This window comes from Lytechinus pictus, unplaced genomic scaffold (genome assembly GCF_037042905.1).
Source record: "Lytechinus pictus isolate F3 Inbred unplaced genomic scaffold, Lp3.0 scaffold_20, whole genome shotgun sequence".
Lineage (NCBI taxonomy): Eukaryota > Metazoa > Echinodermata > Echinoidea > Temnopleuroida > Toxopneustidae > Lytechinus > Lytechinus pictus.
In genome coordinates this window covers 13,542,152-13,614,240 of record NW_026974141.1, presented here as the reverse complement: position 1 = coordinate 13,614,240, position 72,089 = coordinate 13,542,152, and the positions used below count along the sequence as shown (strand labels likewise).

The 72,089-nt window shown below is 36.1% G+C and overlaps 2 protein-coding genes and 1 pseudogene across 2 annotated transcripts; 2 read left to right on the top strand and 1 right to left on the bottom strand.

Annotated features, from left to right (window-relative positions):
• The first annotated feature begins 23,064 nt into the window (after positions 1 to 23,064).
• LOC129283230 (protein CIP2A homolog L-like) lies at positions 23,065 to 59,801 on the top strand. Its single transcript, XM_064114951.1, has 21 exons — positions 23,065 to 23,136; positions 26,144 to 26,264; positions 27,570 to 27,729; positions 29,001 to 29,113; positions 30,988 to 31,082; positions 32,442 to 32,538; positions 33,251 to 33,373; positions 33,868 to 34,013; positions 35,295 to 35,370; positions 35,871 to 36,068; positions 37,696 to 37,852; positions 39,292 to 39,436; positions 40,060 to 40,159; positions 41,885 to 42,003; positions 43,917 to 44,139; positions 51,434 to 51,496; positions 52,800 to 52,910; positions 53,378 to 53,574; positions 54,103 to 54,216; positions 55,706 to 55,928; positions 57,005 to 59,801. The coding sequence occupies exons 2-21, from the start codon at positions 26,163 to 26,165 to the stop codon at positions 57,152 to 57,154; spliced, it is 2,712 nt and encodes a 903-aa protein (XP_063971021.1). The 5' UTR covers positions 23,065 to 23,136; positions 26,144 to 26,162; the 3' UTR covers positions 57,155 to 59,801.
• A 3,693-nt stretch (positions 59,802 to 63,494) lies between these two features.
• LOC129282997 (uncharacterized) lies at positions 63,495 to 66,889 on the bottom strand. The gene is made up of 2 exons (XM_054918842.2): positions 65,217 to 66,889; positions 63,495 to 64,708 (listed from the first exon to the last, which is right to left on the bottom strand). The coding sequence occupies exons 1-2, from the start codon at positions 66,777 to 66,779 to the stop codon at positions 64,061 to 64,063; spliced, it is 2,211 nt and encodes a 736-aa protein (XP_054774817.2). The 5' UTR covers positions 66,780 to 66,889; the 3' UTR covers positions 63,495 to 64,060.
• A 763-nt stretch (positions 66,890 to 67,652) lies between these two features.
• Positions 67,653 to 70,543, top strand: LOC135157810 (uncharacterized; annotated as a pseudogene).
• Positions 70,544 to 72,089: the final 1,546 nt, after the last annotated feature.

The window sequence follows — 72,089 nt, the reverse complement described above, 5'->3', positions numbered from 1 at the left end:
CAATATCAACCATATTTTTATGGCTCGTCTACCGTGAGTGGGCAAAAAAAAATCATTATTTTTATCTACATCCACTTTGTTTACTTTCCGTTTGTTGTCATCCCACATTCGGGCATTTTTAGCAACCACTTAGCAGACTATTTTAAAACGCAGAGAATCTTTGTCAAAAACCCGTCATGACAAAGTAGCCTTTGTCGAAAATCGGGGAATTAAAACAGCAGTGTCGTCCTGGACTGTGGAAAAACGACATATTTGACATTTTTATCCTGTCCGTTCGAATCTTAATAAGATAATGTCCCCGTCCACTACCTTTCGGCAATGACCTCTAATCTGTCCATAGTGCTTCGACGGCCATTTTCGATAGATTCTGAACGTTCCCAAAAGCGTCTGCGAAATGGATGCTAAAATTCGCTGTACACTCTAATCGTTGTTTGTCTATTAGTAATCCGTCCTCTCATCTAGCCACCACCACTTATATGCCTATCTATATATCAGAGACTGGCGTACAGATGGGGGAGGGGGGTTGTGGCGTCGTGTCCATCAACAACAACAACAACAAAACTTTCATGACCAATAAAGGAAGAAAAGAGAATTTATTTTACATATTATAGGAAGTTGGAGCATGTTTCCTTGATATTTCTAAATGTTTTGATTGTATTGACAATAATTGATTGCTTTTTAAATTTAATGAATAAGTATGATAGTTCTGATACTGAACTCTTTTGGTTTAAGAGCTTTCTTTCAGACAGAAAACGAACAGTTCTTTTTTTTCTCAAGGTAAACAATCTAAAAGTAAAGAAATATCTATAGGAATTCCTTAAGGTAGTATTTTTAAGCCCCCCTCCTAATATTTATAAATGATATAAATATTGTTTAAAGAATTGTACTTGCAATATGTACGCTAATGATGTTGTAATTTAATGTGGCTGATTAGATATCAATATCATAACATCCAAGCTTCAACCAGATTCGAAACTCTATTCCTTTTTTTTATTTATTCATTTATTTAATGGTAGTTTTATTTATACAGGGTGGCACTGTCAGTTTCAAAACTGCTTTTAATGAAAGGTATTTAAAAATAACAGATTACATATTAATGCTAAAAAAATATGTCATAATTTTGACTAGTAACGTACGGAAAACAATGATCTTAATTTTAGGGCACATATCAATATTGAAACAATTTAATAAGTTGAAAGTATTAGATATCTAGTCATCGAAATAGGAAAAAATGGGATGCTCATATCAAAAAAATATTTAACTAAATCTTTAAGTTCTAAGATTTTTACATTAATGGAAATTGGTAAATATTTGAGCGACGAAGTTTTTGATGAAATATATAAATGCCCCATATAACCAACTTTTGATTATTCTTGTTCCGTATGGAGAAACTGCTTTAGGAATACACTTTTAAATTTAACAGAAAAGGGCTGCACGTATAGAAACAGGCAACATTGATTGATATGTCAATAGCCTTAAGGGTTTGTTCAATGTTCATTTTCCAATTTAAATAGCAATATGAATCATGATTGATAACGCTATTTCAAAACGCGGACAAACATGAAAAAGACGGGAAATTCAAAGACGATCGACAAACATCAGCTTTATTTTTGTCGACATTGAAGTTTGCCACACTTATCGTGTTTGTGTTCTGAGATTGTAATTTTGTTTTCAATCAATATTCATGTTGATGTTTAAATTTCAAAATTGACATAATGAGTTGTCTGAAGTGGCAAACCCTTGATATCAGACGTGAGTATTGTATAGCTTGTATTCTGTATATTGTATTCATGGAAAGGCCTCAGTTCCAGTGTGCAATGAAGTGAAAATGGTGTTTGATAGACAATCTTATGATACTAGACATGCCAATGAATGTTCAATGTTGTTTTACCAAATGTTTTAAGAGCTGCTTTAAGTATGCTGGCGGCTTGGGCGGGAATAACTTACCATTAACATTCAGAATGCAAAATCCCTTGTTTTCAAACGATTGTATAAGTGCAAACATTTTTAATTCTGTCGATTTCTATTGTCATCACACATTTTGTACCAATCAAGTATTGACCGCCCCCCCCCCCCCTTCCCTCCTCCTTTCTATTCTATAGATCTTTCTCTCTTTCGTCTTTCTTCTCTCTCTTAGCTTTCTCTTGTTTCTCACCATAACGTTAGGTTAGAATGACGATGAATTTGTTTATTATTTTCATGATACATTTGTAATTTTTTTAAAGACATGTTATTGTTTTTTATTTGATAATATTCTGCGTATACATATTTTTATGTCAGGACCATGATGTAAAACAAAATTATAGAGGACTGAATTGATGACGTCACAAAAAACTTTTTTTAGTATTTCGGCGTTTTTTATACCATATTTTGGTAGAGCGGGAAGCGGTCCTTATACAGTGCGTCCCAGAAAAAACGAAACCGAGATTTAGCGATGATTTATCATAACTTAATCATATATAAAATAGACAAATTACCTACCAATGTAAAGCTTAGAATCTCCTCTTTCATCTGGTATTACTTAGATTATTCCTCATTCACGCATGATTGAGCAAAAACAATTCGAAGAGAGGATGCCAAAAACTCATTTGGCGGGGGGTATCTGAATTTCAAAAAGAAAATTACATGACTAAAAAGTTCAATATCTTCTCTTTTCTTTGATACCTAAATCACAGAAAATGGTCAAGTAGTTAAAAAGTTATGATCCCTCGAAACAATGCTTGTATTTCCATAATTTCATTAAATAAACGTGTTTTCACCGGTTTCCCACAGAAGCTATCGCACGGTAACAAAGGACTTAATGCATGGCTGATCGTCAACAAGACGGAGTGTCGAGTGAGTTTGAACGCTAGTCTGTAAAACCTTTTCATTTTATGAAATTATTGAAATTCAAGCCTTATTTCAAATAACCAGAACTTTGTTATTTCTTGACCATTTTCTGTAATTGATGTATCAAATTAAAGAGCAGATATTGAACTTTTTAAAAATGTGGTTTTCTTTTTAAAACCCAGATACGGCCCGCCAAGTGACTTTTTGGTATTCCCTTTTCAAATTGTTTTTGCTCACTCATGCGTGAATGAGAAATAATCGAAGTAATTTCAGCCGAACGAGGAGATTCTAAGCTTTAAAATGGTAGGTCATTTGTCTATTGTATTTGCGATTAAGTTATGATAAATCATCGATAAATCTCGGTTTCGTTTTTTGTGGGACGCACTGTATATGACCTCTTGAATACATTGACTTAAATAGGGCTAATTTCATGAGATCATATATTGGGGCCCCATGGACCGATTCCCACCAAATTTAAGTTGTGGGAGTTTTTCATTACGTTCTACCAAAATATGGTATCAAAAATGCTGATATGCAAAAAGTGAAAATTTATGACGTCACACTTCGGTACTTTATTGGCTGAGTCATGTTCGTTTTTATCCTGAATAAATATGTTTTAATGAAATAAATACTTACAGACTCTATAAGCCATTGCACTGTGTACCACACTGCATAATAGAATGAAAATGGCAGATGAAGTTCTAGCCGACACCATCGTGAATTCGATCTGGAACAAACTCGGGAGATGGGATCTGCTAAAACAAAAAATAGAGAGGGTGTATGTTAGATATAGGGTGTGTGTGTATATATATATAATGTAGATATATATGGAGGTGTGTGAGGGTGTGTATGTGTGAGAGAGAGAGAGAGGGGGGGTAAAAGAGGGGTATAGAAAGAGAAATAGACAGAAAAGGAGAGCGAAAGAGAGGAGGAGATGAAAGCAAAGAGAAGGGTGAGGGTGGGAAAGACAGACAGACAGAAAGAGAGAAAGAAATAAAAGCAGGAAGAAGGGATAAAAGAGGGGACTGGTAAGATACATAGACAGACAGAAAAGAAGAGAGAGAGAGAGGGAGGGGAAAGGAGATAACTTTTTAAGTTATTTCATGGCAATCACACTAAATCCATGTATTTTGCCATTCTTCTGTGGTATATTAGCGAGTAAATCTAATTATGATTATGATCTAACCAATATTATATGAAAAAAAACACTGCTTGCCACCAAAAGCCTGTATAAGACTTAAGGGCACTAACCCCCCCCCCCCCCCCCCAAAAAAAAAAAAAATAAATAAAATAAAATAAAATAAAAAAAATCCAAGTCTGACAAAACAGTGAGCAAGGAAGAAAATTCTGAGCGGATTTTCTGGATACTTTACTATGAAATTATTTAGCAATCTTCGCCCATGTGTCACCTACTGGTGTGTCGTGAACATTACCACTTATTATCCTTTCAGAATGATTTCTGATTTTTTTTCCTGTAAAGGTCAAGTCCCCCTAGAAAAATGTTTATTTGAATACATAGAGAAAGATCAAACCAGCATAATGCTGAAAATTTCATTAAAATCGGATGTAAAATAAGCAAGTTATGGCACTTTAAAGTTTCGCTTATTTTTCACAAAACAGTGATACGCACAATTCAGTGACATGCAAATAAGGCAGTCGATGATGTCCTTTACTTACTATTTCTTTTGTGTTTTTTATTGTATGAATTATACAATATTTCATTTTTTTTACATTTTTAACAATAGGTACCAACTTTACTGAAACATATAGTATTAATCAATACTTATTCCACACGTTCACGGAGGAATTAATCGTTGTCTCACTTGTCAATGAGGAGAAAATTGGAATATTTCATATTTTATATAACAAAATACAAAAGAAATAGTGAGTGGATGACGTCATCACTCTCCTCATTTGCATACCGAACAGGATGTGCATATAACTGTTTTGTGAAATTAAGCAAAACTTTAAAATATCATGACTTTCTTGTTTTACATCCGATTTTGATGAAATTTTCAGTTTATGCTTGTTGAATTTTTTCTCTTTTTATTCAAATCAGCTTTCTGTTCGGGTGGACTTGTCCTTTAAAAATCCAAGCGAGCAAACGTTTGACCCCTTAATACAAAATCAAAATTTGTAATACATTTCTATATGAATATTCATACAATGTAGTATATCATATTTACCATTTTTCTTTTTTGTTCTTTGTTTTTTCTATTATTTTTTTTTGGGGGGGTCGTAAAACTTTGGGTGCATGGCCGTCAAAGCCTCCCCCATCTGTACACCAGTGCCGGTGATGGGTTGTGGTTTGTGGTGTCAGGTTGTGAATATCAGATGATCAATAAATGACTTTTTGGTATCCCCTCTTCAAATTGTTTTTGCTCACTCATGCGTGAATGAGAAATAATCTAAGTAATTTCAGATGAAAGAGGAGATTTTAAGCTTTACAATGGTAGGTCATTTGTCTATTGTATTTGTGATAAAGTTATGATAAATCATCGATTAATCTCGGTTTCGTTTTTTTGTGGGACGCACTGTATAGGCCTATATATTCTACAGAAATTCTGCTGCTCGTATAGTGACCCTTCGTAACAAATTTACCCATATCATGCCTGTTCTGAAATCTTTACATTGGTTGCCCATGACAGAACGTGTCATATTTGAAATCCTTTTACTGGTATATCACTCAGTTCCACCAAGAAGATTTGAAACCTCTTTGGTTCCACATTACAACTCTGCTCTCATTCACACCATGAACACACCATCTAGGTTTTAGTCCAGGATAGAAGAGGCATAACCTTGTTTTTCATATATACAATAATTTTTGACGGTATCTTGTCAATTCGAGGGTGCTGATTACGAATCTGAATGATGCCACTCGTATAACCTTGAGCATTTTCCGCAAATTGGCAAAATCCAATATGGCCGCCAAAATATGCATATTACCCATGAAAATCATAAAATTGCCAGAAAATTGGTTATAAAATGTATGTAATTGTGTTGCAGGAGTGAAATACTCTCTGAAAAAACATTTTTAACAAAATATTTATTTCTTGATATTCAAAATGGCCGCCACAGACCTCTGTGTACCCTATTATGTGTAATATGAGTAGGGAAAATAATTTTTTTAAGAAAATTACCACTAAACTGCAAGTAATTGTGATCTATGGACGAAGTAATATATGAAAATCATCAATGCTAATATGATATATCATTTATCATGTCATGTATGTGAAAATCGTTGTATTTAATATTAAAAATAGCTGCCACTGGCCCAAATAGTAATATTTTCTATAGCAAGGGGGCCAACAAATATCGCAAGAGTGAGCACTGAAATGCATATTATTAAGAGAAACGAGTGGAATAGTGACTAAAACACAGTTGCTAACAACATGTATTATTTGATATGCCATGTATATGATATATGCTGTATTTTGATATTCAAAAGGGCCGCCAAAGGCCCCTACAGTATTTGTACAATTTAGATTTAGATTTTAGATTTAGATTTATTCATTTTCCGTTCACAAAGCACAACAAAATCAAACAATACATAGTCAAATTTGAAGTACAACATCAATCGGAGTAAGGTATAAACAATGAGAACCAATGCGAACTAAAGTAACTTTGACTATAATGACTATATAAAACAGAACGGAGGGGCTTGCCAAGAAAAGCAAAGCTTGTATGAGAGGCAAGCCCCCGTAACTTAGTTTCAGTACGTATATTACAAAATTATAATATAAAGGAGAGACGGGAGACAGTTTAAAAGGAGGGAAAAGGAGGCTATACAAAATATTCAAAGGTAACAACGAAAGAGTAACACAAATTAGAATAAGTGATAATAGTAATAATAATAAAAAAAATAATAATAACAGTATGGTTACAATAATTGTGATAATGAGGGAGGAACTGAGAAGCAAATGTAGGGAGAGAGGGGGGTGCAGGTACAATTGGAGGTGCAAAGAGGAGCATGGCAGGTGCGGGAAAAGGTCGGCAGGCAAGTTGTATCCTGGGAGGTTTAAAAAAAAGTGTTTTTTTTTTTTTATAGTTTTGGTTATATGGTAGATTGACTTGTTTGTGTAAAGTATTGGCTAATAAGCATCTTTTTAAGGTTATGTTTAAAAACTGTGATGCTTGGGGATTCCTTAAAGGCGTTGGGCAAGGAATTCCAATATACGGGACCAGAAAAGACAAAATATTTTTTTGCAAGTAAAGTTCGGGTTGGAGGTAGGTGATAGGAGTTTCGTTGTCTTGTAGGATAATCGTGTACAGAGGAGTTTTTGCAGAACATAATTGAAAAAATTGCGGGGAGATCATCTTTATTTAGTTTGTACATAAATTGGCCGAGTTGGAACAAATATATATCATTAACTTTAAGGATTTTATTTTCAAAAAATAATTTATCTGTGTGACATCTGAAATGTGTATGAAATATTATCCTAAGTGCTTTTTTCTGTAACAAAAGTATCCTATGTAATTGTGTTTGGATTGCACAACCCCATGCCAAAATACCGTAATTAATGTATGGTAATATTAAGGTGTGATATAGTGTAAGTAGTGTACGAGATGGAAGAAAAAATTTGAGCTTGTTGATAATTCCAATATTTCTTGAAATTGTTTTGCATATATTGTCGATATGTGGTTTCAATGATAATTTGTTATCAATAAGTACACCCAAGAATTTTGTTTCAGAAACATTTTCAAGGACAGTGTTATCAAAAATGAGATTGTCGGGCAAACTATTTATTCTATTACTAAAAAGCATGTAATTGGTCTTTTGTAAGTTAAGTGAGAGTTTATTTGCCTTGATCCATTCAGTCACATGCATGAGTTCAGAGTTAACAATCCTAATAAGTTGGTTTATGTTATCATGAGAAAAGAAAATATTGGAATCATCAGCAAAGAGTATGAATGAAAGTAAATTTGAAGTTTTGTGGATGTCATTAATGTAAGTGATAAAAAGAAGAGGGCCGAGTAAGCTACCCTGTGGTACCCCGCATGTAATTGGAAGGTTGGATGAATTGTGATTGTTTATTGATACAAACTGAGTCCTATCTGTAAGGTAGCTCTTGAACCACTCCAAGGCCTTCCCCCTAATACCGTAATGAGATAGTTTATACAAAAGAATTTCGTGGTTAATGGTGTCGAAGGCCTTGGAGAAGTCCAGGAAAATACCGACAGTGTGACAACCTTTGTCAGTGGAAGTAGTGATTTTGTTAATGAAAGATAAAATTGCATGCGAGGTGCTGTGATTTTCGCGAAACCCAAATTGAAAGTCCGAAAAGATATTGCTATTTCTAAAGAACGTACTAGTTCGTGTATGGACAAGTTTTTCAAGAATTTTTGATAACGAGGTGAGCAATGATATGGGACGGTAGTTGGAGACGAGCTGATTATCTCCTTTTTTAAAAAGAGGGACTACTTTTGCGATTTTCATAAGACTGGGTACACTTCCTGTGTTCAAAGAAATATTAAATATATGCACCAAAGGATCGACGATAGCCAAAATAATTTTCTTAAGTAGGAGGTTGGAAATACCGTCAAACCCCGGGCACTTTTTGGACTGCAGACTGTTAACAATATTTATGATTTCTCTTGAACTTGTGGGATTAAAAAAAATGGAGTTTGTGTTTGGGTTGTCGAGAAAATTGTTATAAGATTTATTCGTTTGAGGGATTTTGCTTGCTAAATTGTTGCCAACTTGTGAAAAATATGAATTAAACTCTTTTGCTATTATGTTATTGTCATCAGTGATGGTATTGTTTGATTTTATTTTTGTAATTGTAGAACTCTTCTTCTTATTGTTTAATGCACCATTGATGATTTTCCATGTGTTCTTCATATCATTTTTGTATAAATCGAGTTGAAAAGTGTAATATTCTTTTTTCGCAATACGAAGTAAAGATGTAAGAGTGTTTTTATATGATAAAGAGGACCAAAGAAATCACAAGGGTGAGCACTGAAATGCATTTATTTGTGAAGAATAAATGGGATACTGTCAAAAAAACATTATTTTTAACGAAATATATCATTCAGGTTTAAAGTCTGTGTTTAATAATGTAATTTGACTTTCAAAATGGCCGCCATAGACATCGATTGTATTATGTACAATGCGAACTAGGAAATAAATTTTCACACGCCGAGTGAGCACCATAAATGCACGTAATTGTGATCTATGAGTAAAATATTGTCTGAAAGCATAATTTCTAACAAGATATATCAGTTCTTCTGCCAGATAGGTGATAAATACTGTATTTTGAAAGTCAAAATGGCCGCTACAGGCCCCAACAGTATTATGTACAATGCGAATGGGGACAAATAATTTTAAGAGATTTTGACTAAATGGTGTTCTATGAGTGAAATATTGTCTGAAAACAAGATTACTAACGAAATATATCATATCATCTAAAATTTAGGTGATAAATGCTATATTTCAAAATTCAAAATGGCCGCCATATGCCCTTTTGTGAAAAGTATCTGTCCTCATTCAAATTGTACATAATACAATAAGGGCCCATGGTGGCCATTTTCCATTTCAGAATACAGCATTTATCACTTAAATGCACCAGATATGATATACCTCGTTAAAAACCATGGTTTTAGACAATATTTCACTCTTATATCACAATTATATGCAATACTTATAGTCAAGCAAAGCCAAAGTCTATCCAAATTATATGTCCCAAATTACAATGTACATAATACTTTTAGGACCTATGGCAGCCATTTTGAATATCAAAGTACAGCATTTATTACCTCCATGACCAATATGTCATGTATTTATTTAGAAATCATGTTTAAGACAATATTTTTACTCATACATCACAGTTACATGCATTTTATGATTCTCACTCTTGTAAGAAGTAGATTCCCTATACGCATGTAACATAATTTAGTTAGGGCTTGTATAAACTATTTCGAATGTCAAAATACAATATTTATCACTTACATGGCAGAAAGAATGCTATATTTCATAAAAATCATGTTTACAAATAATGTTTTATCATACAACAGGATTTTATGGATTTCATAGTCAAAATCCAAATTCTTACAAAATTACATGTCCCCATTTAGATTGTAGATAATACTATTAGGGCCTATAGGGGCCATTTTGAATTTCACAATACAGCATTTATCTCATGCATGACAAAAGAAATGATATGTTTTGCTAAAAAACATGTTTTCAGACAATATTTTACTCGGTGATCACAATTACATGCATTTTATAGTTCTTACTCTTGTGAAAAATTGATTTCTCCAATCGCATTGTACATAATGTATAATGGGCCTATGGCGGCCATTTTGAATGTCAAAATACAGCATTTATCACATAAATTGCATTTATATTTCGTTAAAAATTATGTTTTTAGCCAGTATTCCACTCGCTTATCTTAATACTAGTAATATGCATTTAAGTACTCACTCTTGTGATTTTCTTTTGTCCCCATTAGCATTGTTCATAATACTGTAAGGGCATTTGGTGGCTTTTTGAATATTAAAATGGTTCATTTATTACATACATGACATAATAAATGATACATTTTGTTAGCAATTATGTTTTCATCCATTATTTCACTAAAAAACACAATTACGTGCATTTAGTGCTCACTTTTGTGAAATTTAGTTTTCCCCATTCATATTGTACTTAATATAGAATACATGGGTCTATGGTGGCCATTTTGAATAAATAAAATCGTTTTTTTTCAGAGAGTGTTTTACTCCTGCAACGCAAATACATACATTTTATAACCAATGTTCGGGCAATTTTATGATTTTCATGGGTAGTTTGCATATTTTGGCGGCCATATTGGATTTTGCCAATTTGAGGAAAATGCTCAAGGTACACGAGTGGCATCATTCAGATTCGTAATCAGCACCCTTGAATGGACAAGAAACCATCAAAAAATATTGTATATATATGAAAAAACAAGGTTTGGTCAATTTTCTATGGGGCTTATCCCGGACTACTTGTACGCTCCCGGTCAGTGACTCTGGTCTTCTTCCAGTTCCAAAATGTAAAACAAATGGTTGAAAAGGCATTCATTCATGCAGGCCATCACTATGGAATTCCCTCCAACAAGAGATCCGGGATAGTAAGTGTGTCGAAACATTTATAAGATTAAGCTAAAAACTTACCTCCCTAACTCATACTATCAATGATTTTCTGTTACTTGTAATTTTGTTTGCCCCCCCCCCCCACTTCACTTGTGCGCCTTGAGAATATCTTACGAGATGGATGTGGTGCCTAACAAATTGCATATATCATTCTTATTTATAATTCAAGATTATACATTAAGGTCATTTCATGGAACACTTACAAGCACTTGAAATCACTCAGACACAATGGCGTAGTTGCAGTGATTCAATAGAACAATCATTTCGAAATAGAAACTGTCAAAGTTATTAAGTGAATAGTTCAAATAATTACAGGGGATCACTCGACACATATCGTTCATGTATGTTCAAGTTATGTTTGTGCTCGTTTTGTTTGCGTCTGTTTGATGTTTTCTTACTTTTCTTTGTCAAAGTCACTTCTATTCAAACTTCTATTTTTTTTATTCAAAAATTATAACGACTGACGTGCTTTGAGATAATTATTTTGTAATGTTGACAATATGTTACTTTGTATGTGAAGGTAAAATAATACAAATACAAATAAACATAAAACATTATGATCGTTCTATACAACTGAAATTTGTCTTTAGAATTTACATCTTAAAACATGAAATAAGTTTAGTTTAATCTGTCAAAAATCACTAATGTCCTTATACTTCGATGAAAATAAGAATAAATTAGTATAACAGAAATTAGCCTTTAATTTGCAATCCTCAACATAATGTTTGAGGAATCATCCGTAAAACTGAAAATTATGAAGGCGTGAGCAATCGTTTTATATGTAAAAAAAAAACTATTTTCAAACATGTTTATAATTTCCACTTAAAGCCTAAACATAATTGACGTGTAACATGTTAAGAGCGGACATTTTGGCTACGTATGAAATCAATAAATGAATTGTTTCCGAGTGGATAATAATTTTACTTAAAGATGTATGGATGGCTTCAGTTAGGTATAGAAGTGATGACGTAAACTGGAGACTTGCTTAAGATTTTACTGACATAGGAATAATACCTTCCCTGATCTATTGAGTCAACTTGCAGGAAATGTGGCCCCTTTAAATGTTCCGTATTCCTCAACTTCCTCTTTCGTTTTATTGCGGTGGTCTTAGGGAAATAATCATTGCACCATATATATTAACAAAGCTAACATAATTAAACATTATTTTGAAAAAGTTACCAGTGTGTTGTTACATACTTCATCTTCAAATTCTAATTCTTCTTCTTCTTCTCCTTTTTCTTCTCCTTCTTCTTCTTCTTCTCCTTCTTCTTCGTCTTCTTCTTCTTCTTCTTCTCCTTCTTCTCATTCTCCTTCTTCTTCGTCTACTACTCTTTCTACTTATCTTTCTTCTTCCTCCTCCCTTCTTCTCTTTCTCCTTCCCTTGAACTTTGAACTGTTGAGAATTACTTTTGTAGTATCTTTTTACTTACACAGTGCATATGTCAATCAATAATGGTTTATTGCATCGCGGACTATGTGGTTTTGGAGACTGAAGTGCAGGGCAATTAAGGGTTGTAATGTGTGTAAAGTTGATAGGGTGAGGCAGGAGCGGTAGAACCAGGGTGACGGAGAGGGGGGCTTCAGCTCCCCATGCACCAAATTCCAGAACCGTGTACAAAAACGATAAGAGTGACCGTCTGATTGTGATTTTTGCATAGTCAGCCCCCCCCCCCCCCCCCCCCCCCCCCCATTTGGAAAACCATCTCACGGCCCCTGTAAGAGTAAGGTCTGGGAAGAGGACAAAGAATGAGAAGGCCTTTATTCTAGAGTGCTTGAAACTTCATCTCCTTGGAGAATGGAGAGCAAGGTTGACTTTCCTTTAAAAAGGCATAACTATATTTAAGTTCAACCATGGCAGTGAGATATGTTTAAGTTTGTGATCGGCATAGGTGTGATTAATTGAGGAAGGATTTACTGAATGAATAAAATGCATGAAGCTAAACAGTTGATCGAAAGCAAAATTAATAATAATTTCATTTGGCGTATGCTCTCTATTTAGACTGCTATTTTTATCAATGTTAATCCTTGCTTTTTCCTTTTTTATTCCTTTCCCCCTTTTTCTTCCTTTTTTTTTTGTTTAGCGGCGCCTTCTGCATCATGAAAAATGGGGGAGGGGCCTTACGCCCCAAACCTCCCGTTTGGCTATGCATATATGCATCAGATATGTACTAAGTTTTCATAGAACAATTGAACATTAATGAAAGGACACGATTATATATAATAATCATAAATACTGAATATCTCTGATTCCAACTGATCTGATTTTTTTTATTTAGGTTTTAATTTCAGGAAAAAATCAAGCAAATCGATAAAACGTTAAAAAGACACCTTCAAAGGTAGAAATATTGAAAGTCGATAACGTAACCATCAACACTAACACTGACAAGTAGGACCTATAAAACTGTTATTTTAAAACAATTCAACTAACAAGAGGCTAAGAATTATGAAGCAATTGGTGCACATTCCAGATTAAGATGTGGCTTTATAACTTAATACAGTACCATTTAGGCCCTAAATGGTAAAATTACTAGGCGTTCTTGTGTTATTAGTGCGTCCCAGAAAAAAACGAAACCGAGATTAAGCGATGATTTATCATAACTTAATCACAAAGACAATAGACAAATGACCTACCATTGTAAAGCTTAGAGTCTCCTCTTTCATCTGATATTACTTAGATTATTCCTCATTCACGTATGAGTGAGCAAAAACAATTTGAAGAAAAGATACCAAAAACTCATTTGGCGGGGGGTATCTGAATTTCAATAAGAAAATCACATGCCTAAAAAGTTCAATATCTGCTCTTTTATTTGATACCTTAATCACAAAAAATGGTCAAGAAGTAAAAAGTAATGCTCCCTCGAAACAATGCTTGTATTTCCATAATTTCATTAAATAAACGTGTTTTCACCGGTTTCCCACAGAAGCTATTGCATGGTTAACAAAAGACTTTATGCATGGCTGATCGTCAACAAAACGGAGTGTCGAGTGACTCGGAACGCTAGCCTGTAAAACCTCTTCATTTTATGAAATTATTGAAATTCAAGCCTTATTTCAAATAAACAGAACTTTGTTATTTCTTGACCATTTTCTGTAATTGAGGTATCAAATTAAAGAGCATATATTGAACTTTTTAAAAATGTGGTTTTCTTTTTGAAACCCAGATACAGCCCGCCAAATTACTTTTTGGTATCCCCTCTTCAAATTGTTTTTGCTCACTCATGCGTGAATGAGAAAATCTAAGTAATTTCAGATGAAAGAGGAGATTCTAAGCTTTACAATGGTAGGTCACTTGTCTATTGTATTTGTGATTAAGTTATGATAAATCATCGAGAAATCTCGGTTTCGTTTTTTGTGGGACGCACAGTATAGGGTGAAAGCAATTAAACGTTAAAGAAGGAAATTAAGTAACAAAATTACTAAATTGTAAACAATATGACATAATCAAATACAGTCTTTTCCCTACAAATTGGCAATCATGATAGTGTTAAGCATATACAATTTCAGGTGCATTTTAAGGGCGGTTTGTGAGAATTTATAAAGTAGTAGGTATACATAATTATACTAAATAATAGGCACTTGGCAAATCAAATAATGCGACCGCGCAGCCTGAGCTGAAAATATTGATATTTAGAACATAAAATGGACACTTCACAGAGCACTTGAAAAAAATTAATTTGTAAATTGAAAATAATAATGAAAGCTCGATATCCGAGCTGAAACATATTTTGTATGTTGACTTCAAAACTTGATATTTTAAGCTCCATACCAGCCTATATTAAGCAAGATATGAATCTTATCGAACAGTATATGTATCCGCCGACCGACAAAGCTGGTCAAGATCAACCAATTTAATGGTTTAAATCTACGCGGGATCTCGTTTGCTATTGACCATTTATATTGGTCGGACATAATTCAACAACAGAAAGGTTACATTGACCAATCCGTAGTAACGAGTATAACAAACTTAACAACGTTTTTTTATTATCCTAGTGCAAAAGCCACAATATGGAAATCGACTCCCGATTGATCAAAGATATTCTGTTATTTCGAATGAAAAACCATCAGCCGGTTTGAGATTCTGTTGATCCGTTGGTGCGGCTCTATAAGTAAATAATATATTTAGGCTTACAGTCAGTGACGTAATAAGTCAAAATTTTGAGGTAGCTAGACAAAAATTTAATTAATCGTGAGCGAGCCAGGAAAAATGTCATTTTTCCAAAATTATTTTTTTTTTTAGATTTTGAAATATCGTATTTCTCCCTTCTCTCTTTGGTTTTCTTTCCTTTCCTTTTTTTTTTCTTGGTCGTAAAATCTTCTCTTTTTGGGGAGGGCAAGACTGTTATAACAGGAAAGATTTTTTATTTCTCAACAATTGTTTTACAGAACAGGTATGTTTTTAAAAAGGGGGAAACAATCTTATTACAATTCTGCATTTTAATTATTGTTAAATCATTGTTACTTCATTGATGACATGTATAATGTTTTGGAGAATTGAAATAAACTTGAACTTGAACTTGAACAATAAATTTGTAAGGTTACATACACCAAATGCCAAATTTCTGTAATTTTACACAGATGTATGTAAGATTACAAAGTGCAATATGATGTTCTCGAGACTCTGGTGCAGGAATTTTTGTTTTTAAATAGAAATGTTTTTACAGTGTATCTAGCATTGTGTGTGTTTGGTGCAACCCGGACATCCATAAAATGACTCTGCGTTTCCACCTACGACGTACAGGAACCGGATATTCCTGAGGAAATGGTCCCAAAAAAATGAATAAATGAGAAAAGGGGAAAAGACGTCGGAATTTTGATATGACATCATGTAAATACTAAATAATAACAATAATAATATTTGAAATTTATATAGCGCATAATAGTCAAAAGACTCTCTATGCGCTTTATTATGCGCTTTACAAAATATATTTAATAACTATCTTATCTGAATTATACAATAAACCTAAACCTTAATCCTAAAATACTTAATACAAATTAGAACAAATAAAATCAATACATAAAGTTACATCACTAATGAAATGAAAACTTAATAATATATTTAACATTATAAAATGACTATTTTGAAAATAAGTGAGTTTTGAGCATTGATTTAAAGATGGGGAAGGATGGTGCAGTTCTCATATTTAATGGTAGAGAATTCCAGAGTACAGGGGCAGATAAAGACAGGGCTCTTTGACCATATATGTATTTGTATTTGTGGAGGGAACAGTGAGAATATGATGTGAGGATGATCGAAGGTTACGTCTTGGTTTATATGGTTCTATGAGTTCTGATATGTACTGTGGGGAGAGGCAATTCTGGGCTTTATAACAGAGGATGAGTATCTTAAAGATTATACGTTTTTCATTTCAACGGGCAACCAATGGAGCTTATAACTAGTACAGGAGAATTCAGTCACGTGCGCGAGCGCCTGTTATGAGCCTTGCCGCTGTATTCTGGATTCTTTGTAGACGGTTCAACTGGGTTTGTTGTAGGCCATATAAAAGAGAATTACAATTATCAACATGAGATAAAGCATTCGATACGGTTAATCATGAAATACTCTTAAAGAAATTAGAAGTAATGGGTTTGAATTCAGCATGCTTGAATTGGTTTAGGTCTTACTTGACCAATCGTCGTCAAGTGGTATCCATGCAAAATGTACTTTCATATTCTATGCCTATAAAGTGTGGAGTTCCACAGGGGAGCATATTAGGTCCCATTCTTTTTATGTGCTATATCAATGATATGTGTATTTGTGTTAATGAAAGTAAATTACTTTTATATGCAGACGACAGTGTTTTACTCTATTCTGATACAAGTCCTAAGCTGATCGGTGAAAAACTTAGCTTAGAATTATCAAATTGTGTTAAATGGATGACAGATAACAAGCGTAGCTTACATGTTGGTATGACTGAAAGTATTTTGTTTTGTTCGCGGGGTAAGTCTAAGCATACAGATGATTTCAATATATACTATAACAATCACTTAATTAAGAGACAGAATTCAGTGAAGTATTTAGGCCTGATATTAAATAGTGATCTCTCATGTACATCCATGGTTGACTCTATTGTAAAAAAAGCTAATGCTCGCTTGAAATTTCTATACCGGTACCAAAATTGCATGAATACGAAATCCAGACGCATTTTAAGCTTTTCATTAATACAGTGTTTATTTGATTATGCTAATGCAGCATGGTACTGCAGTCTTGGAAAGGTTGATCAAAAAAAGTTTATAATTATTCAAAATAAGATTGTTAGATTTATTACTTGCTTACACCCAAGAACACATGTTGGGAAGAATGAAATCGAAAAAGCTGGCCTTCTTCGCGTAGACTTGAGGTCGCAACAACTTATACTTCACCATGTTCATAAAATTTTCTATTCAAACGAATATCATTACATATCAAACAATTTTACACGGTCATCTAATATTCACGGGCATGAAACAAGAAATAGTCTGTTTAACTTTGTTGTACCTATGAGAAAAGGTCAAATTGGTAACACATTTTATTATAAAGGTATACATTTTTGGAATTCCCTCCCTAATCATGTTAAATCGGTTAAGACTTTTTCACAATTTAAAAGAGTATTGAAACAACACTTTAAAAATGTCCCCACTCTGTAATGTTAAATATTGTAGTCTTATATATAACTATTTAGTTATGATTTTTTTAATCAACTTGTTTTACATTGTTTCATCATCTTTTGTTGTTTGCGTGAAATTTTGATGTCAAACTTATTTGTGCTTTTTCATATCTTAGGTTTTACGATTCATGAATCTTGTATTAGTTACGATGCATTTACCGCTACCTAAAAATTGATTATTAGTATAATTCATATATGTAACTTAGAAGTATAATGATCGTTTACTCAACCTGTTTTACAATTATTTTAATCATATTTTGTTGACTGCGTGTTTTTCATGGCAAACTTATTTGCTTTTGTCTTTTTATATATTAAGTTTTACAATTCATCGTGTTAATTTAGTGGTCTAGACTTAATTGATGTAGTTTGTAGATTTCTATAGGTGTTTTTTCATAGATGTACATTGTCTTCAATTACTGATGTAAGGACCCCATTGGAAATAAGCCATCTCGGCTTTCATGGGTTATCCTGTCAAGGTATACACTTCTGTTCATATTTTCTTGTACTTGTTCATAGTTACCTGACAAATAAAATCAATAAAATCAATCGAGATATAATTAGTGAGTGAACAAGTAGTGCATATGATTTCTGATTAAGAAAATTCCTTATCTGACCAATTTTTCGAATAGCAATGATAGCTGACTGACAAGTCTTGGTAATGTGATCTACCATTGATAGATGCTTGTCCATGATAACACCAAGGTTACGTGCTTTTTGGACTGCAGGTAGATAGAATGAAATAGAATGAACTTATTGCAATAAGCGCCAAAATTTCTGATTTACGTATAACGTGCAAGTGCAAACACTATAAAAGGTACCTTGAAAGGCGAAGCCCACCCACCCCCCCCCCAAATAGCTTGATCTGAAATTAATTAAAAATGGTCAAAGTAGCTTAAGTATGATACAGCTGAAAACTTAAACCGGATGGATGTAAAATATTTATCAATTTAAAAAATATCATAACTTTCTAATTTTACAAATTTGATGAGATTTTCAGTTTTTGCTTGTATTTCACCTAAAAGCCCTATAATGGGTCCTACAAAGCCATATGGTACAACTGCAGTAACACCTAAAAACCAGAGTAAGATGATGATTACGGTTACAACAAACTCATAATCAAAGTATTCAAATTTAATATTAGGACCTAATAATTATAGGTCAGAAAACTTACAAACAGATAGTTTTCTTACCTTTTTTGTGTAGGATTTGTGAAGAATTACCAGAAAAGGTTATTAGGTCGATCTGATCTTGTCGAAAAGAAGTAGCGCGCACACGAGTCATATACTATCTGCTGATGTATAGAAACCGAGTATGATATGATCCCGTATTTTATTGTCAATGATATTATTCCATTGAAATCGGCACAAAGAGAGTGCACAGAAAATATCACAGTTTGCAGATTATGTAGACTTTGCGCTCTATTTCGAACCACTGACATGCGTCATAAAATTCAATGGAAACTTTTCGTATATTTTTATTTCCGCCTTTGCAGTCATTGGCACACACCGTGCATTATTTTGCAATGTTTGTAATAACCCGATTTTCAGGATGTAGAAGGCGCTGATTTAGTCCCTAAGATTTTAATATTGGATCATCGAAATGTAGAACAGGGCCTAACCGGCTCCGCATGCATTCGTATTTCCGAAGGTTCGTAATTCCGAAGGTTCGTTAGTCCGAAAACGAAATGAGGTTCGTAATTCCGAAGGTTCGTTAATCCGAAAACGAAATGAGGTTCGTAATTCCGAAGGTTTATTAGTCCGAAAACTAATGATTAACGAACCTTATTTCGTTTTCGGACTAACGAACCTTCGGAACAACGAACCTTATTTCGTTTTCGGACTTACGAACCTTCGGAACATCGAACCTTATTTCGTTTTCGGATTATCGAACCTTCGGAATAACGCCACAAATGTTCGGATTAACGAACCCTTTTACGTTTTCGGATTAACGAACATCGAGGTATAGGCGATATACGTGTTTCGGAATTACGAACCGTCGGAAACTCGGAATAAAGAACCTTCGGAATTACGAAGTGTAACCATAGGGCTCAAGGGTAGAAGGGTGCATGAGGGAGTGATACCTTCGTACACTATGATAAAAACGTTCTTTAAAATTTTAAGCACGTTGTTTACAGCCCGCCACTCTTACAACTACTGTTTAAACTTTTTAAACAACCGTTTAAACTTTTAAAAGAACTCCTTAAAATTTTTAAGAGCTGTTAAACTTTTTTAACAAGTTGTTTAAAAGGTTATTACAAAAAATTTTAAAACAACTTTTTCTTAGAGTGACAGGCTAAAACAACGTGCTTTTTATTTACATTGCGTCCCACAAAAAACGAAACCGAGATTTATCAATGATTTATCATAACTTAATCACAAATATAATAGACAAATGACCTACCATTGTAAGCTTAGAATCTCCTCTTTCATCTAGAATTACTTGGATTATTTCTCATTCACGCATAAGTGAGCAAAAACAATTTGAAGAGGGGATGCCGAAAAGTCATTTGGCGGGCTGTATCTGGGTTTCAAAACGAAAACCACATTTTTAAAAAGTTCAATATATGCTCTTTAAGTTGATACCTCAATTACAGAAAATGGTCAAGAAATAACAAAGTTCTGGTTATTTGAAATAAGGCTTGAATTTCAATAATTTCATAAAATGAAGAGGTTTTACAGGCTAGCGTTCAAATTCACTCGACACTCCGTTTTGTTGACGATCAGCCATGCATTAAGTCTTTTGTTAACCGTGAGATTAGCTTCTGTGAGAAACCGGTGAAAACACGTTTATTTGATGAAATTATGGAAATACAAGCATTGTTTCGAGGGAGCATAACTTTTTTACTTCTGGACCATTTTTTGTGATAAAGGTATCAAATAAAAGAGCAGATATTGAACTTTTTAGGCATGTGATTTTCTTTTTGAAATTCAGATACCCCCCGCCAAATGAGTTTTTGGTATCCTTTCTTCAAATTATTTTTGCTCACTCATGCGTGAATGAGGAATAATCTAAGTAATATCAGATGAAAGAGGAGATTTTAAGCTTTACAATGGTAGGTCATTTGTCTATTGTATTTATGATTAAGTTATGATGAATCATCGCTAAATCTCGGTTTCGTTTTTTGTGGGACGCACTGTATATATACGGTGTATAATACAGGCGGGGTATTCTGCTCCCCATCAATTGCTGGATCTCCGAACTCAAGATTATGTTGTTTCATGTTCAATTTCAGAGAACGCAAAAGAGAGGCCGGTCCATAGCAATATTCAATAGAAAGCGAGCCTTATATGTCAATCAAACAGGATGATAATGTTGTTTTGTTGCTAATGGCACCGCTGCTACGCCTATATGTATGATGATGATGATTATGATTAAAAAAAATTGATATTGATGATCGATGGTGATATGATGGTTGTGGTGGTGGTGGGTGGTGGTGGTGACAGTGGCGGTGCTGGTGGTGGTGGTGATGATGGTGGTGGTGCTGTGGTGCAATGGTGGTGGTGATGATGATGGTGATGATGATGATGATGATGATGATTATGATAATGATAATGATAATGATGATCGATGGTGATGATGATGATGGTGGTGGTGATGATGATGATGATGATGATGATGATGATGATGATTATGATAATGATTATCGATGGTGATATGATGATGGTGGTGGTGGTGGTCAGAGGCGTCCATCCTGGGGGGGGACAGGGGGCGATCGCCCCACCATGGGGGGCAAACATATCGTTTTGCCCCCCCCCCCCAATAATTCCGCATGTGCAAAAAATAAAATAAGATTGTAATGTTACACAGAAATCACCAAGCGAGATTGAGATACAAAACTCGTTCTTCATTTAAAATCGTGCTCAAATTGTCCGCTTTTCAGATTGGAATATAAACATTTTCAGCTCGCGCTTCGCGCTCGCATCATTTTTGTAGCAAAAACCCATACTTTTCATAATTAAATAGGTGATTAGTATATCCCGTTTTCAGTTCTAAACCTCAAAAGAACTCCCGCTTCGATTTGCAATAATCTTTTGTTGGATATATATCTTGTTCTTTATTAAAAATGTCCATTAAACTCAATTGTTCAGATCGAAATATCAAAATTTTCAGCTCGCGTTTCGCGCTCGCGTCTATTGTTTTTTAGATACCCATCTTAATCATTGGTACCAAAAAATGCTTAGAATATCAAGCTTTCAGATCAGAATATAAAGAAATTTCAGCTCGCTCTCGGCACTCGCATTATCTGTGTAGTGAGATATGTATCCTCCTCATAAGAGTGACAACAAACAGTCCTAAATAGGCACCTTTTTTCCTGTTATCAGGTCAGAATACTAAAAAATTTCAGCTCGCGCTTCGCGCTCGCATTAATTTGTTGGTGAGATTTGTGTCTCTATCTCATGAGTTAAATATATATAAATATATATATATATATTAGGCCTACATATATGTTAATATATAGGCATATGTGTGTGTGTGTGTGTGTGTGTGTGTGTTTGTTTGTTTTTTATGTGATCGAGCGCCTTTGGAAAAATGATTCATGATTTTGCCCCCCCCCCCTCCCCAATCTGAAAAATGGATCGACGCCCCTGGCCCTGGTGGTAATGGTGGTGATATGATGATGGTGGTGGTGATGACGATGATGATGATGATCGATGACCTCACGGATGGCAGCTTGTGATGACGACGATCTCATTTAAGGCCAGGGGCGCAATTACGACGACCTATTTTTCTCATTTACAGGGGAAGTAAGAAACATGACATAACCGACTTTTATCGCTATATTTTGTTCTTCTCTCTCACTATAGTTTCTCCTTTTTTTTTTCTTTTTTTCTTCTTTTTTTTATAAAGATTTTATAACTCCCTGAAGAAATCGTGAGGGCAGTCGCCACCTACTTCTATTTAGTGTAGGCCCTATGTAAAAGGATGCACAATTATAATCTGTAAAAATAAATTGATGAATTATAACTTAGTTATGTAGGATCGTGATTGTATGTCATGTGTATTATAAGATTCAGACACATAATAACGAGATAAGTTTTAATCTAAATTTCAGTACCCAAACTTCCCCTAAATATTAATAGGCCTATACGTCTTAGTAATTCATAAGTCTGGCTTGCATGCTGATCCCATGACTTTTATCATAAAAAAATGATGAATATTCAGTTGACAATCAATTGTGAATTCTGTTGCGGTTTTTTTTTAATTGAATGGTTATAAGTGAACATTTGTCAAGCAAAATTATTGGATTTAGAAGTTTAACTCGTGATGGATTTTTGGACATTGATTGCAAAGACTTACAAGATCAAAAAGAAAAATCTCTACCAGGTGACATATGATTTAATTTTTTAACAAACTCTTCATGTTGCTCTTTTTTTTTTCTTTTTAATAATGATCTCGGAGCTATTCGGTAACTTTGTATTAAAAAAAAAGTACCGGTACCTTATTTCTTCAAATACACACGCCATCTATTGACAATAAATTTTTAGCGGCTGTTTTAAATTTTGAGGGAGAGATCGCGAAGAGAACTGTCAATTGTTTGTAACGTAAGGTGAGTACATGAAAGTCGATATCACATTCTTGACGCATTCTTGTAGTAGATTTAGTTGTTTTTATTAATTAAAATTGTCCTTTTCAACTTCTTCTCATTTGCTTTTTCGCAGAAGTCTTTATTACAACTGCGACAAAAAAAAAACACCCTGTCACTCGTGAGCTCGTTCAATTTACACCGTCTGCAGTGCAGTCCCATACGCGCTATTTTGTGTAACGTTAGATTGGGTCTAATTCTCAGACTACTGTAGCTGCTGCTAAGTAATTGCATTGTACTATTTGCAGCTGTGCCGGTGCATTGCGGGCCATGGTGGGTAGAGCAGCTCCATCCACTTGCAGTGCAAGTTTCATGCAACATGATGCAAGCCATTTTACACCTTATTAATGTACCTACCTGCATGAACTTCTGTGAGTGAATCATAATTAATGACTGTGAATGAACATGAATTTGAATGATGAAATCGTGCAGAATTAAATGAATCTTTTTTCTGCAATATTTTTAATTTTATAGAGTCTACACTTTCACAAAAATAATATTTTTTTAAGCTTAAACTTTTAAACTTAAAGCACTAGTACAAAATGATCATGTGGGTGACCAAGATAGCTTATTTTCATTTTGAAGGAGAAGAGGTGAACCAATTATGACAATAATTAATTTCTGCTCCAACAAAACCCTTATACTAGGGTGTATATATATAGTAACGGCGTCGGTGCGCAGCCGGGGGTTGGTGTGCGGCATGCTAAGCAGACTCGGCAATAATACCACTGAAATCACCAACACACGCTAGACATGTACACCACTTCACTAACTCCCACACCATAAAATCCAGTGAAATGGACAAAATTTCGAACAAAAAATGAAATTTTCTTAACTAAATCACCTTACCTTGCGTAAAAAATATCACACTCGATACATCTTAACATCCGATCGTACATGTATGTAGTTAACAAACAAGGGGTCCAAAAAAGTGGATTTTTTATGGTATTCCCGATGTTCGTGGATTTTTAAAACATCCTCACCAAAAAAATTGCACTTTTTGCAAGCCGATGTCCGGCATCATTTTTTCCGGAAGTCAATGCTACGATCGAAAAAAATAATAAAAACATGAAAAATACGACAACACCTCAAAGTGTAGCGCCCTAATTTAAGTGCGTGTTCGCGTGCCGTTGAGAGGCAAATTACAGCTGCCTTTTTAATATGGAGCTCGCGGGAGCGCCGCCATAGGAATTGTATCATAACGCGCACCAGAGACAGGGCGGCTGCCAACTCGGGAATGCTATCGCGTTCCGAAGTGGTGGTCAATCTTGACCACTGTGATTGCTATTGGCCAATTTTTGTGAGACAAATGTAAGTACCATCAGTTCTTTTTACATGATATGTATGGATTAAAATAGTTACAGGATGGGAAAAGCGGCCGCACACCGGCGCAGATACTTTCAATCTAATTTTCTTTAAAAATAACAACGTAGTTTGTGCAGAGATCACAAGATAAAAGATAACTAACGTCATGAATGTTTGATTTAAGCTTAGACATTTGTTGTGAGTAGTATGGTTGGAACTACCCCTTATCGACCACCTAATCTTCTAAGCATCATATCTGCGAAAATATTCATCAATTTTTCGTCTCATTTGTGCAGAAAATTGAGCAGATCAGATTCCCATGTTTCGCTCGGCGACTCCGATTCAATTTGCGTATATATCGACGATCAACGAATGCGACGATTTTCCATTTGCTCATTTGCACCCGTCTTTTGAAACCGACCACCCGCGGTACACTAAGTTTACGGCCGATTCTTGTCGCGGTGGCGAAATATTTTTACTCTTTCAAATCAGTTCTATGACGTCAACATGCTAAATGATCGCCTCACTACTTCCACTGCGAGCTCCGACGCATGATTCGACGATTGACGACGGATATTTGTTCTAAAGCCGTTTCCTATCGGATTTCTTGGTTTTTCAGCGGGTTTTGGGTTTGGTCAATACAATTTTGGTTAATTCTACTAAATTTTTACTTTTTGTTGCTTCTTTTTTTCTCGTAAAATCGATTCTTACCGTTTCTATGGACACTGCGCCTACTCTCCCGCGCGTATCGTTTGTAATACGCAATAATTTTAACGCGCGCAAGGTGGTCGGTTTCAAAAGAGGTGGTCGATATGTGGTGGTCTTACCATACTTGTACCAGTAGATCCTACAATGGTTCTTTGATTAAAGGTCAAGTCCACCCCAGAAAATTGTTGATTTGAATCGATAGAGAAAAATCAAACAAACATAACGCTGCAAATTTCATCGAAATCGGATGTAAAATAAGAAAGAACGACATTTTAAGTTTTGCTTATTTTTCACAAAACAGTTAAATGCACAACTCAGCGATATGCAAATGAGAGAGTCGATGATGTCCATCACTCACTATTTCTTTTGTTTTTTATTGTTTGAATAATACAATATTTCAATTTTTACAGATTTGACAATAAGGACCAGCTTAACTTAACAATATACTGTAAAAATAATGGTAATTCCACATGTTCATGTAAAACTTGTTTTCACTTGACTAGGAGGAGAAAATTAGAATATTTCTTATTTCACATAATGAAATACAAAAGAAATAGTGTGTGGGTGACGTCATCAGTCTGCCAATTTGCATACCGACCAGGATGTGCATAGAACTGTTTTGTGAAATTAAGCAAAACTTTAAAATGTCCTAACTTTCTTATTTTACATCCGATTTTGATGAAATTTTCAGTGTTTTGCTTGTTAGATTTTTCCCCTTTTTTTTCAAATCAACTTTTTGTTGGGGTGGACTTGTCCTTTAAATTATGAAATAAATAATATTTTTATGCCAGCTCGTTTTGTGGGAAGTTTTTTAATCTTGGGGTATTTTTTGATAGGCTAACATATCAAATCTTGGGCAGTCAATGTCACTGCTGGTCTTGAAGTCAGATTCTGGCTTTGTATTCTTGCAATTGTTATGTCCTTAGTATTTTCTTATGATGTCTTACTATCTCCGCAGATCCAAAGTGTTTTTCATAATGGAGGCGACCTCTGTCGTTCGGTCAGTGGTTTTAGCAGCCAATCAATACAGCAGGAATCAGAGTGATGCGAATCTAGCTCATCTCCAAAGCAGATTGGATGTAAGTAACCTTACTCATTACTGATGGCAGTGGGTTAGTTCCCCGGGGGGGGGGGGATACTTAGATTTGGTTTGGACCGGGGTGTGTGGCTGAAGGTTCAAAACCCATACCCATATTTACGGGTCATTTTGGCTAAAAAGGTACCCATTATTAGGGATTTATTACAGGGGTGGTCCAGGATTTTTCAAAAGCGGGGGGGGGACACATTTTCCCCTGGAAAATTTGAAGAAAAAAAAAAAGAATATCATGAAATGTAAGGTCTTTTCGTATTTGCACCTAAGACATTGGAGGAGAATATGGACCCATCTTTAAGGCCAGTATCTAAAAATTGGGGCCATGTTTAGGGATTTTCCAGCATAAAACCATACCCCATACTTTAGGGATTTCTTCCAAAAAAGCGAACCATTCCAGCGGCACATTCCTGTATGCCTTATTTAGTGAGTACCCCCCCTGGGGTTTAGTTAATTTGGGGCTAATTTGTGAGGCATTGCAAGAAATTTTTGGTCCCCTAATCAACAAGTATGCACTGCAGATGAGCACCCAAGTTTATTCCTTAGCACTACATTCTGAATTATGGATCCTGCTGAGTATTGCCGTAGAAGTATGTCTTGCAATTAATTGTAAATTTCAAATGATGTTTAAGCTACTTCTTGAAACAAGGAGTTTAATCTGATTTGGTACTGCTAAAATTGATCAATCAATTGTAAAATTGCAATTAGAATATTTCCAGTTGATTGCAAACATTTCTCTTGCAACATCCCCTTAGCCCACACTTTCAAAGGGTACCCTAATGCCATTTGCCATCTTGCTCATCAAGAACAGATAATTGTAATCATGCAGTGAGAGCTGTTCAAAATTTTATTTTATTATGAATTAAGAAGAATAGCAACTGCAAAAGGGATTGATTCTGTAACATAGTAAATCTATTGAAAAGGCCTGTTAAATTACAATGATCAGCTGAGAGCTCTTTGTCAAAAATTGGCGAACCGGGACAGCCGATCGTCGTAAGATTCATACATGTAGTTGACTAAAAATTGCAAATACAATGTATGTCATTCGTTTAGAGTCACAGACGAAAGTGCTGTCTTGATTTACAGATTTTTGACAAAGTCTGCTTTGTCATGAAGAGCCTTTGACAATGGATTTTCTGTGTTATAGAATCCCTCCCTGCCGCCAATTACGAAAATTCCCTATTTAGTATTAATGAATCTATAAGGGTACAGTGAATTCCAATACCAACAACAACACCTAACTTGAAATCACCAATTTTTTCATATCACAATTCATTTTAAATTTTTTTTACAGGTGTTGATTGGAATCACATCCAGAGACAAGTCTTTGAGTTACTTTTGTCCTCGCCAGCTCCTGCCCAGCGAATGCTTGACCTGTCTCGTTGACCTGGTCAATGACCCTGTGACCCCGCTTGACCTCGCTCTCAAGACCATGGTCTTGCTCTTCAATCTAGGTGAGTTATGCGAAAAATAATTATTAATTTTCCAGAAACTTGTAAAAATTATAAAATACAAGGCAATCAATTTGCTATAGTTTGTAAGTGAATGTTTAATTTTTTAAATTCAAATTCAATTTGGTTTTATTAAAATGTACTCATCAAAAAGTCTGAAGACTAACAATGCGGGCTCACAATCAAAAGCATAAAATATGACAGATAACAAAATAAGTATATAACATGCAGTGATCATAATAAAACCAATTACAAAGAAAATTTTTTCTAAAACTCATTAATATTAAAACAACAAAGTGAAATTAAAAGTACAGGTGTGTATATAATGAAACAAATCGAGTTAAGGACAGAAGAAAAAAAAATGTTTTGCATGTAATGTGGTCCTTTTTAGTACCCATGATTATATTCATGGGATGGATTCCATGACATTTGCTAATATTCACACACTATGCTCCGCTATTCATTGCACCGAAATAAATTCATCACGCCTCAATTCTTCTACCCTGGATGCAACACTCTACCGTCTACCCTGCCCTAAACCTGACATAAGCCCGATTGCAACCCTAACCCTACCCCTACAACTTAGAGATGAAATAAAGTCTGGAGCAATGATGGTGGGAGTAAATGTTGTGTCACCATGGCATGACAATAGAGAATTTTTGCAATCACTACACGGCCACTCTCTACAACGCACCAATTCCTTTTATAATGCAACTATGCAAGTTAAATCCCACATTTAGTGAGCTGAGAGGATTATTGTCAAAAGTTAATGGACTGGGACAGCAGATCATTCTAAGATTTGCACCGGACGAACAATTGCAAATATGTTGTTGTCCAGAGCCACGACACGACGCTGGTGTCCCGGTCCACCAACTTTCGACAAAAGCTTCGATTTTGATTTTACTTGTATTTTCAAAGGAATTGGTGCGTTGTAGAGAGCGGCCGCGTAGTGAATGCAGAAACTCTTTATTGTTAATATTGGATCAGTACTAAAAATGCTGCTAAGCTTTGATCACTGACACCATTACTGAATAAATGAAACTGGAGACAAGAGGTATAGTATATTTATTCTTGTCCAAATTTTGGTATAATGGATTAAGAGAATGGAAACTGATGGTTAGGAAAAACAACCTTTTCAGTAAACCTTTGCAGTTTTGTATTCACTAAAAGAACCTACAATAACAGGTAGCGTCTGAAGTGCGATACTCCAGTAATTAATCCTCACGAATAGCTCAACATCACAAATATTCTTCTTTTCCCACATCTTTTCGAAGCTGCGGATTGTGATGTCAGGGAAACACTTCAAGTGACCTTTAACCTCCCAGCATCCCTTGCACTGTTCCTGAAAGTTCAGCGGGGTTCACCGAATGAGACAGTCATTGGACAAGTAAGTATTTATTTTGATGAATGCATGCAATAGTGTGTTCAATTATATTCAGAGGATGAATATCATCAAAGAGTTCGAAGGACTAAGCAAGAAAGAGTGAGCTGTAAAATTCAGAGAAATTCTCAACAGGGAGCATTGTCTCTCATTAATTGCGTATTATGAATGTATAATAATAATAATAATAGTCAGTTCTTGTATAGCACATAACACATTATGAATAACGTCTCTATGCGCTTTCAAAGGACTTGGATATTATTATGTCTAAAACCTTTTGAGATGACAATTAATAAAACAGAGAATAAAGTACAAGTAATTTTATTTGTGTAGAAAAACTTAATTTCTTTGACAGGAAAACTTTGTTTTGCTCTGTGGTAACATAATTATTGCAGTTGGAATTTATTAGATAGTGAATAATTGTGTTATCTTTCAAGTGTTGTGTCAATATTACGCAACTTGCACTTCTCAGAATGTTGCATTGTGGGTCAGGAACATGGCCAAATTTGAATAGCTTAGGACCTAAAGGCGACCGATTGGTCTGCGACCCGATTTCAGAATAAAATGTAGTAGAATTTGATGCTAATATTGAGACTTGGAATATCTTACTGCGTAATGTTCTAAATCATTTTACGAATACCTATGTTCAAATCTGTGACTATGCTATCATCCTTCTTAGAATAAAAGTGAATTTAATATCTAGTCGTAATGATGTCATTGCAGTCGTACGATTGGCTACGATTTGAAACTAATTTGGCCTTTACTCCAAAATAAAGGCTTGCAATCTTTCAAATTGGTTATATGAGTATTCTTTCAATTAATTTTAACCTCAAATAAAATGATATATTCCATTCACATTTTCAGAAAATGAGGAAAATGCGATTTGTTCCAAAATCGTATCGCGAACAGTCGTAAGGTGTGCGATGGACTTTAGGTGCTATACAATGCTGCTATATGCTTTAAAAATTAGGGAATTTTGATTTAAGATTAATGTAGAACAGTAGAAGTATATCTGAAACTTGTGATTAATGTGTTATCTTTCTGTTTTATGAAAGGTAATTCATTAGACCCGAGACCTGAGCCAAAATAATACTGTTATAATTTCTTTCCTCTCTGAAGCTAGACTTAATTGTATCTGATACATGTAGGCATTTCATAAAGCTGTCCATAAGCGACTTTGCAAACGACTGGTGATCTGTTCTTAGGCGCTAAATCGACATTAATGAAAATTTGGTGTATATCATTTAACACAGGGCTGTTCCATATATTATCAGGATCTCCACGGTCCTGGAAAAATTTGTGGTCGTGGAAAGTCAGGGAATTTGTGAAAAATCATGGAATTGCATTTACCTCTTGGTTATGGCAGCTTTCCAGTTTGCCGTGTCTCGCAACTCTCATACTCTGTGATCATCCTTTGCTATTATAGTTGGTTTTCATGATTTCCATTTTTTTCAGTTTTGTGACATCCCAAATTCTACATAACTCCCGGGACGTCACAGGAAGTCATGAAAAGCAGTAATTTAGTCATGGAACTCTGTTTTCAAATTTCTGTGGGAACCCTGAATATGTACGTCTGACCCCCTATATGGGGGGCCTTCATTAAATTTTCTGTCTCTGATTTCTTTTGACAGTCTTTGTAATTTTCTCAAAGGACCACGACTTGGTCAGTTTATGAAGTGAAGTAAGACTTGAGAAACATGGGGGTCGAACGTACAAAAAGTTGATCGTTGAATGGAATTGCCCCAACAGCAAAGGATCACAAATCACTTGTAAAGTCACTTGTTACTTATGAACAGCTTTTTGAAACACCCACCAGGTTTTTATAACGGTCATGATTTATTGATGATTAATGAAGTATGTTGTCTTCTATTCTATTGCAGTGTGTCCAGCTTCTACAGAGAGTGACATACAACTACAGGATCATCTACCCTAACAACTATGTGGAGGATTTGATCCAGTTTTTACTAACACAGATGTAAGTAGGTGGTTCAACATGTTACATTGGGAACTTGAACCACAGTAAAATTAAAAAACTGTTGAAAGTTTGAATTTGATGATGTTGATTATCATTAACACTTTTGAAGGTAACATTAAACATTTAGTTACTGGGACTTGTTTCATAAAGACTTGTTATGATTGAAATGCATAGTTTCTATAACAAGTCTATGATCAGCCAATCATTTTGAATGATTTCAGTAGATTTAAACTGTTATAGCAAATTTTTTATAACAAATTTTATGAATCAGGCCCCTGGTTGTGACTCCTCTCACCACATGGTCTACTTTCATTTAGTCTAATGCCATTCCGTCCATCAACATTTCGTCTAACAACCATTTGGTCCAATCATCACTTCGTCTAATCACCATTTCATCTATGACCATTTCGTCTCATAACCAGTTGGTCTAATATCCATTTCATTTTCATTCATTTTGCACAATTAACACTTAGTCCAATTAGACTGAATGGTATATGGAATAAATGGCTATTGGACCAACTGGTTATTAGACGAAATGGTGAGTGGACGAAATGGCAGTTAGACCATGTGGATAGTGGTCCTAGTGGACGAACTGATGGTAGACCAAATGATAGTAGACGAGTTGGCGTTAGACGAATTGGAAATAAACCATGACTTCAATAGTGATGTAAGTCACACGTTGCTTCACGAACAGCTTAATGAAACAACAAGATAGACTGCTTTTTGCACATAGAAGTTTTATGACAGGGTTAGATTTTTTAAGGGATTTCAAACAATTTAGAATATTTTTATTTTAAAACAAGAAAAATATAACACCTTTTATTAAATACATAGAAATTAAATATTGATCATAACCCTGCTTCAGTTTACACCATGTATTCTTAAAGTGATTGGTTAACATTGGTTTGACTTTTAAAAATCTGAGCTAGAAGGTCACACTTGTCACCTGTGTCTGTGATATGTTACAAAAATGAAGCCCAGAAAAAATTGCGTTCGAAAATAATTATTTAGTGCTTCAAAAATTGAAATATAAACTGACCGAAAACACCATCTTAATTTCATCCCATACACTAATGTGTACTATTTAGGCGTCTATAAGACGCCTATTTACAAAATCGGGGTTTGCCTTGTAGTTTTAGCTTTTTATTCTCAATAATGGTTGTTTTCAGGGTTTATTAGTTCTAATACATGCACTTGTACACATGTTTGTTTCATCTTGGTTTGAGAATTTTTTTAATCGGCTGCTCACAAAGTTAAACAATACCTTAAGTCTTCTTAAACACCCACCCCCCCCCTCACCCTCTCCTCCGACCAGCCACTTCAAACTAAAGAACTCTTTATCTCCTTTTGCTTCGATAGTCTTGGTCCAGAATCAGACCTAGTGATGCCTTGTTTGGGTCTTCTTGCGAACTTGTGCAGACAGAATGTTTCTATTCAGGCCCATATCAAAGCTATGGTAAGCAAGTCAATGAATTATAGTTGTTGGTGCCGGTGATTATTAAAGTTTTGGTAGAATTTTGTTAAACATCATTGCAATCCCTCTTTCAATTAAATTAACTTGGGAGTTGGTACCAAAAACTGTTAATGAAACCATTCTCATGTTTATTATTGAAAATGTGTTTTGCGATAAATATTACTACAACTCTTGAAGGATTACGAGTCCGAGTTCATTGACATTTGAATTTATTTATTGCACTCATGCCTTACTTAGGCACAAATTAGTTCAAATTTGTATGACAGCAATATAAGGCAGAATCTAGAATAATGGTGATGGTGATGAGGAGGATGAATAAGAGATGGAGAAGGAAGAGAATGCTGATGATGATGATGGCAGTGATGATGAGGAGGATGACGATGATGATGATGATGATGGCAATGATAATGATGAGGAGGATGATGTTGATGATTGTGATGATGATGATGATGGTGAAGATAATGATGATGATGATGATGATGGTGATGATGATGATGATTATGATGTCAATGATGATGATGTCAATGATGATGATGATGATGATGGCAATGATGATGACGATAATGATGGTGATGATGATGATAATGGTGATGGTGATGATGATGATGGTGGTGGTTGTGGTGATGACGATGATGATGGTGATGAACTGATGATGAAGCACTTTTAAACATTTCTCTTATCATTTGTGTTTCAGAATAATCTGAAATCAATCAGTAAGACGCTGATTAGATTCTTATCTCACAGCAGCCGGACAAACATCATCTTCTCTCTCTCCATCCTAACTAGTCTGTGTCTTAATGAAGAACTTGGTGATAAGGTAAGAACACATGAAATTATATTTTACTTTTTTCTTCATTGTAGATGATGTTTGAAAGGTCGAATGGTAATATGGATGACTACACCAAGTGGTGAGTTCCTGAGGAACTAAGAAAAGTTGAGAGGTAAGGATGGAATGGAGGGGCAAGAAAGTGAATTCTGGTCTCATTTCAATTAAATAACATTTTGGTATTTATTTCACAACTGCATTGCATGACATATGGCAGCTATAAGGCTGAATTTGGCATGCTTAAAATAATTCTCAAACATTGTTCATTTCAATGAGAAAACATCCAGCCCTTGTTTTTTTTGGGGGGTGTTGTGTTTGCTTTTGACTTTTGTTGCACTAGTGAGGGGCTATCAGAGTCGTAATTGCGCTATCTTAGACGAAATTCAGAACTAATAGTTGAACTGCGACCAATGCATCGTTTCCGTTAATGTTCTCAATGAAATGTACAAAAGTTATCATATTTTACTCCAATTCTCGTCTTCCAGCTATTCAATCCCCGAAATATCAATCAGACGTTTCAGCTAATTTTTAACATTCTGATCAACGGTGATGGAGTTGTGACGCGTCGCTATGCCGTCGACCTCTTGATTGACCTTTTGAAGAGTCCCAGGATACAACAGAGTCTTCTCTTGTAAGTCTAATTTATTCTCCTCAATTTAATATTCCATAGAGGTATAAAGCTTCATTGTTTCAAAATTGTGTCTTGGAAGATTTACAGTGTTTGGAATTCATTTAATTTTAGCACAAGATTTCATTTGTTATCCTGCTCTTTGTTGACAAATGTCAAGGGTTATTGCCATGTACTTTTGATAATCAAATGCCTCAAATCAGTAATCAACAGCTGGCGACCACTCAATTAGAGTAAACAGGAGTATTCGGTTGCGGAATGTTGGTAAACAGATCAAATGCATCGATGGATCACTCCAAGGCCTAATGAATATACATGTAACATGAGTCAGAATTAACGATAAACTAATACAATTACTGAAAATCTGAATATTTGCATTTTTAAACAGTGACTTCGCTGTTCTCATTGCATTACCAGTTTAGAGTGTATTTAATGATTAGCTCAAGTTAAACGTCTTTTCTTCAGGAAAGCGCTATACACTGTACTGGCAATGGTTTCAATTTTGTCAGTATGTTTTTCTTTCTTTCTAGTCATATTCTATATGTGAGTGCTAACATTCAGGATAATAAAAATGTCTCCTAAAGGAGAACTGGGCCCCGTCTTGCAAAGAGTTGCGATCGATCCAATCAACCACAACTATGGAAAGCCAGCAACATCAACATCTAAAATATATTTCTATTCAAAATATTTTTTGGTATGAAGTATATTCGTACATTCATAGTTTTCTTTAAAAATTCAGAGTGCTTCACTTTGTTTACAAAGGATATTATGCAAATTTCCTGAAGAAAAAATTACGACATTGATGGATTTCCATGTAGTTGAGGATCTATGTTGATTGGAGCAATCATAACTCTTTGTAAGACGCGGACCTGTACCTCTATGGATTAAGAAAAGAATTTTATGATTTCCTCTTCCTCTAATTGGTACATAAATCTCTTTGTAAATATGACTGATAATCATCTTCTATTTGAAAATGCACAATGGTATGTGTAGGATGTTTTTGTTTTCTTATTTCATTTATTTAAAGGTTTGTCTGCATTTTGCAAAAAGGTACCACTTCATGGCCATTGTGGCAAGTGGTAACCTTGGTAACCCATGGTAATTTTCCCGGAAATCCTTGATTCTGAATGGCTGTTGAGAATTGTTACCTTGCTAATTGACACTTTCACCCCCCCCCCCCCTTCTTGAAGTAAAATATATAGTTTGAATTATTATGTTTCCTTTGAATAAAGCACATTTACCAAAATATTATTGCAACTTTTGTCATATTTTGTCATTCTATAGGTTTGAGCATTTTCAGCTGTGTTTACACAAGGTCTTGGGTTTATTACCGACACAAGATGAAGAATCAGTTTGTAAGGTTTGTAATTAAATTTTTGTATAGGTATAATAAGACGGAAAATTATTTCTAGATGTTTTGCCTGATGTGATCATTAAGCTCAAATCTCTTGCCACATTTGTTCAAGACTTTTTCTTGTGAGTATTGCTCATCTTTTGAGATGAGCCGTAATTTGCGACACCCTGGCACACGGTTGTCAATCTACGTATAACATCTTATATGCAAATTGGACAAGATATCTTGCAAAAAACATGATTTTCATGTAGGTACAAATCCAATATGAATAGTGTTTAATGTATTAAATGGATAACTAATTGTTGCTGACAAATTTTATTAATAAAACAATGAAAGGAAAAACAAAAACAAAAAAAGAAATGCATATGAAATGTTTATAAGATTGGATATACCATACCATTTTTTTCAAGGGGGAGTGGCAGGTCTTTTGCATGAAGGATTTAGTTTGCTATCTTATTAAATAAGCAAATATTCCTCTATTTTTATCATTTGTAAAATATTTTTAGCTTTTTGAGTTGATGTTGACATTCTGCGGTGTGTCGGGACTCCGCCCAACGATCTGCCGTAGCATTATGTCATCGACCAATCAGGGAATGGACCAATCAGAAGCCTTCTTTGCCGTGGTCAAGTGGGCCTCACGTCCGGTCCAGAGTAATAATACAGTCTCGCTGCTAGCCCTGGATCTACTACGAGAGGTGTATGAGGTAGGTTGTAGAAAGAATAATGATAATAGCTGGATTTATAAAGCACTTTTTGCCTGCTATTATTACCCCAGCTTAAAGGAGAATGAAACCCTTGAAACCAGCTGAATCAATATCAAAGAGAAAAATCAAAGAAACATAATGTTGAAAGTTTGAGGAAGATTGAATGAATAATAAGAAAGTTATGAGCATTTGAATATTGAGATCACTAATGCCATGTAGATCCTCCTATTGGCAATGCGACCAAGATCTGGGATGTCACACACGTACAACTCTCGCATTACTTTAGTACTTATTTCACTTATATTCTCACTTTTATATAGAGTCTATCACAAGGTGAGGTGTTCTCTTTATGAGAGGACAAGTTCAGAGGTTTCACAACATTATATCATTGATGAATCGTTTGTCATATGATTAGAACGAGCAAAAATAGATGTTTTGGGATATATTTTCAGTATCCAAAAGGGGAGAGTTGTTCATCTGTGACATCATAGATCTTGGTCGCATTGCCAATGGGAGGATCTCCATAGCATTAGTGATCTCGACATTCAAATGCTCATAACTCTTCTATTGCTAGTCCTATTTTACTCAAACTTTTGTTGATCTTATTCTTTGATTATTCTGCTTTCACAAAAGCTAACTTACTCCAAAAGTTTCATTCTCCTTTAATAGCATGATTTATAAAGCACATTTTGCCTGAAGATACAAAGCGCTGCTATTATTACCCCAGCTTTAGCTCAAGCTACCATCACCGGTGCTCAGTGCATGCAAGATATTAATCCTGGCGGGTACCCATTCCCCTCACCTGGGTTGAGTGCAGCACAATCGGGATAAATTCTTGCTGAAGGAAAACACGCCATGGTTAGGATTTGAACCCATGACCCTCTGTTTGAAAGGCGAGAGTCAGAACCAATAGACCACGACGTGCCCAAGAAACTACTTGTAGAGGAATAGAGTAGATAGACACAGTAATTTTCTGTTTACCGGTAAATCAAACAGAAAATTTGTTTTGGATCTTTTCATGTGAAATTTATAGAATTTGCTTTTCAAGAACAGATTCATATATTTGCTGTGTACATTTACTATGAAAAAACAGAATTTTAATTTTAGATCAAGTTTGAAACGGAAAATCACTGTCCCTAAGTAGACTCTGCGTAGGTTGCCCTTCCACATATCAAATAATCGCCAAACTCGAAGCATTATTTCGGACAAGAATGTGTAAAATGTGTCTTATTTACATCTTTTCAGTCGAATTTCGTCGAAATTGAAGAAAGTTCTGCGGTTCGCGCAATCGCAGTCAATACCAAGTATTTTCTGATCAGGAATTTTAGTCGGATCAAATGTACCAAATTTATGCCAATATGAATGTAAATTACTGTTATTATCTCCACCCTCCCCCCCCCCCCACACAAAGAAAACAATACACTAGCTTTAGAAGGTCCTTTTCAAAATTACTTAAAACAATTTCGTCAATAATTTGTCCGAGTTTGCAGGGTATTTTTTTCAGTGTGAAAGCAGAATAAGAGAACTTGTGAGGAAAAAAGAATGCAGGAGTATACAGACTTTTGCTATAACTTTTTATTCATACTAACCCACATCCACCTCCATATTTTTTCTCCCATTCTTCCAGGAAATGTTAGACTCCGGTCTTGTGACCCAGCTGTCTCCGCGTACCGATGTCACTATCCCCATGGCAACGGGATTAATCCTCCCTCTGGATGAGCTAGAAGGTCCATTCACCAAACATAAACTTACAAAGATCTCAAGAGTTATGTGTCTTCTTATGAATATCCTTTTGATGATGATGATGATGATAATGATAGTAAATAGTTATAATAATAATAGGAATAATAATAGTTATAATCATGATGATAATAATAATTAACATACATATTTAGCACTCTCTATAAAAACATATTTCATACAAGGCACACAAAAATAGAAAGAATATGCTAGCTTGGATGAGTGTCTAAGTTGGCTCCAGGGAAAAGAGTACATGAGGGCTCGAGGTGATTTTGTCCCTGAATTGCCCAAAAGATTCCTGGAAATTAAAACAAAAAGAGCCCCTGGAAAGTGTTAAAGCTTGTCCAATATAGCAGTTTTAATAGGTAGTAAATTGTGATAAGCATCCCCCCCCCCCCCAAATTCAAAAAATAATATTTTGCCTGGTGCCAACTGCCAAGAACTGATGATAAAGTCAAAAAGGGGCCTAAGCTTTCGATCCTAGCAGAATCTTCGTCGGAGGCAAAATGACAAACATATAAAGTGGAACAACCATAATATAGACCACAAACAAGCTACAGCAACACTAGAAACAAGGAGACAAAAGGGGCATTAGTGAGTAGAGAAGACCAATCAGGTTAGTGAAGGGGATGAAAGAAAAGGAGTAGGCAGACACAAAGGGAAGTTAGTGTAAGTAAGGCCAAGAGGGATTAAGATAATGAGGCAGGCAACATCAAACAGGATCTGGAACAAAACAGTGATAGAGGGATGAATAACTAGAGAATTAGTGAGAGGTGGGTCAAACAGGTTACAAAGAAAGGCTTAATAAACTGGTGCATAAGAGTGGGGGGAAAAAAAGAAGAGAAAGAATGGGGAACAACTGATAATGTGCAAAAGACATATAAGTATATATGATAAAGCATTAAACAAACTAAGAGAAGAAGGTAAGTGTAAATATGTATCTATAAGTGATATGTATATAAATATATCCAAAAAAGAAATGTATATGAAAAAATATATAAATATATACACATATGGTGTTAGAAAAGATAAGACTTTAGTTAAATTTGAAAGTCTCTAATGATGGTTTGATTTAATGGAAAATAATATAATGATAATAAGTAGTATAAGTGAGCAAGCAGCAAAGGCTTGCTCACTTTTTGTTTTTGTTATGTTGGGGGTGTTGGGAAGAAGCTTACCCTTATGTCTGTGAAGGTTTCACCCTTAATTTTATGTAGCATAGGGGGAAATATGTCTGTGGCGGCAATGAGTTAAAACAGAAAATGTGGGGTATCTCATCTCGCTCAAAAGAGGCTCACCATTCTTGCATAACTTATGGACAGCTTTATGAAAAGCCTCTCAGAATTCTATTTAAAAAAAACTCATACTGGATATGAACTCATGAAAGCGAGGGAGACATTGCTTATTTAGACATTTATCTCTTTCAGAAAAGAAAAATATATATGTATTGTAAGTCTCATTATCCTTGACTAGTTTCTTTTACCTCTGAGCTGTGATGAGGGAACGAGGTCAGAGTTGAGTCGGGTCATGAACTTTGACCCCTGTCTGTCCATCGTAGAATACCAGCTTGATAACAACCAGGTCGCCGTGAGTAAGACGAGGGTCATCAACGATGATTGTGATTGGAGGTAAGTATTTGAGCTTAAAGGAATTAATTACCCCCCCCTTTTTTTTTTTTACTTTTCATTCATGTAATCTGAACATTTCTCTTGAACCAGAGAAGTCATTTTTTAAAAACTTGTAATCACCCGACGCGGGTGCGTAGTGGTCTAGTGGTTCTGACTCTCGCCTCTCAAACAAAGGGTCGTGGGTTCGAATCCTAGCCATGGTGTGTTTTCCTTCTGCAAGAAATGTATCCACACTGTGCTGCACTCGACCCAGGTGAGGTGAATGGGTACCGGCAGGAAATAATTCCTCAAAAAGCTGTGCGCACCAGAGGTAGACTAGCATAGCCGGGGTAATATAGGAGCGCCTTGAGCACCTAGCAAGGTGGATACGTGCGCTATACAAATCCTATATTATTTCTTTATTTCAATTTCGATTTCAATTCTCATTTTCCAAAATAACAACAATACAAATTTAAATTAAAATGACATAAGACAGCAACTGCAGCATGGATATAGAATATGAATATCAATACATAAGTGAAATATAGGACGAAACTGTCAGTTTTATTGGAGTATGTTAGAATTGATTTTGTGCATGTATGTCTAATACCACAATTGGATTTCATCTTTCATTTCTTTGGCAGTGACGCGGGCGTTGGAGCCATTCTGCATATAGTCGATCTGATGGTGACGTTGCAATCAAATGTACCACAGCTAAAGACTACACTGATACAACTACTTCAGGTATTTGGTCTTCAAAATTCACAAATTTGAAATTAGCTTGTCTGAAAGAGTAATTCTTCAGCTTCATACCGTCAAAATTTAAAGTGGTGAAGTTGAATAAAAGAAGAGAGACCCAAGAGCTTATTTGACACCAGTTTTGTGTGTGTGTGTGTTTTTTTTTTAATGAAAGGACAAGTCCACCCCAACAAAAATTTGATTTTGAATAAAAAGAGAAAAATCCAACAAGCATAAGACTGAAAATTTCATCAAAATCGATGTAAAATAAGAAAGTTATGACATTTTAAAGTTTTGCTTCATTTCACAAAACAGTTATGTGCACATCCCGGTCAGTATACAAATGAGGGAGCTGATGACATCACTCACTCATTATTTCTTTTGTATTGTATTATATGAAATATTCTAATTTTCTCCCTGAACATGTTGAATTACCATTGCTTAACATTTTATGGTTCAGTCAAGTTGGTCCTTATTGTCAAATCTGCAAAAATTGAAATAATATATAATTCGAACGATAAAAAACAAAAGATATAGTGAGTGAGAAACATCACCGATTCTCATTTGCATGTTACTAAATTGTGCATATAACTATTTTGTAAAAAAATAAGAGAAACTTTAAAATGTCATAACTTTCTTATTTTACATCCGATTATGATGAAATTTTCAGCATTATGCTTGTCTGATTTTTCTCTATTGATTCAAATCAAATTTTTCAAAAAACGGAGATATGAAGGTTTGAAGTTTGTGGTTCACTCAAGAGCAAGATATGCATACTGTACAATTTCGATGAAACTACCAAGCAATTAAAAAAAAAACATGAGGTGGACTTGACCTCAGCTCTTGCTGAATTTCTTCTACATTCAATCCAGTACGTATGTGTTGATCAATTTTGACAAGTTATATAACACGGCAAAGCTAAGAATGTATTTTTCAAGCTGAATAAAAATCACATAATTCCTTTTTGGCAACTTATTGTTAATTTTAGGGTGGCTGGTAAATTGTTTTCTCCAAAATGCCGTGTCCATTTGTATTGTCAGGGTTCCCACAGACATGGAAAATCCTGTAAAAATTTGTGGTCAGGGAAAAGTCGGGGATTTTGGTAAATTTGTGAAAAGTCATTGAATTGCATTTACCTCTTGGCTATGGCAGCTTTCCAGTTTGTCGAGTCTCGCAATTCTCATACTCTGCTATTATAATTGGTGTTCATGATTTCCATTTTTCCCAGTTTCGTGAGATCCCAAATCCTACATAACTCTCGCGACATCACGGGAAGTCATGGAGAGCAGCAATTTAGTCATGGGATTCTGTTTTCAAATTTCTGTGGGAACCCTGATTGGGATTTTTTTTTTTATAATATTTTATGATCTTGGAAAAACGTTGAAAAATGAATTTTTGTTATCTATTCAGTATTTTTGTTATCATCTAGATATCTTTCATATGTAAATACTGTTAGTTTTTGTTAAATTGTTATGTAGTCATTGTTTATATACATGTATATTACAGAGTATATTTAGTAGACTCACGATTGTTCATTCTTAACTAACAAGTTAAGAAACATGTTTCTATCTGCCTAAACTAGAAGGGGGCAGACTTGACTAGCATTCATGCTATTTTCTGGTTCCTATTCTTGCTTTTCTATGTATTCGTAACTGATTGGCTTTTAACTTGTAAATTGGTGTTATCATTGCATTGGATAATAAATAAATTCATTCATTCATCTTATCCTAGGATCATCGGTTGGTTCCCTTTATGGCACATGGTCTTAGTTCAAGGGACAGGGAGAGAGTCCATGTTAGTCTCAGGCTCATCAGGGCTGCTTCAACGCTTCAAGAATTCCCCACGATAATGTGAGTATTGGTGGATCCATTGACCTGGGGGGTGTTTCACATAGATTTAAGTATGACTCAAGTCGCACTTAAATGCCGACGCGTACATGATATGCAACGCGCGATCTTATTGATAGATACGCAGTAGTGTGCGTCCTCATGACACGATCTGACCAATGAGGTCAAGCCTTTCATACCGTACGCAACTCGGTATTTAAGTCCGACTTTAAGTCATACTTAAATCTTTGTGAAACACCCCCCTGTTTATCTAATTGAACAAGGTGGTCCCTGTCAAGGGCATACCTAGTCTGCTGTGCAAACCCTTCATTCGAGTTAATTAAGGGTCTGAATTGCAGCCTACTCATGCCTTGTGTACTGAAGGCCTCCTGAATTGAAACAGCAAGTTTTGTATGTGCTAGTCTTTGCGTGGAGACACACTTGTTGCTCAAAGTTACAATCAGGGTCTGTGCCTGCAGACTAGGGCATACCGGTATTCACAGGCCCATTTGATAAGACATGTTACAATAACAGATTTGCAGTGACACTGTTAAAATACTGAAAGGGGAAGTTCCCCTGATGAAAAAAATGATAAAATATTGCAAAAGATTTGAGAAAAATCCACAAAGAATTAAAAAGTTATTAGAATTTTAATTACTTGATTTGTGAGGTCATATGGGAGCAGCATTCCTACATATCGTATGGTAAAAGAAATCAATGAAATGTCATTTACTCAGAAAATTGAAAAAGGTTTTTACTGTACCTTCAATTCATTTCACATCCGTTGCTGAAAAGAAATAAAAAATAAGTCATCATGAACCATTAAAAAATTGAAATTTATGCATTTTATATTACATATCATATGGGGCAGCTGCTCGTTTATGACGTCACAAATCCAAAAACTAAAATTCTAATATTTTTTGTAATCTTCAATGAAATTTCCTCAAACCTTCACCAATATTTTTTGTTGTTTTTCTGCTATTTTTAAAAATAATTTTTTTTTCAGGGTGAACTTTCCCTTGAAATCATTCGATTTGAATTTTTAAATCCTAAGAAGGGGTTACGGTACCTGTCATTTGTAAAGTCATTCATATCTTACTACAGCTTTATGAAACCAGGGTCCCGTAACACAAACATTAGCGATAGATTGTATGCTTGATTTTCATGGTTGATTGTATATTGTAGTCAATGCAATCAATCATAGAAAAATGTACATCAACCATTGCTAAGCTTTGTGTTACGGGCCCCAGGACTAAGCCTATTGTAAACTCAGAAGTCAGTAGTCGAATGGTTGATTGATCTGTCGTCTATGGGACCAGATAAGAAACATGCAGCAGCTTGGTATCTCCTGAAAGATAATAACAAATAAGAAATCTGTTCCAGTTACTATGATAAAAGGTGACACTTCTGCAGAAAGAAGGGGCTATTGGAATAGCCATGGTGTAGTGGTTCTGACTCTCGCCTTGTAACCAGAGGGTCGTGTGTTCGAATCCCACCGCGGTCTAGCGTCCTTTAGCTAGGCGTTGATCCACATTTTGCCACTCTCGACCCAGGTGCTATATGGGTACCCGGTAGGATGCGAAAGTTATTGTATTCTCCATATTATCATCATCATCATCTTCATCATCTCCGTTATCATCGCCACCTTCATCTTCATCATCATCTTCATCATCATCTTCTTCTCCGTTATCATCATCGCCACCATCATCTTCATCATCATCATCTTCATCATCATCTTCATCATTATCATCATCGTTATCATCATCGTTATCATCATCTTCATCATCATCTTCATCATCATCTTCTTCACCATCTTCATCATCATCTTCATCGTTATCATCATCTTCATCGTTATCATCATCTTCATCATTATTATTATTTTATTATTATTATCATTATTTACCTTTACCTCCTCTCATTTCTATGTTTAATTTCAGTCTTGGTGAATGCATCGCCTCCAACAACTCCCACAATATCCAGACCTCACACCAGGACCATCAGATGGATCCAGCAGCACCCCATAATCTCAACCAGTCACAAACCAACAACTATGAGATGTCCGTGATGGCAGCCAACCTAGAGGTCACAAGGTCAAAGGTCACCAAGGCAGACAACGCTGGTTTGGATAAGCTTATTGATAGAATGCAGACAGGCTTGGATGTAAGTTTTTCTTTGTTATTGTATTGTTTCTAACCTAGAGGTAATAAGGTCAAAGGTCACCAATAACCGTCACTGCTGGTTTAGACGTTCTTATAGTTAGAAAGCAAAGAAGGCTGGATTTATAGTTTTCTAAGTTATTTTGTTTCTAACCTAGAGATCGTAAGGTCAAAGGTCACAGAGACAGAAATTGCTTGTTTTAAACAAACAGGTCTGGATGTTTCTAATCTAGATGTCGAAAGGTCAAAGGTCACCAAGGCATACAGTGCTTGTTCAGACAAGCTTATTGATATAATATAGACAGGTATGGATGTTTCTCATCTGGAGGTCAAAAGGTCAAAGGTCACAGAGACAGACATTTAAACAAACTTATTGTTGTAATATAGACAGCTCTGGATGTTTCTAATATTTAGGTCAAAGGTCGCCAAGGCAGGCAAGCTTATTGATAGAATGCAGACAGGTCTGGATGTAAATTTCCTTTGTTGTTGTTTTGTTTCTTAATAGCTAAAGGTTATAAGGTCAAAGGTCATGAAGGTCTTCAAAGCAGACAATGCTGTTTTAGACTAGCTTGTTGATAAATACAGATAGGGCTTGATATAAATTTCTACGGAAGCTTAGACGTGCCCCCAGAAGACAAGATGAGAAGACGAGAAAAAGAGTCAAGATGACAAGAAGACGAGGAAAGAAGACAAGAATACGAGATCCTCAATCTTGTCATGTCGATTTATTTAGGATGAGAAGGCGAGATGACAAGATCCATTATCTCGACATGTTGACTTATTTTGGATGAGAAGATGAGAAGACAAGATCATCAATCTCGTCAAGTCGACTTATTTAGGATGAGAAGGCGAGATGACAAGATCCATTATCTCGACATGTCGACTTATTTAGGATGAGAAGGCGAGATGACAAGATCCATTATCTCGACATGTCGACTTATTTAGGATGAGAAGGCGAGATGACAAGATCCATTATCTCGACATGTTGACTTATTTTGGATGAGAAGATGAGAAGACAAGATCATCAATCTCGTCAAGTCGACTTATTTAGGATGAGAAGACAAGAAGACAAGATCCTCAATCTCGTCAAGTCGACATGTTTAGGACAAGAAGATAAGAAAACAAGATACAGAATCTCATCAAGTCGACTTATTTAGGATGTGAAGATGAGAAGACAAGATCCTCAATCTCGTCAAGTCAACTTATTAAGGATGCGAAGATGAGAAGACAAGATCATCGCGCTGGAGTTATCGACCAATAACGCCCGACCAATAAGGATTTTGAAGATAGCGGACTATAAATCATTATATTTTGCGTACAGTGTCTACAAAAGCACGAACTGAAATTGAAATTATATTAAAAGATATCAATTATCTATTGAAGTTAAAACTAAAAAACTTATAAACATCTATTAACCATTAGTAATAATATAAGAATAATAAAACTCTCAGTGCAGATTGGTGGTTGCGGGAGCGAGCCAGATTAGGGGCGCGCATGGATGACAACGTAACAAAAAAGGTGATTTTCCTTTTTTTTTTAATCTTTATATGCCCACAATGCAAAAACAAGGATAAAAACACCTAGAACATGGCCCATCAGTTGGAGTAAATAGTGTGTGTGTTTGGATGGGGGATGTGACAGACACAAATTTTGTTCTCTTCAGTGAATGAGGATTTTTTTTTGGGGGGGGGGCTAGTTGTTGTTTTTTTGCAGGCGTAACCGTTAGTCAAAAATAATTATGGGTCACGGAGGGGGGGGGGTGGCAAATATGGCATAAAAGACAAATTCTATTAATAAATGCAAGAGAGCAAAAAATTGAAACTACGGGAACATCAGCCTCATCACCCACTTTAGTTTGTTGCACAAGGGCGTAAATACGGGGGGATTAATGATCCGCCCATGCCGTTCTGTTTGTTCTATTTGTTTGGCATATAAATACCCCCCTCACTTTTTAAGACAGGAACGATATTTTTTAATCATAAACTGATTAATATAGGCTACTGCCGTTAATTTGTGGATTCGTCTGTTAATGCATTTGGAGTGCTTCGGTCGCTAGGCTCATTCGCTTAATCTATATAATATATTCTTATTGGATTTCGCGATGATGAATCCCAATGTTAAGCTCATGCACTGGCAGATCAAGGGGGGCACATCCCTATAGTTGGAATATTCTTTTAAAAATAGATATTGCCCTTTTCCCTGATAAATTTCACGTGCTGCAACACCGGGTCTAACTCTTATTGTTGCAATTAGAAAACTAAATCTAAGACCCCCTTAATCATGAAAATTAATTAGCGGAAATCTACGGCAAAATTCAATATTTTTCTTCAAAATAAAATATCGAGAGACATACCGCCGTTTCGCCCAGTGAAGGTCCCATGCTGGAATCAGAGGTAAAAATGGCAATTAATGGCCATTATTACCTCTGCCATTTTTACCTTTGCCATCTTTACCTTTGCCCGTTTTTACCTCTGCCATTATTAGAAAAAGATTAACATTGTTAACACAAGGCGTAACGATCAATAACATTTTATGAACATTTATATTCTTTATCACCAGTTTTATTATGATCATCGTTTTGGATTATCATGATCATCATATTTATTTTTATTACCAGCAGAAGCTCTTATTAAAAATGACATCCCCTCCCAGTGGCGTACCGTGGGTCACGACATTGGGGGGGGGGGGGCACCAGCAAAATTCTTGAGTCACTTAGTGAGCGCGCGAAGCGCGCTCAGTTGTCAGGTATACTGACCTAATAGAGACATTTTAAGGAAGCACTTGTTGTCATGGTAATCATGAATAATATTCGCATCTCAGCAATCAAATAATGCGAGCGCGAAGCGCGAGCTGAAAATTTTTGATATTCAGACCTAAAAAGGGACTTTATAATCGAATTTTTGTGATCATGATACGTACCTGTTTCGCTAAACAATGCGAGCGCGATGCGCGAGCTGAAAATTTTTGTATACATTGATCCCAAACAGGGAGATCTTAAGGACTATATTTTAGGAATCTCTTAATACACTGTAGTATACATAACTCACCAAAGTCATCTAATGCGAGTGCCAAGCGCTTGCTGATTTTGTTAGAATTACATTTAAACACACATGAAACACTTGTAGTCATTGTAATCATGAATAACATAGGCATCTCACTAATCAAATATTGCGAGCGCGAAGCGCGAGCTAAAAAATCCCCCCCCCCCCCATCGGCTGACAAAAAAAAAAACGGGGAAAAGGAGAAAAAGAGGGAGAAAGGAAGAGGAACGTAGTGGGAAAGAAGAAATTATTATTCATTATAATTGTATATTGTATTATGATCATGTTATGTTATTTTACATAGGAAACATTTTTATCATAACTTTATGAAACATAATTTGCTCAGGGTCCATATCTTCATTGTTCCTGGTGCTCGCATTGTCTGTTTAAAGAGATATATAAACCTGTTGTACGAAAACCTCCTGTTTTCAAGTCAATATACACCAAATATATTATTGTTTTATGTAGTGACATATGGTTCTTTTTCATGACTACTTAAAGTGATTGCCCCATGTTAAGGTCTTAATATAAAACATTTCCTGTCCATGATTACGTTCGCTTCAGTGGATTGGTGAGATATGTCTGCTCTCCATGAATTCCTAAAATCAGTCCTTGAAATGTCCCTTTTTCTGATCTAAATATAAAAAAAAAATCAGCTAGCGCTTCGCGCTCGCATCATTTGGTTAGTGAAATACGAATGGTCTTAGTGAATTCTTACAAACAAGCCTTAGACTGCCCCGCTTCAGGTCTGAATTATCTAAATTTTCACGCTTCGCGCTCGCAATATTTGATTAGTGAGATGCGTATGATAATCATGATTACATTGACTACAAAAAGTGCTTCATGTGTTCAGATGTAATTTTAACAAAATCAGCAAGCGCTTGGCACTCGCATTACATGACTATAGTGAGATATGTATACTCCTTTTTAAAAATCATGTTTTGTGTCAATATATACACAAATTTCAGCTCGTGCTTCGCGCTCGCATCATTTGGTTATTGAAATACGTATGGTTTTGCGAATTCCTACAAACAAGCCTTAAATTGCCTCTCTTCGTGTTTGAAATTCCTGATTTTTTAGCTCGCGCTTCGCGCTCGCAATATTTGATTAGTGAGATGCCTATGTTATTCATGATTACAATGACTACAAGTGTTTCATATGTGTTTAAATGTAATTCTAACAAAATCAGCAAGCGCTTGGCACTCGCATTAGATGACTTTGGTGAGTTATGTATACTACAGTGTATTAAGAGATTCCTAAAATATAGTCCTTAAGATCTCCCTGTTTGGGATCAATGTATACAAAAATTTTCGGCTCGGGCATCGCGCTCGCATTGTTTAGCGAAACAGGTACGTATCATGATCACAAAAATTCGATTATAAAGTCCCTTTTTAGGTCTGAATATCAAAAATTTTCAGCTCGCGCTTTGCGCTCGCATTATTTGATTGCTGAGATGCGAATATTATTCATGATTACCATGACAACAAGTGCTTCCTTAAAATGTCTCTATTAGGTCAGTATACCTGACAACTGAGCGCGCTTCGCGCGCTCACTAAGTGACTCAAGAATTTTGCTGGTGCCCCCCCCCCCCCAATGTCGTGACCCACGGTACGCCACTGGGAGGGGATGTCATTTTTAATAAGAGCTTCTGCTGGTAATAAAAATAAATATGATGATCATGATAATCCAAAACGATGATCATAATAAAACTGGTGATAAAGAATATAAATGTTCATAAAATGTTATTGATCGTTACGCCTTGTGTTAACAATGTTAATCTTTTTCTAATAATGGCAGAGGTAAAAACGGGCAAAGGTAAAGATGGCAAAGGTAAAAATGGCAGAGGTAATAATGGCCATTAATTGCCATTTTTACCTCTGATTCCAGCATGGGACCTTCACTGGGCGAAACGGCGGTATGTCTCTCGATATTTTATTTTGAAGAAAAATATTGAATTTTGCCGTAGATTTCCGCTAATTAATTTTCATGATTAAGGGGGTCTTAGATTTAGTTTTCTAATTGCAACAATAAGAGTTAGACCCGGTGTTGCAGCACGTGAAATTTATCAGGGAAAAGGGCAATATCTATTTTTAAAAGAATATTCCAACTATAGGGATGTGCTCCCCTTGATCTGCCAGTTCATGAGCTTAACATTGGGATTCATCATCGCGAAATCCAATAAGAATATATTATATAGATTAAGCGAATGAGCCTAGCGACCGAAGCACTCCAAATGCATTAACAGACGAATCCACAAATTAACGGCAGTAGCCTATATTAATCAGTTTATGATTAAAAAATATCGTTCCTGTCTTAAAAAGTGAGGGGGGTATTTATATGCCAAACAAATAGAACAAACAGAACGGCATGGGCGGATCATTAATCCCCCCGTATTTACGCCCTTGTGCAACAAACTAAAGTGGGTGATGAGGCTGATGTTCCCGTAGTTTCAATTTTTTGCTCTCTTGCATTTATTAATAGAATTTGTCTTTTATGCCATATTTGCCACCCCCCCCCCCCCCCTCCGTGACCCATAATTATTTTTGACTAACGGTTACGCCTGCAAAAAAACAACAACTAGCCCCCCCCAAAAAAAAAATCCTCATTCACTGAAGAGAACAAAATTTGTGTCTGTCACATCCCCCATCCAAACACACACACTATTTACTCCAACTGATGGGCCATGTTCTAGGTGTTTTTATCCTTGTTTTTGCATTGTGGGCATATAAAGATTTAAAAAAAAAGGAAAATCACCTTTTTTGTTACGTTGTCATCCATGCGCGCCCCTAATCTGGCTCGCTCCCGCAACCACCAATCTGCACTGAGAGTTTTATTATTCTTATATTATTACTAATGGTTAATAGATGTTTATAAGTTTTTTAGTTTTAACTTCAATAGATAATTGATATCTTTTAATATAATTTCAATTTCAGTTCGTGCTTTTGTAGACACTGTACGCAAAATATAATGATTTATAGTCCGCTATCTTCAAAATCCTTATTGGTCGGGCGTTATTGGTCGATAACTCCAGCGCGATGATCTTGTCTTCTCATCTTCGCATCCTTAATAAGTTGACTTGACGAGATTGAGGATCTTGTCTTCTCATCTTCACATCCTAAATAAGTCGACTTGATGAGATTCTGTATCTTGTTTTCTTATCTTCTTGTCCTAAACATGTCGACTTGACGAGATTGAGGATCTTGTCTTCTTGTCTTCTCATCCTAAATAAGTCGACTTGACGAGATTGATGATCTTGTCTTCTCATCTTCTCATCCAAAATAAGTCAACATGTCGAGATAATGGATCTTGTCATCTCGCCTTCTCATCCTAAATAAGTCGACATGTCGAGATAATGGATCTTGTCATCTCGCCTTCTCATCCTAAATAAATCGACATGACAAGATTGAGGATCTCGTATTCTTGTCTTCTTTCCTCGTCTTCTTGTCATCTTGACTCTTTTTCTCGTCTTCTCATCTTGTCTTCTGGGGGCACGTCTAAGCTTCCGTAATTTCCTGTGTTGTTGGTCTGTTTCTAAACCTACTCGTCATTAGTTTGAGTTTAATTTGTGTCTATGGCAACTCTTTGTAAGATGGAACTTTGGGTTGCATTTCATGGCACCATAGGCCCCGAATTTACAAAGGTGGTTTTGAAAAGCATCAGTTGTGCCCATGGTTTATGCAGATTTCCTGAATAAATTATGCTTGAATACTGCATATAATAAAAAATGTCCAATGGTGATGCATGCTTTTAATCATAGTGCGCCAAATTGACACCTGTTGCCATGATTAATTATGCTATTTTATTCCTGAGTCCACTGAACAGTGGACTCATGCATAAAAAAGTGTACCTAACCATGGCAATAGGTGTTGATTTGGCGCACTGTGACAAGAGCACGCATCAGCATTGGAAATTTTTTAATATAAGCGGTAAATTAAACATATTTCACAGGAAATCTGCATTAACCATGGGTTCAACCGACAGCTTTCAAAACCACCTGTGTGAATTCGGACCATAGTGGGTTTCACTGGCAACTGTAATAAGCTACTAGAAATCCATACTTCTGATTGGCTCAGAACAAATCAGTTATTGAATAATCAGTGAAATCACTTACTTTATGCAACACTCCCCTCATATTCATTGACGACTCAATTTTGCTGCAGCAGATTAGTTGCAGTGATATCTCTTCTTTTAGCAGGATAATTGTTTTAAACGTGATTGAAAGGACTTTCCAATTTTCTTCTTATTTTCTCATCACAGCTGAAAGACGTCAAAGCATCAGAGATTATGGATGTATATGAGCACAAACTCTCAGCACTGGCTGTAAGTACACTGTATGCTAATTTATACTGGGCCAGGTATCATAAAGCTTAGTGATCAATCTTGGGGATGATTTATACAATTGATTGCATTGACTTTTGTGTATGATCAGTTGGAAGAGTCAGCCCAACAATCAATGCCAAACTTTATGTTAAGGGTCCCTGGGCCCCGTCTTAACAAAGAACTACGATTGATCCAATCAACCACAACTATGGAAAGCCAGCAACGTCAACATCTAAATTTGTGTTTGTATAAAATCTTTTAGATATAATACATTCTAGATATAATGTATATTCATATATTCATGTTTTCTTGAAAATTCAGTGTGCTTCTCTTTGTTTACAAATTGTAGGACATTGTGCAAATTTCCTGAACAATGAATTATGACGGTGATGGATTTCCATATACTTGAGATTGATCCAATCAATTGTAACTCTATGGAAATCCATCAGTGTCATAATTTTTTCTACAGGACATTTGCACAATGTCCTTTGTAAACAAAGAGAAGCACAGTGAATTTTCAAGAAAAATATGAATATATGAATATATACATCATAGTAAATTAATATTTGGACAAACATGAATAATACATAATGGCGTTGCTGGCCGTCCATAGTTGCGATTGATCGGATCAATTGTAACTCTTTATAAGACAGGGCCCAGGGGCCCGTTGCAGAAAGAGTTGCAATCAATCGCAACTCTAAAAATCATGCGCAACTTGATTTTCAACCAATCAACAGCGCGCATTTGCGACTTGCGATTGATTTTTTGGCTTGCGTTTAAACGCAACTCTTTCTGCAACGGGCCCCAGATGTCACACAAACTCAGAACATAATACACTGCCATAGGCCTAAGTACATTAGATAGTCTTGATATATATCTATTTCATCAAAACCATAAGATATATATTTCCTTCTTTTAATAGATATGATTTTTCTTTATTGAAAAACCAAAACATCTGGAGGCATAATTCTTGGCAAATATGTGTGGTACAGAGCTGCCAAGTAGTACTTGTTTTCAGTAATTATTACTGAAAAATGAGAAAGAATACTGGTGGTTTCATGCAAATTACTGATTTCTAAAGTTTCAGTTTATTTGTGGTCCTTTGGTATTTCTGTGCAAATACTAATTTTCTTACCAAAATACTGAATACTGAAATGTTCTTGATCAGGTTGGCATCTCTGGTGGTATGAATGTTGGAATGTCATAGGGAAATTCTCTAACTTTGGTGATGAGTTTCTGTTATGAGACTGCATATACTTGCTATCAGAAGAATTATTGTCTTGATTTTATCTTCATTTTCCAGACAAAAGAAAGTCACCTACAAGATCTCCTGGAAGCGAAAGCATTGGCGCTAGCCCAAGCAGACAGGCTGCTAGCTCAGTATAGGTGCAGGAAAGCTCAGGCAGACAATGAGGTGAGGACCTAGAATTCAAATTTCTTGAGATCTTTCTTGTTATGGGGGTTGTGAGGGGTGGGGCAAAGGGGAGAGGAAGGGGGCAAGTGAATGTGTATTTGTATTTGCAGGTGTTTGTCTTTGAAATAAAAATCTTATGGAAATCATTAGAGTGAATCATATGTTGTAAGAGATTGATGTTTATTATTACCATCATTGTCATCATCAAACATTTTCATCATTATCATTTCCATCATCATCTCACTATTAGAATCATCATCATCATCACCACCATCATCACATCATCATCATCATTTATCGTCACCACCATTATCATCATCATTACAATCGTTATTGAACAAAAGTGAAAATCTTTGTCTTTTTTACATGAAATTCTCTCCTTTCCAGTAAATCATCTTTATTCATACATATGGCATTTGCAGTTTATATGTGGCAATTCAATACCCATCTATGTTTTTGTTTTCCAGGCCCGCAAGCTTCGTTCCATGATCCAAGAATCAGAGAAGAGGAGTGAGGAATACCGAGATGAGCTCAGCGAGAAGACGGTCGAGAAAGAGAGGATGGTGGGCGAGATGAAAGCCATGATGGCTCAGATTGAAAGACTGGAGGCGGTTGCTAGGGAACACGAGAGGTTAACAGCCGCCCACGCTGACCTGGGTCAAAGGTGAGGCTTATACTGGGGAGTGATTTTTACTGACAAATTTGCTTTGAGCCAATAATGTGCAAGCATTTCAGTAGCTTATAACTGGTTAGTAATTTTCACTGACTTATTTGACAGGAGCGATACTCTCACCAAAAATTAGCATTCTGCTAGCTATATATAGTGAGTTAAAGGCAAAAACATACACAAAATCCCAAATCTAGGGCAAATTTTATATGCTTATTTACATAATTAATTAATAAAAATGTACAAACAATTAATTTTTTGAAAATTTTACTATACAGCCTTGTAGTTTATAACGCTCTATGCGTGTGCAAATTTTTGTGGCGATTTGCGCAATCAGCGGCCGAGATCTGAGGGGGGTCAAATTGACTCCCCCCCTATATTCTGGTCTGAAGAAGACCAGTTAAAATAGCACAAAGATGTTTTTTATTAGTAACACCAAACTTAGCCTGTAAATGAATTTCTTGTTTTTTGTGCTCTTTTTTGTGATAATGTATTTGACATGATGATTATCTGTTTACTGTACAGGTTAGAGAGTTTGAAAGAGACTCTGGAGTCCGAGAAGAAAGAGAGAGCTGGTCTCTTGGAGCTTCATGAAATGCTTACTAAACACACCGAAGCATTGAAAAACAAGCATGAAACGTAAGTATGATCGTGAAAGTTCATCTTTGTTGGTTAAAAATAACAAAATGTTTAACTTTTGCTCACAAAACACAAAGAAAACTCAGAGTTACCTTGGAATTTTTTTGGCTACTGACTGCAACCTTCCTCCGCGATGTGACCTGATTTGACCTTAGTGACGTAGTGATCGATGATCGGGTCATAGACATTCAGAAGCTTGTACCGCCCTCAGTCCTCACATCGCTGAGGAAGGCTGCAGTCAGTAGCTTGAAATTTTGAGGCAACTCTTTGAGATTTCTTTGTATGTTGTGATCGAATATTTAACTCTTTGTTACCACGGATATCTGTTCAACTTACTAAAAATTGATCCATTAGAATTAATTGTGGTCTGGTATTATTATATTCTTGTCGTTTCATTACAAAACTGTCCATTCAACTGTGCGTGCCGCAATGGTGAGTAGCTGTCGTATTCCCCAGGGAGTGGTGGATGTGTGCATACATTGTGTGCTGCATTGACTGATTCAATCCGATAACCAGGGTAATAATAATGTGTGAGCACTATACAAGCTCTGCTTTTTATTTAGGCTCCTCACTTTTTTTACATTTTGTAGTGTACCTTATGTTAAATACTTATGTTAGATAGTTGATTTGATCATTGATACACTATGTTTACGAATACATTTGTTATGTATATTATGTTTTTTGTTTTAAAAGTGGAATAAATAAATGAATGAATGTATGTCTTTAGCACATAAATAATGAGATTATGGTCATTACTGTTATTGAATATTATGTATAGGACAACGTTTCTCCAGCAGGATTGAAAAATGTGTGTGCTCGGTGAATAGGATGGTATCTGGCACTCCATAAATGATTTTCGTCTTAGTTGACCTTGGGTAAATTACACTATGGCTATGAGAATATAGTCTACAGGCACAGACCCTGGTTGAAACTTTGATCAAATAGTTGGCCCTCACACAAGACTACCACAATTACAACTTAGGCCTACTGTGTTTTATAATTTCAGACCCCTTAACTCGAGTGAAGGGTTTGCACAGTAAGCTAATGAGAATACCAAACCTTGGGGACTATAAACAAATTCTGATTCTTTCACATGATATTAGGGTAGCTTGAAAATCTTGAGGGTCAACACATGAGTATGCTAAAGCAACTCCGTATAACGGAAAGATGGCTAGGTGAGGTCTCTGATATTTACTATAACACTCAGAGATCAGTGCTTCTGGAACCTTATCAAAGTCAGAGCCGCGTCGTTCCCACAAGGAATCCTGGGAGCAGCTTTTCTTTACGAGTCATCAGAGTAAGTATAGACAAAAAGAAGGGGACTGTCAGAAATCTGCTGTCAAAAGACGCATGGTATCATTATAGCAGGATTCCTGCCAGGAGAGACAAGTGACTTTTGACAAGTTGCCTAAGCCGATTTAACCAAGAATTTCACATAAAATGCCAGAGCTAACAACTTTCCTTAAACGCCACCTTAATTCTTTCCTAGGACGCTTGGTCAACTCGAAGATCTTGAAAGCCAGCAAAAGAATACAGTAAAGCAGCTCCACCTGACAGAGGGTCGGCTTGGTGAGGTCCAGGAAGAGCTGAAAGATACGGAGAGAACGTTGAGGAAGACGGAGCGGGAGAGGGAAGAACTAGAAGGGGCCATCGACAAACTGAGAGGCGAGCTGGCGAAGGCCGAACAGGCCAAGAAGAAACTATCGCAGCAGGTGAGTAAGGATTTTAGATTCCATTTGATCTTTGAAGCGAGTTTGTAAGTATTATCTGAGCATGAGGGAGGAGGATGCGCTGAATAGAGTAAAGTGGAGGGAGAGGTGAGGGTGATCTCTGTGAGTGTGAGGTCAATCCGGCTACTATTGTAGTTGCGGACTGGATTTACAACTTGGGCCCGTCTTACAAAGCATTCCAATTGATCCGATCAATCTCAAGTATATGGAAATCCATCAGTGTCATAATTTTTTCTTTATGAAATTTGCTCAATGTCCTTTGAAAACAAACAGAAGGATACTTAATTGTCAGGAAAACGTTGAATGTATGAATACACATTTCTAGAAAATATTTTGAACAAACACGTATTTTAGACGTTGACATTGCTGGCATTCCATAGTTGCGATTGATTGGATCAATCGCAAATCTTTGTAAGACGGGCCCTTTGATGACTGACATGTGCAGATAATGGTCATTTGTATCAAAGTCTTGAACCCTCCAACATGGAAACTCCAAAATGATTTCCTGATATAGCAACACTCATTTTATAAAATGGATTCCAAACACCTGCCCTCATTGATCAGGATCATTAAAAGCTGGTTAAAAGGGTTTCCATGACATTTGCTGTGACGACAACTGCTCAGCTATACTAATCGGAAGACTAACTTCAACTCTGGATTTAACACTATACCCTTTCCTCACACTAACCCTAAAATGTAACCCTATTGCAATGCCAACCCTGACCCTAAATCTTAGCAAAATAAAGCCCGGAGCAATCGTTGCAGGAGCAAATGATGTGTCACCTTTTAAAAGAAAAGCTTGTCTCTCGGTGCACGTAGCTGAATGGTCCATTGCATGAATAGGAGTGCCATTGAGCTTCAAAAATATTGTTTACTCTTGGTGCATTCAGTAAACTCTTTGGTTGATAGTAAATTGAATAAGGAAGAAGTAGAAATAAGGACTAGAAGTAGTGTTTAGTCTTGACTTGGGTAAAATTCTATGAAAATATCACACTTTGTTTGAAAAGGACACCTATCCGTAATCAACCTTTGATTCATATATATCTTCTTTTTTTCAGGTGTCGAAGCTTGAGACGGATTGCCGGCAGCAGAAGAGCACCGTCCGGGAGAAGGACGCCCTCATCAGTCAGCAGAAGGAAGAACTGAATAAACAGCAGCAATTGACCCTGATGATACACAGTTTAACCAGTAAACAACAAGAAAAATAATAGATCATCAAACAAAGGCTCTCTCGGGACATTATTGTATTGAAATTTGCCCATTCTTCCCACCTTAGCTATACACATGACTTACAAGTATAAGGTGTATGAGGGTTTATTGGTTACTGCCAAGTATTTCATGAAAAGTCCTGTTGGTGATTTTGACTGACTAGTTTGCTCTCTGCCAATCAGATGCAAGGATTTCAGTAGCTTGTAACAATAGTTGGTGAAAATCATTCTTCCCACCTGACTCACTCACAAATAAAAAGTTATTGGTAAGTGCAGTGCATTTCATGAAAAAAAAATTATTTTCACAAACTAGTTTGCTCTCAGCCAATCAGATGCAAGGATTTCAGTAGCTTATAACAACAGTCAGTGACAATCACTGACTATTTGTTTCATGAAATGGTTCCCTGAAGGTCTCAGGAGGACTGATATTCACCTCACCTGGGTTGAGTGCAGCACAATGTGGATTAATGTATTGCTGAAGGAAATTACGCCATGGCTGGGATTCGAACCCACGACCCTCTGTTTCAAAGTCAGAAGACTAATCCACTGGGCCACAACGCTCCACATACATTGCTTGTTGCTATGTCAGAGATGGCTTTTCATAATGATACTTTTTCTTGGGATGAATTATACAGAGAGGGATGAGGATCGACAGAAGAATGAAGGAGCTGGGAAAAGAGAGGGAGATGAAGAGAGAGGAGTGAGAGAATAATTTTATACATAGATATAATGCTAATTGTAATATATTTATTTATCTGTTATATATAATGTTAATATCGAAACGTTTTGTCCACTGTACATAATATTCAGTGTAAAAAGCAAGAAACCAAGGGCCTGTAACACAAAGCTTAGCTATCATCGTAGAACATTTTTTAACAATTGATTGCATTGACAACAACGTACGATCAATCTTAAAATCCAGCTTACGACTAATCGCTAACCTTTGTGATATGGGACCCTCATCACACGTAACCACTTTTCTACTTGTAATGGGCGGTTGTTCTAAGAATGTGGGAGAAAACAAAACTCAGCAGTTAGTGGATTAGATATACCTTTCGTGAATTACTTTTGGCTTATCTGACACCCTAATCATATCTCATATTACCACTTAATACCCCGCTCAAGATTTTTTCAACGCATAGAAGGAGGGGGGGAGACAGACAATAAAAATAAAGAAGTGTGGAAATGGGATATTTAAATATCTGAAGATAAATGAATTGAATTGAATTGAATGGAGATGGTTTTACAATATACCCTTAAAGGTCAAGTCCACTCCAGAAAAAAAGTTGATTTAAATAAATAGAGAAAAATCAAACATGAATAACGCTGAAAACTTCATCAAAATCGGATGTAAAAAAGAAAGTTATGACATTTTAAAGTTCCGCTTATTTTTCACAAAATAGTTATATGCTCAACTCAGTGATATGCAAATGAGAGAGTCAATGATGTCACTCACTCACTTTTTATTGTTTGAATTATACAATATTTCAATTTTTACGAATTTGACAATTAGGACCCCCTTGCTTGAACCACAAAATGTTACAATAATGGAATTCCATGTGTTCAGGGAGGAATTAAACTTTGTTTCACATGACAGTGATGAGAAAATCAAAATATTTCATATTTCATATAATAAAATACAAAAGAAATAGTGAGTGGGTGATGTAATCGGTTCCCTCATTTGCATACTGAACAGGGTGTGCATATAACTGTTTTGTGATATTAAGCGAAACTTTGAAATGTCATAACTTTCTTATTTTACATCCGATTTTGATGAAATTTTTAGTGTTATGCTTGTTTGATTTTTCTCTTTCTATTCAAATCAGCTTTTTGTTGGGGTGGACTTGTCCTTTAATTTACAAAATAATCTTGATTCATCTTGGTACCTGAGTTGACACCTGGGTCCCGTCTTACAAAGAGTTGTGATTGATCCAATCAGCCTGAACTATATGAAAATCCGTCATTGTCATCATTTTTCCACCACGAAATTTGCACAATGTCCTTTGCAAACATAGAGGAAGCACACTTTATTATCAAGAAAAAGAGTAATGTTTGAATATACATCATATCTAGAAAACATTTTGAACAAGTATGCATTTTTGAAGTTGGCGTAGCTGGCTTTCCGTAGTTGTGGTTGATCGGATCAATCACAACTCTTTGTGTGATGGGGGCCCAGATGTGAAGTTTGGCGCTTGACACAGGAGACTTGTTTGAGATGGATTATAACAGCAGTGGTTTATGATGAGGATAAAAGGGATATAGTCAAGGTTAGTACTACAAAGTCACAAGGCCGGTGGAGTAAAGCGCCTCCCATAGAATTTGTACGTTTGACCCGGGCCAAGGCCGTCAAACTGTGGTCTCGAGGACGGCCTTGAATACATGCCTGGAGGATGAGCACCATAGCATTCACTATAGGTCCATGATGATGATTCCAATACTAGTCTTGTCTCTCAGACCTGATATCTTTACAGTGCCATACCCCTCCCCCACCACTCACACTGCCTGACCAAGATACTCATCACCACTTCAAGGCAAACATGATTTTTGTATTTTGATTTTTAGAATTTAATTTGTGAATTTCATTTGTATATAATACTTTTTCATATTCTAATTGTATTATAAAGGAATAAAGCTTATTTCAATGTGATGATAGTCCGTATTTGAATTGTGTTATGTTTGAACTGTATTGTTTGGGTGTGCCTCGCAGGAATGGGGGAGGGAGGTTAGGTGGGTGGGTGGGTGAAAATATATGGGATATGTAGGGGACAGATGCTAAAATTCAATAAAGCCAAATAGATAAGAGTGAGCTGGATGGAGGAGGAAAAAGGCTGTATACATTCAAAGCTGTAGTCAGTTTAAATTAACCTCTTTTTTTTTCAAATTTAACATATTGAGCTACAGATGGTTACATAAATGTGTACAAAGTATAATGAAAGCAGAAAATAAAAATTTTCTACAAATATCCCTGGCAAAGTGGGCTTTTAAGGATCTCCTAATGCACTTTGAAATTCAATTGCCTTGACTGTATGTGGGGAGAGGGTAAAGAACGGAGGTGGGGGGATAAACGGCTGACCAACTTTCTTGTGGTGGGGGGGGGGGGTAGTGCACCTTATTATTTCCAATAAAACTGGATCATCACGACTCTATCGTTCATCATTTAGTTATCTCTTTAATACGCATTGATGACATTTCTCTACAATTACAGTAGCCAAAAGGGATTTTTTTTCTGGGATTGAAAAAGAAGGGAAAAATAGACAACTATCGGTAAGGTAGCTCAAGATAAGTCTAACCTTTGATCCTTATTGTGGAAGTCATTAAACTTAAGAGAGCAAATTAAGACAATTGATCGTGATATCTGTCTCGATGTTCTGTTATCAGTACTGACATACCAGATTGAATCGGTAAATATGTCAAAGGGGTGTAACCTCACCTGTAGGGATTAAGGTAGGTATTGGTTAGAGATTGAGAGGGGAGGGTGCGGGTAGATCCAGAGATGAGGGAGAAGTGCAGGGGAGAGTAGATAGATAGATAGATAAATGGTATTTATTTTTTATTAAACATTCAATTAGCCAAAGGCTGAATTACATGAATTTGTACAGAGTAAAATTTCAGTAAACGATCAAGCAAAACAGTTAAAAAAAAAAAGTATACAATTGTATAGTATTGGAAAGGGGATACAAAAAAAAAGTATACAGAGGGAGAAGTAATGTCAAAAGGAGGAATGGGGAAAGGTTAGGAGTAGACTAAACATAATGAACATTTTAACATAAATATATATTTAACCAATGTTGAATGAATAACAATAGATTAAAGAGTGGATTGTATGAAATAATATTTTTTTTTTTGGGAAAAGAAACAAACGAAAGCTATTAATTAGGGTCAAATTGAAGGAGGAAAACATGTATTCCATACAAAGGATTTCTAAATGAAACAGTAATCTGGGTCTGGTAAGAGGGAGGGGAAATCAAATTTATACAGGAAGGTGACGGTAAGGGATAAAACAGAGGGTGGGGTAAAACAAAGCGGGGAGGTGGATTCAGATGAGTAGGCTATTAATGGGAAGATTAGAAAGAGAAAAATGGTGGGGGAAATCAAGGGGTAGGCCAAAGAAAGGGAGAGAGAGGGAATTTGAAGGGTTGGAAATGGGGCAAGGAGAGAAAGGTTGGTAAGCAAAGGACGGAGTTAGAAGGGGGAGGGTAAAAAGATGGCGGCATGGCGAGAAGTGTTGGCACAGAATGGATAAAATAATGAGAGAGAGAAGGGGTGAAAAGATGGGGCATGGACTGATTGGTAAACGAAGCAAGGGAAGAGAGAGGGGGTGGAAAGATATGGGGCAAAGAAAGGAGGACAATAGAACACAGAAAATGGATACGGAGATGAAAGAGAGAGAGAAGTGGGGTCTGTGATATAGTGTGAACACGATTAAATAAGGGAGATTCTTTAAGATTAAAGAAAGGTCGAGATGGTTAATAATGATAATAGTTGTGAGGAAGGAGAGAGAGGGGGAAGGGCGAGAAGCTTGAAGAGGGTTATTGAGAGAGGGGGAGGGAACGTGATGACGGGTGGGAAGATTAAGGGATTGTTCGAGGTCTTATAGTTTTCCATGTATATCTATTTAAAAATGTTTAACATTACGTAACTTATCATCCCTGCCCTGGTAAAAGGGTGATAAAAATTTCTGAATGAAATGCTTTAAATTCATTATGTCACGTTTCAATTTCAGAAAATGGGATAAAATGTCATCTTGGTATACACACCCCATTCAATCATTCCCTACTCCCCCTCTATAATTCTGTTTTACTGCCCCCCCCCCCCTTCTGTCGAGCTGTCTCTGTTTCTTTCTCTCTCACCCTCTTCCTCACTCTAATTTATAATAATAATAATAATAATATGCAACATTTATATAGCGCTTGATACAAATGTTTCTAAGCGCTGCATACTATTACCCCGGCTTTAGCACGGCTATACCATGATCGGGCGCATCGAGCATTCAATGAATTCCTTCCTACCGGGTACACATTTACTACACCTGGGTCGAGAGTGGCAAATGTAGATAAACGCCTTGCCAAAGACGCTAGTGCTGCGTTGGGATTTGAACCCCGGACCTTGTGGTTCACAGTCCGGAGACTTATATCCTTGTTGTTTCCCTCCCTCTCCCCCTTCTCCTTCTCGCCTCTCCCCCTCTCTCCCTTATTGCCCCTCTCTCCCTCTCTCTCCTACTCACTCTCACCTTCTATATGCCTATCTCTAATTTCCACTCCCCCCTCCTTTTTTTCCATCCATCTCTTTCTCTTTCCAGGCCGTCTCTTTTCTTATTCCAGCTCTTATTTTTTACACAATATGTAAATTAATAATCAACATTTATGTCACAAAATTAATACATACACAATAATCCATGTCATACCGATTACTAGTATGAGGGGAAACACAAGCTTTATAAAAGTGTTACAAAATTTCTGAGCAAAATGGCTAATTCTTACAAAAAAAATGCAATCAGTATTTAACACTTGGTGCAGTAGAGTAAGATATGACCGTGACCTTTTCTTTCCTTTCAGATTTGTCATCTTGTATCAAATATTTAGACGATTTGACCTATCTGTAGGCCTGTCTGTTGTTCCCTTTGTATATGTTTCATTTGATTTTGTTTATATAGAACCCATGAAGAAGGCTTGAAGCCGAAAGCTTGGGCTAAATTGTGGTCTATATAATTATCAGCAACGCCCCATCGTCTTACAATAACTCAATATCTAGCAGACAGTGTTTGAATTTGGCTGCAAAAATTATTTTCTAACGATAATCATAATACAAAATGAGATGGTTGCTGTGGGCCCATAATACTCTAATGCATCATTGATATTACCATAAATATTCCATTGTTTCATGTTGCACAAATATCAGATTTAGATCAAGATTTTAAAATAAATTTGTTCTCCTGAGATTCAAACACCTCATTTTACTAAAACAAAATATATTTGAATTTATATGACATAATGTTGTATATATGTTTATATTTATATAAAAATATTTATATTAAAACATGAGAAAAATTCTTGGAAACACAGTATCGAAATATTGACATGTTATTTTAGATTATGCCTTCATATTCAGAGTATACGTATACAAACAAGATAATTTTTTTCAGAAAGAGCAGTTGAAATCCGCATCGTTGATGCTTTTGGTTACAAAAAAAGTAGTATCGGAAAACCATCTGATTATATCATTGCAGTATATTAGACACAAGGCAGATAAACTTTGAATGTTATCGATGTAACTGCAACAAGCCTGAATACCCCCCCCCCCCCCACTGGCGGATCCAGGGGGCCCAGCCGGCCCGTCCACCCCCCCCCCCCTTACCTCAGTCTGCTATTAAATTGTTTTTTGATGAAATGAAAAAGGGCACATATTACATGGTACATAATGAAAACCAAAGTTTTTATATTTTAGTTAAGGGATGATGAACGGGTAGGAAGACTTGGAAATGAGAAGTAAGAGAAAGAGAAAGAAAGAAAGAAAGAAAGACAGAAAGGAAGGAAGGAAGGAAGACAGAAAGAAAGAAAGAAAGAAAAAGAGAAAGAAAGAAAAAAGAAAAAGAGAAAGAAAGAAAGAGAGAGAGAAAGAAAGAAATAAAGAAAGTAAGAAAGAGAAAGAAAGAAAGAAAGAAAGAAAGAAAGAAAGAAAGAAAGAAAGAAAGAAAGAAAGAAAGAAATGAAGTGAATACGTACGTATTTGCTGATAACTCAGAAGGAATCCGTAAAATTTCTACTTAATTCAAAAGGTACGGAGAAATAGATTCTGAGATTCATCAAGGAGGGGGCAAGCTTGTAACGTCGATATATGAAACTATGCTCTTCTCTTGTCCATTTGCTTTAGTGGGGAGATAACAAAATAATGTTTGCAATCATGAGACTACTTGTTTATGCTAGCCATTATTGACACCAAGCTGATAAACTGTATTCGGGCATTGTTCATGTCACACACGCTAAGAACATCGTCGCGTACGAAAGCGACTCCATGTGGAAAAAGAAACTGCCCATCTCCGGCACCCTGTTGTCCAAAACTACCCACCACCCTGAGCTCCTCGTCAACGACCACGAGCCGGTGCCCGATCTGGTCAGCGACCACGGCACCGCGTCCATCCGGCAGCCACGCCACGCCCGTCGGTCTGATCTCGATATTGGTAGCCGTAGTCGGTGGTCCATGACGTGACGTCAGATGCGAAGCCACGAGTTTGACGCGGAGCGGAGGTTGTGCGTTATCAGTGCGCGCGAGAATAAGCGCACCGGCGCCGTAGTCGCTGACGAGTAAACGATTACCAGTTCGATCGATTGATGCGTAATATGGGCATACCATGCCCTCTTGACTTGGTTTGCTGAGAGCAATGGCCGTGGATTTGGGTTTGCAGTCATGCTTGTCACGAAGATCTAACATCTGAACACAGTGGTTTCCTTGGTCGCAGATGAAGACGCGGTGACCGTGTGACGTCACACCTCGAGGGTCAATTTTCTCGGGAAGTTGTAGGGAATGAATTCTACGTCCATCATTAAATAGGATGACCTGAAGAAACACGGAAAATAATGGAAATAGACTAATTAAAATACAAATTTGTGCAGCCTTCATTTGTTAGTTAGGCATCTAGTAACTGTATAACATGATCTATATTCTATCACACTGTGCAGCGTTAACAAATAGCGTTAACAGCATTAACAGATAGCATATAGTATACATATAATTAACTATTCCACGGTTTATTATTCACCACTTTTATATTAATGACAGGCGAAAGGAGGTTAAGGGGACCATGAACCACCCAATCCCTTCACCCCTCCTCCACCGTAATCCGTGCATGAGCTGTCCGTTGCTTCACCAAGAAAACATTAATTAAAGCTGTTTTGTTCAATTTTTTTCATTATTTTTCTTTTATTTTTCTAATAGGCCTACAATTAATCTTTGCAAGTCAGGTTGACAGGTCGTTTTGTACGACCATGTTAACTTACATTGCTGTTATAAAGGGGGTGAATGTTAAACAAGAAGAAATCAGATAAATCATATATCAGCAACCTACCTCCTTTCGTTGTGAATCTGATACGACCAGGCAACCGCCATCCATCTGAGTAACATCAAAAACTCCCTGGGCCTTGACCGACTCTCCATCATCTTCCCACACGGATGACGAACCCGTCACTCTCCCATCCAAACCAACATCCAAGATCCTACCGCGTCCGCAGTCTGCCACGGCAACCGCGCCATCCATACCGCTTTGAAGTCGACAGATTCCTGAGGGCCGTTCTACCTCACCATTATCTTGCAGGAGTGTTTGATACTTTACTCTGGGCCTACGTGAGTTGGCTAGAGCTCTCCCTCCCTGGATGAGTGGGATATTCGGCAAAGTCCTTTTGGCAGAACGTTCTTGCGTTTTCTGGAGACTCCTTTCGCACGACTTGGAACCACGACAGCTTCGATGAGGACCGTCGTACAGTTCTCTGATAGAAGCATCTTGAGCGGGCAGCGCTGAGGGTTGACCACTTTCTGTTCTTCTGGCGGGTGGCTCAGTACCTGGAGGTGTGATATCGGGAAGATATCGATTATTCTGGAGGACCTGGGGCTCGCAACCATCTGCTTCTGAGCGTTGGTCCCGAGGTGTCACCGGTACCCTTGGTGAGCAAGGTTTCGGTGACAGACTCTTCGTTCTACGAGGCGGGGTTGGAACGAGATGAGACGTGGGTCTTCCTTTCCTTGAAGAAGATTCTTCGAGGGACCAAGACAGAGAAGATGTCGGTGTTCCTACTCTGGATTTAAGAAGCTGGGTTTTCTCACGCAGTGTTGTCATTTGCTCCACAGCATCCTTGATGGTAACCTCGACATCGGAATTATTGACCACCTCGAGGTCGTCCAGTTCGGTGACAGAGTTCTCCGTGCTCATTTTTCTTGCTTTCCTTTGAAAGCCGTCCACCTCAGATAAAAAGGAGTTGAGCACAATCTCAGAACGCTTTCCATTTAACAGATTGCGTACTCTGTTCTGTAGTCGCCCTGTGTACTCTTTTAACTGCACTCTCTCCTTTTCCATCGCCTTCTTTCTATTTTCAATCATAATCTTATTCGCCTTCGTGTTTTGTTTCAACGACCTAATGATCTTCGTTTTCCTCTTCTCCATGACGTCGACGATTTCTTCGAAGTGTGCCTCGACCAGCTTAACATTTTTGTCGAGACCGTTTTTTATCATCTGGAGCACCCTGTCGAAGTGCTTTCCAAGAGGTTTGTAGACAGCTTCGTCGAGATGGTGAAGCTTCGCTAGCTGTGTCTTCAAGATCTCGTTCTTCTCACTCGACAACGACGTCGGCGACGATGAGCTTATCGACGGAAAAGATGATTCGGTGGATGTGACCTCTTGATTCGGGTTGGGGGACACGTTTCGAATCTGGCAGGACACGCAAAAGACAGTGGTGTCCCCGCTATTAACCAGAGCGTTACAACTGTCACAAACCCTATGGCCACATGTCAGGAGGGAAGCTTTCATCGAATTAGACAACAAGCACACAGAACATCGTGTTTCAGTGCGACCTCTCTCCTGTTCTCCATGATCTATTACTTCTATCCTCAAAAGAGAACTAAAATCGTTCTCCATCATCCTCTAATTGGTGTCCCACTCTCGAAATGCAAATCGCAGCGACCGATCAAGACGCCCACTCAACACAGAATAATCAGGGGATTCAAGGCAGATTGTTCCTATTTCAGAGTGATAATTGATCTATTGATTTTGAGCCTTTTCCACAGTTTGTTTTGTCTTGTTTACATTGTTGCCAGGGGAAATGAAACATCCGCCAAAGTTCGTCTATCATGAGCGTTCGAATGAAATGCATTGGGGGAAAAAAAATCAATTTCCAGGATCCCCTAAACGTCATGGAGGTGTAAATAGAGGGCAAAGTCGAGGACCAGGATCCCGTCTAACAAAGACGTACGATTGATCCGGTCAATCTCAACTTTATGGAAATCCATCAATGTCAGAATCTTTTGTTCAGAAAATTTGCCAAACAGTCCTTTACAAACAAAGGGAAGCACAGTCACTAAAATTTCAAGAAAACAATGAATGTATGACTGTACTGCATAGCTAGGAAATATTTTGAACAAACATGCATTTTTGATGTTGATGTTGCTGGTTTTCATAGTTTTGGTTGATCGGATCAATCGCAAATCTTTGTCAGACGGGGCCCAGGTGAGCGTTTCATAAAAGGACGTGTCAGACATTTTCCTGTTTTGTCCGACCGTTACCACAGTAACAATGCTTCTTAGCCAATCATAATCAAGGAAAGTTGTCAGATTTGACCAACTTCGGACAACAAACTGGGGTCTGAATAAGCTTTTTCAATTGATTTTGAAAAAGCCTGTGACTCCATCGAATGGAATTTTTTATTTAAATGCCTCGAAAATTTTGGGTTTAAACAAGACTGTGTTAGATGGATTCGAACTTTATATAATAAAATTGAAAGCTGTGTTCTTAATAATGGATATTCTTCCCCGGTTTTTTATATCGAGAGAGGGGTAAGGCAGGGGTGCCCACTCTCCCCATATATTTTTCTAATAGGGGCCGAAATTTTAGGGGCATTGATAAGACAATCTACAGAGATACAAGGGATTCAGGTTGGAAATAAAGAAATATGATTAAGCCAATACGCAGATGATACAATCATATACTTATCAGCTACGAAGAAAAATCTTGAAAATTGTTGTTCTATCCTAACTCATTTTGGAAATATATCAGGTTTAAACATAATACGGCTAGATAGTGTTAAAAATAATAATTTCAAAGAAAATAAAGTTAAATGGGTAAAAGATGCATTCTCTTATCTAGGAATAAAGATACCCGTTTCTGATGAATTGGACGTATATCATTTAAATTTCGATGATAAAATATAACAGGCTGACAATCTACTGAAAGTATGGAATATGAGAACGTTATCATTAGCTGGAAAGATAACTGTCATCAAATCTCTAATAATTCAAAAATTTGTGTATTCATTTAGTATTATTCCAAATCCACCAAAACAGGTTTTTTATTCTCTCCAAAGTAAACTTTTTCTATTTATTTGGAGTAATAAGAAAGATCGTATAAAAAGAAAAATATTGTATAACGATATTTGTGATGGTGGTTTGAAAATGATTCATACAGAAACTTTTTGTCAGGCACTGAAAATAGCTTGGGTCAAAGGAATTTTAGACAAAGAAAACGAAGGTAACTGGAAGACGTTATTTTATATAAATATGAATAAGATAGGCGGTGATTATATTTTACAATGTAACTTTACAGGTAAAGACTTGGATAAGCGCATGAATAATTTTTGGAAAGATGTTTTAACTTCATGGTCTCATTACAGATACTTCAACCCAGTTAAATATAAAAATATTTTAAATCAATCATTGTGGAATAATTCTTATATTAAGAAAGACGGTAAAACTATATTTTTTTAACAATTGTTTGAGGCAGGTATTTTATATGTAAAATATATTATAAAGAATAATCGACTATTTAAAACTTTTCATGAACTTCAAGACGACTTTAATCTGCCAAAAAAGTGTTATTTAGAATATTTTTCATCGATTTCTTGTTTCAAAACTGAATGGAAAAATACTTTAAGATCAAGTGTTACAAATGATGAATCTGACGATGTAAATAGTTTAAAGAGATTTATAAGTTACAAGAAGGTGACTAAATCCTGCTATTTAAAACTTATTAAAAAAAATTGTTTAGATATATCAGAAACCAAGCAGTGTGAACAATGGTCTGATGATCTAAATGTAGATCTAAGTCTTTTGATCCAATGGCAAAATAGATTTTTGACTATTTATTGGGTTACTTTGGATTCAAAAATCAGAATATTCCAGTATAAGTTTATTCACCGTCGTATATCAACTAATGATTATTTATTCAAGATAGGTGTGAAGAATTCACCATTGTGTAATTTTTCTAAAACTGAACCACAAACTTAGTTTGATACACTTATTCTGTTTATGCCCTATTTTTTTCTAAATTTTGGACGGATGTAAATACTTGGCTGAATTTTCACAATATAAGTTGTCACAAATTTTCAAATATTGATATATGTTTTGCTGTTCCAAGTAAGTTTCAACATCTCTCAAACACAATTATTTTATTTGCAAAATACTTCATTTTCAGAACAAAATGTCAAGAAGGACAACTTTCGTTAGCTTTATTCATAAATGAGTTGAAATTTGTTGAAAATGTTGAAAAGTTTATTGCTTTTTTTTTTAATGTCAAGGAGATGCTACATTATAAAAAATGGAGACCTTTTACTAATTTTGAACTAAGTTGAGACTTACTTTTATTTGTTTTGTATTTAATGATGTACTTTATCTTCATTACGATGAATATTGATGTATCTTGATGCATCTTGTTGTACACGATGAATATTGTACCTATATTTTGTTTTATTGAAGCAATAAAGATTCGAAAAAAAAAACTGGGGTCTGGGATTTATAACACGTATAACTCCTTAATTCAATTGAGAAATTGATGACGTCATGCCGTCTAGCGCCCCCGCCCCCATTAAATATCCTAGCTACACTCCACTTCGTATCGATTTTTAAGGAATGTGACTTTTTACACTCTTAGATTTTTTTTTAAAGATATCTTTATTGACCCCCGATGGTCATCAAATTGTCAACAAATCAATTCCATATACATAAAGAGTTGCATACAATGTAATTACAACATATCAACACAATTAGCTTGGATAATAATCCATTAACATGATCAACGAGAAGGCTTACACAGAAACCGTACAGAGTGGTAATAATAATCTTGTAGTACATGCATATTCAAAACTTATCACCTAGTATTTATACAGGATAAACAATAAATGTAGCATACTAAATGAGAAGGATTTGGGAAACAGAAGCTTACGATCAATAATCTCTCAAGATTTAGCTTTTTTTAAATTAAATTTATCAGTTTTATTGGCAAGTACGCAAGTTTTATTGCCAAGTAGTTCAATACTCAAAGCCTATTTAAGATATATGCTTTTAGTTTAGGTATACTAGCCTTCATACCATGGTTGGGCGATTGCCCCCCCCCCCCCTTAATAATTCGTTCAAAGGTTAGTTTATTTACAATAATGCTTTGTTTTGATTGCGCAACACTCTTGCGAGTCATACGTGCAACAGTGAACGTTCACATGCCGGATGTAAAAGAGTGCACGGTTCTCTTTTTCTGAAGGTGTTTCGTGTTTAACAGATTCCATAAATAAAATAATATTATGTTGATTATGATATTTGGAATTGCTATGAATTGCCTACTTGAACTATGTTTTATTTTCTTAAGCTATCGTGAATTCCTTTGATAGGTGGATTGTATTACGTCAAAACCAAAAGGTGTAAAGGGTCAGTCACATTAAGAAACCGATTTCAAAACGACCGATAGTTATGTCATTGGTGATAACGTAATAGCTTTGATCGGTCTGGAGTCGGTTTGATTAGTGTGACTGCAGCATACAGTAACATTTTCATTAATGAATAAATATTATATAGTAAATTAATGTCAATGTAATTGTCGTGGAATGCTGAACAGAAATACCCCCATCGCTTCGAGTGACGCAACGTAGTATACACATTAAAGGCAAATATTGATCTCAATCAAAACATGGGATTATTTCCAAATATTGCTTAAAGGGATGGTCCGGGCTGAAAATATTTATATCTTAATACATAGAGTGGAATTCACTGAGCAAAATGCCGAAAATTTCATCAAAATCGGATAACAAATAACAAAGTTATTGAAGTTTAAAGTTTAGCAATATTTTGTGAAAACAGTCGTCATGAATATTCATTAGGTGGGCTGATAATGTCACTCATCTCCACCTTCCGTTTTCTTATGTTATTGCATAAAATCAAAAAAATTTCATTATTTCATACTTGTGTGAATAATATGTCTCCCTTATAATGAAATAAGTTGCAGCAATAAATATCTAATGCACTAAATCAGTTGCCAATCCAATTGTTCTAGTTCTTGGAGGAAAAAAATTGAATAAACCTAATTTCATATAATAAAATACAAAAGAACAAGTGGGGATGTGACATCATCAGCCCACCTAATGAATATTCATGATGACTGTTTTCACAAAATATTGCTAAACTTTAAAATTCAATAACTTTGTTATCCGATTTGGATGAAATTTTCAGCATTTTGCTCAGTGAATTCTACTCTATTTATTAAGCTATAAATACTTTCAGCCAGGATCATCCCTTTAATGTGAAATATCGTGCCGAAATGCACTGCTTGATGAATAAAAGAGAGTGTCTGCACCTCGATGCAGAACGCTTTCAAGACCATAGAAAATGTATTGTCAAATGCCCTTCATGACAAAAGATAACTATAAGTCTTTGTCGAAAATTAGTAAATCAAAACAGCAGTTTCTGTCCTGGACTCTGGACAAACGATATATTTGCAATTTTTCGCAAGCTCCGAAACCTAATTAGGGGTTGAAACGACATTTTCTCCTGCGACAATTGCTCTGGGCTTAATTTCGTCTAAGATGTAAGGTTAGGGCGAGGTTGCGAAAGGGTTTCGTGTTAGGTTTAGGGTAGGGTATAGTGTTTAACCAAGGGTTGAACTTGGTCACTCGATTAGTGTGTGGAATTTAGAACAGATCAATTGTCGCCGGAGCAAATGTCATGGGACCTACGACGAAACTGTTCACAATTTTCGACAAAGATCTCCAGCTGTTCATTGTCATTTGACGGACATTTTTTTCAATACATTTACTGGGTTCTTGAATTCGTTCGTTAAATGTTAATTGTGCGAAATGAATGGACATAATATGGGCATTAGACCAACCGGTAATGAGACGAAATGGTCATAGACGAACTGTTGATTATACACAGTGATGATTGGACCAAATGGTTGTTAGATGAAATGACATTAGAC

Coding starts and splice junctions, on each gene's coding strand:
- LOC129283230 (XM_064114951.1), top strand. CDS start 26,163: ATGGAGGCGACCTCTGTCGTTCGGTCAGTGGTTTTAGCAGCCAATCAA. Junction 31,083..32,441: donor CAGTTTTTACTAACACAGAT/GTAAGTAGGTGG, acceptor TTGCTTCGATAG/TCTTGGTCCAGAATCAGACC. Junction 40,160..41,884: donor CACTGATACAACTACTTCAG/GTATTTGGTCTT, acceptor ATCTTATCCTAG/GATCATCGGTTGGTTCCCTT.
- LOC129282997 (XM_054918842.2), bottom strand. CDS start 66,779: ATGATGGAGAACGATTTTAGTTCTCTTTTGAGGATAGAAGTAATAGAT. Junction 64,709..65,216: donor CAGATTCACAACGAAAGGAG/GTAGGTTGCTGA, acceptor GTGTTTCTTCAG/GTCATCCTATTTAATGATGG.